The sequence below is a fragment of the Pipistrellus hanaki genome (genome assembly GCF_964339955.1).
Source record: "Pipistrellus hanaki genome assembly, chromosome: 5".
NCBI lineage: Eukaryota > Metazoa > Chordata > Mammalia > Chiroptera > Vespertilionidae > Pipistrellus > Pipistrellus hanaki.
In genome coordinates, this window is record NC_140507.1 from 91,552,829 (window position 1) to 91,619,360 (window position 66,532).

Below are 66,532 nucleotides of genomic sequence, written 5' to 3' on the forward strand. Positions count from 1 at the left end.
GGGACCAGGGATTTCCTCAGAAACGCTGACCTTAGTCTGCTTCCTGCCGCCAAGGCAGAGGGGGTGAGCTCCGAAGGGAAGAGGCGGCCTCAGAGGAAACAAGAGCTCGGCAGGGAAGAGGCCTGGCACCTGCAGGAACCCAGACACACCCGGGCCGCAGATGAGCTGTGATACACCCCCGCGCACCGGGACCCCAGAGACACAGACGTGCACCCAGCGGAGCGACAGGCACCACGGACACCGCGGGGCACAGCCGCCCACCAGCATGAGTCCCATCGTCAGGGCCAGTTTCAGGGAGGAAGAGGGCTGAGTGGGCAGCCAGAGGGCAGGCTGGCATCCCCTCCCTGGAGCTCTCCTTTGTTCCTAAGCACCTATCAGCCCGCCCTGCCACTGAGCCCCTTTGGGTCAGGCCTCGTCCACAGCGCACACGGACTGGGAGGTCCTCGAGGTCTGGGGAGCTGGCTGGGTGGCAGGGAGGGCCAGAATGGCTGGTTGGTGTGGCCAGGGAATGAGGGTAAAAGGGTTCTTGGGAAACCTCAGGCTGGAACCTGGGCGTGGGGCAGCGAGAAAGGAGGCCAGGTGGGTGCAAGGTGTGGAGGCTGAGGGGTGCCAGGTCGTCCTGGCGGCAGGACCTGCTGCAGCAGCCGCTGAGAGACCCAGCTGCCCCGCCCGCTCCCTCCCACAGCCTGGCCGGTGCCTCCCGGCTCCTGCCTGTGCTGTGTGTCCGTCTGATGCTGCCACCGCTGACCAAAACCACTTCCCAGCGCTGTAAGCCTACAGGAGAAGTGGTTCTGACCGCCAGGCGGCCTGTCCAGGCGAGGTGGCCTCAGGGTGCCAGGACGAGCCCCCTCTCGGTCATGGTGGCCCTGAGGGGCTCCATCCTCCTCCGGCTCCATCAGCGGCCTTCAGCAATCTCCCTCCTCACCCCGAACTCTCAGTTCTAAGGAAGCTACTAGAGCTGCGTCTCACCATCTTGGCTGTACGGTCGGTTTTGGCTCCCGTGTCCTTCCCCCAGGCCTCAGAGGAGTGGGGGCAGCTCTGCCCGGACCACAGGACGAGGTGTGGAGACAGGGTCTTAGGAAGGAGGGCTGCTGAGCAGGCAGAAACAGCAGCGACCGCTTGGGGTCAGAGGCCCTGAGAGGACGAGTTCGGCCGTCCTGAGTGGCTAAGCCACCCTGCCAGGCCAGCCAGGCCGCCCGCCCCGTCGCCCATGCACTGGAGCCAGGCTTCTGGAGAAAGCCAGCACTCGGCTGTGGCCGTGTGGCCGGGTGCTGAGATGGGAAGTGGAGACAGCTCTGGTTTCCGGAAGCCGGACCTAGGAAACCAGAGCCCAGTGGGCGCAGGATGAGGGTCTGAGGGCCAGCGGGACCTGCTGAGGGCAGGGCCCGGGGGCAGGGGATGGGATGGCATGGTGACAGCGGAGGCTGGAGCACACCTGGGTGGACGGCTTCAGTCCCATCAGCATGGGGCTTGGCACAGGGACTAGAAAAACTGGAAGTGGCCAAGCCATCCCAGCCAGCTGCTCCCTCCTGCCCAGACCCATGTGACCCTGGTTTCCGCCTGCTCAGTGGCCAGCTCCGGCCCCGCTCGGGCCATAGCTACGCCCCTCCCCGCACTCCTCCTCTGCAAAGGGGGGAGAGCAGCGTCTTCCTCTCCCGGGCCGGCCTCTGACAGCCGCAGGCGGGCTGACAGCTGTGCAGGAGCCTCACACACCAGCCGGCCGCGGAGCCACAGCGCCGCCATGAAGGACGAGGTGGCTCTTCTGGCCACGGTTACCCTCCTGGGGGTTCTACTGCAAGGTGAGCCGGCTCCTGTTTGGGAGGTGGGGGCCTCGGACCCCTGCAGCTGGCCTTCTGCCCTGCAGGCCCTGGGGGGCCCAGGCCCAGATGAGGGCCAGAGCTGGGCCCCCAGGCCCAGAGTCTGGCCCCTGGGTGGGTGGGCTGGGCAGCACGGGTGGGTGGGCTGTCCTCGGGGATCTGAGTGTGTGTGGGCCCTTCCTTAACCCCAGGCCAGGCCCTTACCACACACAGCCCCAAGGTGGGTGTCCCACATTGCACTCAGCTGTGGCCGTGTGGCCGGTGCTGAGAAGGAAGGGCTCCCGGGGGCGGGGCTGCCCCAGGGCTGAGGGGCTTGTCGTTTCCCAGAGGGGAGGGGGCGAGCCTTGAAGGGATGGGTGTCTGAGGACGGACCAAAGCTGGCAGGGCAGGGAGAGAGAAAAGGCCCTGAGGGATGACTGGGGTAGGCACGTCAGGCACCACAGGGCTGAGGCGGTGACCCCTCAACCAGCATAGAGAACCCTGAGTGTGCGCCAGGATGGGTGGGTCCAAAGTGGGACAACCAGGGGCCCCTCTGGGTGTCCCGGCCTCGCCTTCAGAGGCACCCTCGCCATGCGGGGTCACCGGGAGCCGGGCAGGGTTAGGACTCGCTCCCTTGGTGCCTGTCTGTCTTATCCTAGAGGACACATTCCTGGGCCAGGTACCCCCTGCTTAGGACATCACCGCGCATGGGCCAGGGCAGGCACAGCGGGGCAGGGCCTGGCGGGACCAGGCCATCTCCATCCCTTTCCAGCCACATCAGCAAGCTTGGCCCTGGGCCCCTGCTCATAGCCGCAGGGCTTCCTCCAGATCCTGCAAGGGGCTCGCATGGCCACCTCGGTACCCACTCATGCCTTTGGGATGATATGTCTGCCCAGGGCCCGGCCCAGGGGTGCTGTAAGGTAGCTGGGACACCCACATTGGGGCTGTGTGTGGTAAGGGCCTGGCCTGGGGTTAAGGAAGGGCCCACACACACTCAGATCCCCGAGGACAGCCCGCCCACCCGTGCTGGAATGAAGGTGGCAGAGCCCTTGGAGACTGGCGCTGGCCTGGAAGAGTCCCCGCTGCCACACCGGAGGCAGGGGAGAGGATGTGTGTCAGATTAGGCCACGGTCCGAGTGTCCGAACAGAGAAACTGAGACAGGCCATTGTCTCAGACCCCCTTTCTCTTACTCCCTGTGGGAGGGTCCCTCAGCAAACCCTGTGCCCAGCTGCGGCCTTGGTGGCACTCCCTATGCAGGGATGGAAAAGGCAAGGTCCAAGGCCGGGTAGCTGGCTATTTGCCTGTATTTTGCAAGTCAAATGATTTAGAAGGAAAGCCCATGGCAGGTGTCCCGGTGACGGGCACCTCCTTCCCCCACGCTCACAGGGTGCCCAGGCCGCACCCTGCCCTTTCCACTGAGACCATGGACACAGGGCGAGCGCAAGAAGAACGGGGTGGGGTCCCCTGCGGAGGGCGGCCAAGAGGAGCCCTGAGCTCAGTGTAGCGCGGACGGAGTGGAAGAGAAAGGTGCGAGGCGCTGGGAGGCGGCCCGGGAGGCTGCGGCCCGGCCTGAGCCCCCCCCCGCCCCGCAGCCTACTTCTCCCTGCAGGTGATCGCGGCGCGCAGGGCCTTCCGCGTGTCGCCGCCGCTCACCACCGGCCCGCCCGAGTTCGAGCGCGTCTTCAGAGCGCAGTGAGCGCGGGGCCGGACGGGGCGGCGGGGCGGGTGGAGGCGGCGCCGCCCTCACCCCCGCGCTCCGCAGGGTCAACTGCAGCGAGTACTTCCCGCTGTTCCTGGCCGCGCTCTGGGTGGCCGGCGTCTTCTGCCACGAAGGTCTGGGCCCCGGCGGGGCAGGGGCGCGCGGCTGGGGCCCGGGGTCCGGCCCGGCGCTCACCCGCCCGCGCCTGCAGGTGCGGCGGCCGCGTGCGGCCTGGTCTACCTGTTCGCGCGCCTCCGCTACTTCCAGGGCTACGCGCGCTCCGCGCAGCAGAGGTGAGGCCGGGAGGGCGGCCCGCGGGGCTCCACCGGCGGGAGGCGGGACCCTTTGGGAGCCCAGCTGGTGGGCGGGGGCGGGGCTCCGGGGCGGGCTTTCGGAGTGGGGGCGGGGCTCCAGGGGGCGCTCGGGGCGGGGGCGGGGCTTTGGGGGCGGGGGCGGGGCTTTGGGGGCGGGCGCTCCGCGTGGGGCGGGGCTCGGGGCGGGGCTCCCCAGGCCCCGCCCTCAGGCTGCGGTCCGCAGGCTGGCCCCGCTGTACACGAGCGCGCACGCGCTCTGGCTGCTGGTGGCGCTGGCGGCGCTCGGCCTGCTCGCCCACTTCCTGCCCGCCTCGCTGCGCGCCGCGCTCCGGGGGCGGCTCGGGACGCTGCTGCCCTGGGCCTGACACCGAGGACGCGGATCTGCGGAGCTGGACCGGAGCCGGGCGCCGGGAGGATCGGGGGGGATGGGGCACGGGAGGGGGGAGGACGGGGGAGGGTGCCCCCAGCCCAGTCTCTGATTAAAGTGCTCGCGCCCAGGCCCGAACGCTCTCTCTGGTCGAACAGCGTCGCTCCGCGGGCTGAGGAGCTTGGGGGGGAGGCCCAGCCCCGGGCCGTAGCGGTCGAGTGGGCTTCCGAGGGCGGGGGGAACGGGCCGAGGAAGCAAAGCCGCCCCAACCGCCCCAACCCCCCCCAGGGCCTCGATCCGGTCCTAGGTCCGGCCTCCCCATGGGTCCCCCTGCGGCCACGCCCTCCTCTGAGCCTGCCCTGTCCTTGTTCCCTGGCCCGGTGCCTAGGACAGTGTAGGTTTCGGGGCACCTGCTATGGAAGAGGGGCTGGAGGGGGTGGATGGCGAACGTGGTAGGCGCCTTGAGGGTCGACTCCGAGAGGACCCGCCGGCCGCAAATAACGGCCCTCAGGAGTGACCTGTGGCCCAGTCGGCAGGGGAGGAGCTCTCCAAGCAGGGTGACAATGTGTGCCAAGGTCCCGAAGTGGGCGGGAGTCCCCAAAATGTGTCAGAGACGGTGGGGAGGCGATGGAGGCCTTGGGCCCAGGGACGAGGACAGGGCCGAGGCCCTTGAAGAGGGAACGAGGTGGCGGATGCCCCACCAGTTTAGAGGCCCCACCCCAGGCAGTTGGGGTGGATGAAGGAAGTGAGGGGCATGCTTGAGGTCCTGTGGAGAGGGGCGGCTTTTGAGGGCCAGGGCCCCAGATTCTGTGCAGCCTCCCCCTTCAAGGTGGCCCAGGCCTGGACTGGACAGTGCCAAGGAAACGGGGTTGTGCAGAGGTGGCAGCAGGTGGGCACAGGGAGGCTCCATCTGGTGCCTGCTCCCCACCCCCACCAACCGGAGTGGAGCACCGGGCAGGAGGCACACACTTCATTAACCCTTTATTACAAGTCACGCTCTTATAGAAGTATATGTGGACTTAAGTGAAAAAAATCAAATGTATCCAAGAATAAAAAACACAGCACTAAGTAGTATATGCATTCCAGTGTTCGCGCCAGAGAGCGCCCAGGAAAAGCTCTTCTAAATCGGCCTGGCTCCAGCCCCCCGCCAGCTGCGAGCCGTTGGGGCGCCAGGCCGGCCTCAGGCACAGTGTGGGGACACCACCTCCTCCCGCGGCCGGCGGTGGGCAGCACCAGCTCCTGGGGCCTCCCGCCAGCGGCAGCCCCAGCGGCTGAGAGGTGCCAGGAGCACCCTCAGGCCGGGTGGGCCACATCTGGCCCTGCGGGCAGCAGCGAAGACACCCTGGTCTCCTGGCGTCGGGCCAGTCCTCAGAAGTCTCCTCAGTCCGCCTTCTTCAGGAAGATCTGCAAGAGCCGCCCGGATCAGCAGGGCACAGAGCTGGCCCCACGCAGCTCCGTGCTCCCTGCGCCCTGCCCCGCCCGGCCTCACCTCGCTCAGAATGACCCACACGGGCGAGTCTGTCTGGATGGAGAGGCGCAGTGCTTCCAGGGGCCCGAAGGCTGGGTCCACCTCGCCCTCGGCCACGCCTTTGGAGAAGGAGCCTGGGGACGGCGGTGCTGAGAGCTTGTCCCGGGACCCCAGCCTCTCCCCCCTCGGCCTGCCTGAGCCCACTCACCTATCTGGAGGTAGCCATCGGGGCTCCGCGGGTACCGGAGGGTGGTTGAGCGGCCCTCCTGCAGGGCCTCCTTGTCTGACTGGGGGTTCTGGGGACAAAACCAAGGGGCTGAAGCCAGGGCTGGGCGCGGCGGCCTCCCCGGCACCCACGCGCCCGGCACTCACGTCGAAGGGCAGCACCTCCACGGACGTGTTGAAGAGCTTGTCCTCCGGGTGCTCGATGTTCCCGCTGCGGAAGAAGAACCTGCGGCCGGCAGGCCTGTGAGCCCTGCAGGCGGGGCTGCCAGGCACGCTGCCCGGCAGAGGAAAGGCCAGGCTTGGGCCCGGGCGCTGGGCGACGCTGGGCACCCCCGGGGCAGCCACTAGCTGTGCAAGGTAGCCAGGCCTTCCGCACTGGAGGATGGTGATGGCAGCGTCTCGGAGCTCCTGGGGGCCCTGCCTGGCGTCTTTACAAGGTAGCTGCCATTATGCACCCCCTCTTCAGGTAGGGAAACTGAGGCAGGGGAGGGCTGACTCATTTGCTGGGGTCACAGAGTTTGTGGTGAGGCCTGTACCCTGGTGGCCGCCCTGCCTCCCCCACGGGGACCCGTGTGCCGCCCTGCCTCCCCGGGCCTGTGCCGCACTGACCGCTCCAGGCGCAGCGGCTGGAAGAAGCGGAAGCGGATGAAGTCCCCGGCGGCGGGCGTGAAGGCCCAGAAGAAGTCCTCCCGCAGGTAAGCCTTCTCCAGGGTGAAGTGCTGGTACGTTTTGAGGCTCGTGCTCACTTCGGCCGGGGGGTTCATGTGCTCCTTCCGAAGCGCCTGCTTCCCGAAGTCCTTGTCCTAGGCCCAGAGACAGCGCTGCCAGGGGCGCCCGGACCGGCCCTGCTGCCCGGGCCCACCCGGGCTCCCGGGGGCACAGCCCACCTTCAGCTTCTGAATCTTGCCCGCCAGCGAGGAGTGCGTGCCCACGTGCTGGAAGAGGGACGGCTTGAAGCGGATGCGGAGGTTGGCCTTCTGCCGGTCACAGTGCTTCTGCGGAGGGAGGCAGCGGTCTAAGTGCGCTCATGCCCGACCCGAGCGAGGCGCCACCCGCAGACAATCCCCGCTGGAGGTGCGTGTCCGCCGCCCGCCGCCTCTGCAGCCCCTGCTCACCGCGTCCTTCTCCGGGTTGCAGACCTTCACCCACAGAATGTGGTCCAGGAGCCAGTCGATGGGCTTGTCCCGGTAGAACATGAGGATGAACTCCACAATCAGGCTCAGGTCCAGTGACTTGAACATCTTCCCTGGTGGGGAAGCGGGTGCGGCGCTGAGCGGGCAGCTCTGCCTGCCCTGCTTCCTCTTAATCCCTGTGGGGACCACTAGGGAGGTCCCCCAGCTGCAGGCAGGTGTGGGCACCAGGGGTCAGACACTGACGGTGACTCTGAGGGCAGGTGGGAAGAGGCCAGCTGTGGCTCCCGTGGCCACTTCAGGCCAACACGAAGTTGCAGGGCATGGGCTATGGGTCAGGGTTATGACAGAGGTAGGGGGGTGGGGACGACGACTGAGGGGCTCTGTTCAGGTCATGGGACGGAGGGGGGCCCACCAATGAAGCCCAGCTGGGAGAACTCCAGGATCATCCAGTCCTCTGACGGCTGCTGCAGAGCGAAGTTCTTCATGGTGCTCAGGTAGTTGGGCTTGGCCACGATGTCGTCCTCCAGCTGCTCCGGGAGGGGAGAAGGGCCTGGGACTCAGGATGGCACAGGGCAGGGCGGCATGCATCTCCCGGGCCCCCAGGGCGGGGGGCGCCGAGCAGGGCGGTGCTGACCTGGACGTAGTAGATGCCTTTGGACTGCGCGTACATCATGAGGAAGCAGTAATCGAGGTTCTGTTTGGTCCTCCACCTGTGGGCCAGGGCCGCCTCGGAGCTCAGAATCCTCCTCTGGCACAGCTACCCCGGCACACTCACCGCACGCCCCCCCCCCCCCCCCCCACGCAGGGTCCTCCAATGCAGAAGGGGAGGCACTACAGCCAGCAGTCTGGGCTCTCAGCAGGCGAGAGGAGGGTGCCGGGGGAGCTGGAACGGCAGTGCTAGTACCTGACTCTCTCCTTGGGGTCCCCAAAGGACTCGCGGAGCCGGGAGAAGTCAGGGTAGAAGTGTGGGGAAGGGGCGATGACCTCCAGGAGCCCGGAATGGATCTCTGTGGGGAACCTGGGGGACAGGAAGGCCAGAGGGGGCGTGTCTCCAGGGCCCGGAGCAGGGGCAGAGCTGAGCCAGCAGACCCTGTCCCTTGCTGAAGGCCCACTAGGAGGCACCACTGAGGCGTGGGGCTTGGGCCACCTCTACAAGCCCGCAGGGGCGCACCCTCCCAGAGGTCCCTGTCTTGGGAGGAGGATCTGCTGACCCAATACGCCACAAGGGCCCTCCTTCCACCAGCTCTTCCAGCTGCCGGTACTCACAAGGCCTTGATGTTCTCCGTCACCACCGCGGTGTACTGCGGGTCAGTCTGCGGGGAGACAAGCAGCACCCTCAGCAGGGCCGCTGCCCGAATGGCCCGGAAGAAGGGCTGGGGGTAGGGGTGTGGGCCTCAGAGGGAGTGAGCCCGGATCCTGAGGGCAGAGTGAGGCTGGGCCAGGGGTCACAGGGGCCGCAGAGAAAAGCCCTTGGGTAGGCAGGCACCCGGGTGGGGCACAGTAGGTGAATGGCATCTCCACGAGGGGGCGCTGACATGTCTCTTAACTTTTTATCTGGATAAGTCAGTGAATGATGGGGAACTTCTGATAGCTCTCCCCTCGGAGTGCTCCTTCTAGTCATCGGTGCCAGGTGTCCTCCGTGCGGTGCCCCCGCCCCGCGCCCGCCCACTCGCCTCGGCAATCAGCACCACGATGACCGAGTCCTCCTTCTCCTGCGGGCTCAGTTCCGAGATGAGCGAGTGCAGCGTGTCCGTCAGGTAAGAGTGGACCTCGCGCCGCACGCTGGGGATGCCCATCACCACCGACACTGCGGAGAGCGGTCCTCAGGCCTGGCCACGCCGCCCGCCCTGCGCCGGCCCTCGGCCCCGCCCGCCGGCCCGCGGCCCCGCCCACCGGCCCGCGGCCCCGCCCACCGGCCCGCGGCCCCGCCCACCTCCGGTGCGGCCCTGGCCCAGGCGCACGGCCGGCTGCAGGCTGCTCTCCTTGGCCAGCAGGTGCGGCAGGTGGTGGAAGACCGAAGGCAAGTGCAGCACATGCTTCTGCGAGGCGTTCCACGGCTTCAGGCGCGGGTCCTCTGCGAGGGCCGGGAAAGGACGGTCAGCCGGGGGGCAGAGGGGGAGGCCCGCCAGCAGCCCCGCCTCCCGGTCGCCGGCGGCCTCACCAGTGAGCCTGCCCCACGTGCGGTTGCCGTCGCGGTCCCGCAGCGCCTGCCTCTCGGACACGGCCCTCTTGATCTCGTCCAGCACCAGGTTGAGCTCCTTGGAGCGCTTGAGGCTCTCCTGCTCGGCGGCGTGCAGCCGGTCGCGCAGAGCCAGGAACTCGCGCTGGTACACGTCCACCACGTCACCTGCGGGCGGTCCGCAAGCTGTCACCAGGGGGCGGCCTAGAGCTACCTGCAGCCCGGGGAGGGAGCCAGTGCATACATCTGTGCCCATCTGTGCCCCGGACCATCTACACCTGTTCCCGTGCCTGCCACAGGGGAGTTTTCGGGGGCTGCACAGGGTCACTTTGAAGTCACACTGACACACCTGGGGGAGAAAGCCTGGGGGGGGGGGGGTAGCACTCTCCAGTCCTCTCTCCCTCCCCCAGGCTTTTCTCCTTCCAGGAGGGATCTGAGTGGGAGGGCTGCAGGACCATTCCCAGCCCGCGTGGGGCATCCCTAAGCAGGGGCTGGGACAGCCTCAGGCTGAATCCTTTTCCACCCTCTGGCTTCTCCTGGCAGATCTGCTCCTGCCAGGGCTGGGACACCCAAAGGCGCCATCCAGGGCACAAAGACCCAGCCCTTCCTCAAGGGGTTTCTTAGCAGGACCCACACCTGGATCCCCTCAGTCTCACACCAGCCCCAGGGCTGGCGGCTGCTGTTCCTGCCCCCAAGTGCTCAAATGAGCAAATGATGCTGAGAACTAGTCCAGGGTCGCCCAGTGGGTCAGGAGCAGAGGGGCCACTTTTGATGCCCTGAGGCCTGCTTCTCGGGAGGCCCGTGGAGAACCTCCAGCTGGTGTTGGGTGCACGGAGAGCAGCACAGGTGGGGTCCCTGCCAGCACAGAGGAGTCCCGGGGTGCACCTCCTGGCTCCACTGGTTGGGCAGGGACCGGTGAGCAAGCACAAGACCACAGCACCCCCACTGCAGCGGGCACAGCGGGCAGGGGGCTGTGGGCTAGGCCTGTCTGGTCTCACCAGCACCACCTTCCTTTGCTATCACCCCACTCCTCATCCTTGCCCAAGGCCATGCTCACACACATGCCGTCCTCTGCCTGCGACCCCTTTCCTCCTCTGGGCCAAAGGAACACCCGTGTGGCCTTCGAGGCCTGGTTTAAAAGTCTCCAAGCCCAGGAATCCTCTCCCACCCCAGGCAGCTCTTCTACCTCCAACCCCTGGAGGGGTCACAGCTCCCAGATGGTGTCACTCCCCACAGCTGTGTGCACCAGAGGCCACAGCCACGGCAAATTTGTCACCTCATGCCCTGGCTGGTGTGACTCAGTGGATAGAGCGTTGGCCTGTGGACTGAAGGGCCCCAGGTTCCATTCTGGTCAGGGCACATGCCCAGGTTTCGGGCTTGATCCCCAGTAGGGGACGTGCAGGCGGCAGCTGATCAATGATTCTCTCTCAGCACTGATGTTTCCATCTCTTTCTCCCTCTCCCTTCCTCTGAAATCAATAAAAATGTATCTTAAAACACTGCAGCCACCTCAGGACACTACTACTTCTGGAGCCTCCATCCCCAGCTGGCCCGCTCCGGTGGGGAGGGCAGAGGCTGGTCAGGTTACGGGATCTCCAGGTCCGCGCTGGGCTCCAGGGCCAGGTTACCCTGGAAATCTGAACCCGTGAACAGGAGCTGCCTGGCCCAGCAGAAGCAGTTCAGCCACCTGGACGTAGCAGGTGGCCTTCCTCCTGCCGAGGCCCTGCAGGGCAGGGGGGCCCTTTGTGAAGTAGGGGGATGTGGGAGGCCTCACCCCTCTGACTGCTGCCTCTGCCACCCCCTGCCCCCTCTCTCTAATCTTTAAGTAGGCTGAGCTCTGTCCAACCTTAGCCTCCCCTGGCGGACAGGCTGGGTAGGCAGTGGTGGGCACTGTTGCCCTGAATCGCCGACTACCAAGGCCTGGCACAGCCCGCTCCATACCGCGCTGCCCTTCCCAGGGGCCGGCCTTCCTCTGCCCAGGGCCTGACCATCCTCCATTTACTAAAAGGAGTGGGCTGTGGGTTCCAGGGCCTGGTTTCATTCCCCTGAACGCTGACCCCGTCCCTCAGCAGCCCCCCTGGTCCCTCAGCACCTGCCCCTGCTTCTGCACTGCCTGCTGCCTGCAAGGTCCCCAGCTTCTCGCTTGTGGGCCCAACCTGTCCTCGCCTGTCAAAGCCAGAACCTCAAGCTTGCTGACTGCCTGTCCAGGTGCTGAGCCTTAGCCAGAGTGCTGCCAGGCCCCGCACCCCACAACCTTCAAGGGTTGGGTGGTTGGACTGAGGTGGCGAGTGGCTGGGAAGGCAGCTCAATTGATGGGAAGGGCAAAGGTCTGGGAGCCCTGGTTCTGGGAGCGAGGGCTGAGGGGACCTGGTGTCTCCTGCTCTCCACACCTCCTTACCCCGGGGAGATGGGGTGGGATCTGGCCTGGTACAGCCGGCCCCAGGAAGGACTGCAGCTGTGGCCATGCTATTGGAGGTTTTCCCACCGGAAGGCAGAGAACAGCACACCTGAGGCCCATGACCACAGTCTCCGTGTGGTCCCCACGTGGCTGCAGACAGACAGTTCGCCCAGGCTCAGGGAAGCAGGCTCAGAGGGCCGGGCAGGTGTGTAACAGTGGGGGGCAGTGTGGGGGGCAGTGTGCATTCCCTCCAGCACTTGTCCCATGCTCCGGGACACACGGACTCCCATTGCTGAAGCACAGGTGCGGGAAGCTGGCCTGGCTGCTGTCCTCCCTGGGAGAGGCTTTCACAGCTCGTGGCTGAGCTGCAGTGACAGCGCTAACAGCGCTGGTCACTGATGTGGTCAAGGCTGGATGTGAACCCACAGCCCGGGCCCATCTCGCCAAGGCCTGCACATTCTTCCTGGCCCTGGGCTTGCAGGGTCCATCTCCTGCTGCCGCCTTCCTCTCTGGCCACCTGCCCGCCTCCTCCCTTCTACAGACCAGGCTCCGCTGGCCTTCCCCCAAGTATCAGTGCCCGGCCACCCTTTCCTGAGCTCCTCACTCGCTCAGGTGGAAGCCGGGACCCTCTGGCCTCAGCCTGGCTCCTCCACAGGCTTAAACCATTGTCTGTAAGTGAGAAAAGGGGTCACCTAAGAGCTCAGGTTCAGGCTTCTCTTGAGGCTCCAAAGATCTGGCCCTACTGGGCGCCCAGAAACAGTGCAAGGCCCAGTCACACCTCACCATGCCCAAGGCTCCTTGGCTTCCGTGCCCCAGGGTTGATGGTCCCTGCATCTGAGCCCCACAATTCTTTGGCTGAAGGTGCTCTCACACTCCCCGGGGCCTTGAGTGCCAGTCTCCCCGATGCCCCTTCAGGGAGTGTGAGCCCTAAATGGAGCCACTGGAACCCCACACTGCTGCCGGGACACTGGTGGGCTTGCACTACAGCCTGACATCAGGCTGAGGGCATGCGGCTGCGCAGGAGGCGGACAGGAACTACCCTGGCCAGGACAGGGTGTCAGCTCATCACTCCACCACAGCCGGACGAGTGTGCGCCAAGCTCTTCCCCAGGTGACAGCCCCTTCCCCGTAGAGACCCAGAGAGAGCTCTGAAGTCCTAGGGGTATCCCCTCAGGGCCCCTGGCCTCACCCACACGGGAGGACTGCAGGGAGGACTGCAGTGGGCGGGCGGGCAGGCAGGCAGGGGCAGGTGGGAGGGCTGCTGGGGCCGAGGGTCAGGAAGGCTCTAGCTCCTCCCCCAGCTCCATTCCGTGTGTGGGGGGGGGGGGGGCAGGGAAGCCGGAAGTGGAGGGAGCAGTTGACCTCAGCCTGATCCTGCGAAGCCTCTGCAGGCAGGCCAGGAGGCAGGAGGCCAGGAGGCAGGCAGGAAGCCGCCTTTTCCTGGTGGCTCCGGGGCTGCAGGCTGGACGGATGAGGGCTGTAGGGCCTCCTCAGCTCCCGCCATCCGGACCCACACCAGCCAGTCTGGAGCCCGCCTCCCCCACCTCCCACTCCCAAGGGCCGGCCAGATCCACAGGGCCTCGGGGGCGGGTGAGCAGCTTGGCCGAACTGCAGGAGGGGTGAGACCACACAAAGGGAGTTCATGGGTGCGGGCTGGGCTGGCTGCTCATGGGGTCCTCCGGGCACTGCTGGGCCGGCAGCCCCGGGAAGGCTGCCCCCGCCCCGGGACCGCGGAGCAGTGCTGGGGCCACTGGTCCTGGAGGCGGGCGGCGGGCACCCCAGGAGCAGCCCGGGCAGGGGGTGTGACCATGCAAGCAGGGTGGGGTGAGGGACAGCCGCGGTCTGGGTGTCCGCGGTCCCTCACACCTGTCTCAGGAGCACAGTGCTTCCTCCGGCGCAGGTGCCCGGGGCTCCTGGGGCACCACGGGGCACGGCGCCGTGGCCTTGCACCCGGTCCCTGAAGCCCCCAGGTGCCCAGGTGCCATGGGCGCAACTGCGCTCCCGAGGCGGGTCCGCGCCGCGAGCGGCACCGCGGGCTCGCCGCGGCCACCCGGCCTTCCGGGCGCCGGGAGTTTGTTGTTCCCGCAGCGGCGAGCGGGGGAGGGCGGGAGGGCCCCCGCGCCGCGAGGGGAAGGGCCCGCCGCTTCCGGCCGCGACCCCCGCCCCCGTGGGCCGGCGCCCAGGTGCGGGCGCGGCGGGCTCACCTTTCTGGCCGCCGAGGGCCGCGTACCAGGACAGCGAGAGGAGGGCGCACAGGCAGAGGAGCAGCAGCGTCAGGAAGGGGCCATTGCGGAGCCTCATCTCCCCGGGTGCGCGGCGGGCGCCGGCGGGGCCGAGGCCGCATGGCCCGGGAGCGGGGCCGGCGGGCCGGAGGCGGCGGGGCCCCGGCCCCGGGATGGGCGGGGCGGGGCCCGGGCGGGCGGCTGGACGGCTCCTCCGGGCGCGGGCGCCGGGCCTTCCTCCGCGGGCCGGCGGCGGGCTGCACTGGGCGGCGGAGCGCGGCCCGGCCTGGATCCGGGCGCGGATCGGAGCGCGGGGCGGGGCGGCCCGGCTTAAAGGGGCCGCAGCACGGCCGCCGCCCGCTCCGGAGGCGGGGCGCGGAGTCCGGCCCGCAGGTGAGGCGGGCCCGCCGCCCGCCGAGCGGCGGTTCCTGTCAGCGGACCGTCCGCTGCTCGGGCCCAGGCCCGGGCCGGGCGGGGGTTGGAGCCGGCGCCGCTCGGCCCGGGGCTCAGTCCCGCCGCACCCCCGCGGCGGCCCCAGCGCCGGCCTCGGGCCGCAGATGAAGGCGCTGGGCAGAGGCGCTCCTGTTGGTAAACAGGGACGTGGGTGTTTCCGGGAGAAAGGAGGTGGCGTGTGCGGTGCTGGGCAGTGACCGGGCGCGGGTGGGCTGGCGGCGGGCACAGCCTTCGGCCCCCCACGGCCAGTGCCCTGTCCCCTTACTCGGGGGCGCCCCCTTGTCCCGTACCGTCCGGGCGGCCCGCGGGGGGCCGGGGAGGGGCGGCCACAGGGGTCAGGCAGCCCGGCTCTGGGGGCCGGGGAGGGCCGGCCACAGGGGTCAGGCAGCCCGGCTCTGGGCGGCATTGGGAGCCTGAGCACCACCCCTCACAGTCCTGGCTCCTGGCATCGGCTGCGAGGATGCATGGGGGCGGGCATGGGGAGACATGGGGGGCACGGGGGCGACATGGGGGGGCATGTGGGGGGCATGTGGGGGGCATGGGGAGACATGGGGGGGACATGGGCGGACATGGGGGCATGGGGGCGGACATGGGGGGCATGGGGGCGGGCATGGGGAGACATGGGGGGGACATGGGGGCGGGCATGGGGGGCATGGGGGCGGGCATGGGGGCATGGGGGCGGGCATGGGGGCATGGGGGCGGGCATGGGGGGCATGGGGGGGCATGGGGGGGTATGGGGGGGCATGGGGGCGGACATGGGGGCATGGGGGCGGGCATGGGGGCATGGGGCGGGCATGGGGGGTATGGGGGGGTATGGGGGCATGGGGGCGGGCATGGGGGGCATGGGGGCGGGCATGGGGGGGCATGGGGGGGTATGGGGGGCATGGGGGCGGGCATGGGGGGGTATGGGGGCGGGCATGGGGGGGTATGGGGGCGGGCATGGGGGGGCATGGGGGGGTATGGGGGGCATGGGGGCGGGCATGGGGGGGTATGGGGGCGGGCATGGGGGGGTATGGGGGCGGGCATGGGGGGGTATGGGGGGCATGGGGGCGGGCATGGGGGGGTATGGGGAGACATGGGGGAGCATGGGGGCGGGCATGGGGGGCATGGGGGCGGGCATGGGGGAGATGGGGGCGGACATGGGGGGTAGGGGGGCATGGGGGGCATGGGGGGGTATGGGGGGCATGCGGGCGGGCATGGGGGAGATGGGGGCGGACATGGAGGCGGGCATGGGGGGGTATGGGGGCGGACAAGGGGAGACATGGGAGCGGGCATGGGGGGGCATGGGGCGGGCATTGGGGCGGGCTGGGAGGTGCTGGGCATTGTTTTCCTCCTTCAGCCCGGCCTGCACTCCCTGCGGGCCGGCCGTTCGGGCTGAGGAAGGGCCCGCCCCGCGCTGCCAGCCTGCTGGCAGCCTCCGGAGGCTGTGTGTCCCCGTTCTCACAGGTGTCTTATGTGTGTGGCAAGGGATCATGGTTTTCACCTCGGCTGTGATACCAAGGGTTTCATTTCCCCCCTAAATATGTGTTGACATTTAAAATGAGTTGGTTAAGGAAACAAAGCCAGTAAAAGTTAAGGAGATGGCCGGTCAGTCAGTTACTAAAGTTCGAGAAGCTCCCTGAGTCCCCGCCCCTGCCTCTGCCTGTGGGCGGAGCGGAGATGGGCGGCTCCGAGGGAGGAATAAGAAGCCGGAGATGCAGGGCCTCTGTCCAAACTGGATGTCCAGGGCAGGGAGGGGAGGAGGCTGCTGATTGCCTCTGGGAAGTGATGGGGAATGGGGAGGGGCTGGGGTGCGGAGCCTGAAGGGGGCCTCAAACTGATGGCTGGGTCTGGGCCACCATAGGGTCCAGGCCGGGAGAGTGAGGGCAGTCTTTCCAGACCCTCGCAGCCAGGCTGCTTCCCCCCTACCCCATCAGAATCCCAGGAGGGGTTCTCTGGGCCACACACCCGCCGCTTGGCTGGGCACCAGGCCTGACTGTCCTGCCAGGATTGCACCCTAACTGAGAAGGGGCATCCTGGAGGAAACCGGGTGCTCCCTCCGGAAGGGGGCTGGAGAGGGGGTGTCATGGCGAGAGGCTCTGTCCCCAGGGCCTGCACAAGTGATGCCACAGTGAGGGAAGGCCCGCTGCAGGCATTCACCGGCCCTCCGGCCCAGAGCCTCTGCCCCCCAGCTTTATCCTTGGAAACCGCAGTGCTGTCTGGCTCCTGGCCGTTTTCCTCAGCTCCCTGTGCCCTTCTGCAGTGAACTCCTCAGGGCCTCCTGCCACCCATTTCCCTCGGGCACTTCTAGGCAGTGAACTCTGCCTGTCACCCTGCCACCCAGGAGGGAAGGGGAGCCAGAGGGGCGCAGAGAGTCCTGTTTCCTCTCCAGACCCCGCGGTGGCCCTTCCTCCTTTGTTCTTGCTCCCCGCAGAGCGCCAGGGCCTTTGTGTGGGGATCGCATGTCTGCCTCCAGCCACACTGCCTCCTGGGGAGGTCCCACCCTTCACCGGTTCTTCACCTTGGCCCAAGGACCCAGGGTTGGGAGCTCCAGGAGCTGAGATGAGAAAAAGAAAAAAAAATCCAACTTTGATGAGAAAAAAAAAAAAATCACTAACCTTTAACTGAAATTTGGTATTTCCTTGAGTTGTGAACGGAGGCAGCAAAGTCCAGCAGAATTCACAATACTTGTGGCTATCACACAGAAATTGACACCGGACAACCAATGGGCCTGAGCCGCCTGTCACTACTTGAGCCAATTAAGCAGAGACAGGGTTGAGTCACATACGAGTGTTTATTCCAATACTGTCAGCAGCATGGGAGAGCAGCAGGTCTTCCGCAAAATCTCTCTAGCACCCCCACAAGCTAGCTGCTTATATAGGGTAAGACAAAGACTAGGTGGGGAAGTAGAAATTACAAGCATGGGGAAGGAGGCAATGGGGACTCCATTGTTTGGGCCATAAGGTTGTTAATCTTTCCATGATAATAGGCAGTTCTTGATTGAGAATAGACCACGTTCCAAGGTTGTCTTCCAGGTCTGGGGGATACAACTCCCAGCCAGGTTAGCATGTCCTTTTTTTAACCAGAACAAAGCAATCATGGTTAACAGAGCGTGATTGATATTTCCCATAACCATAGCTAGTCCCAGTATCTATTTTGCCCCCTAACAAAATCACCAGGGTTTTCATACTCACTGCAGGTGCTGCGCACACCTCAAAATAGCAGTCTCATGCCCACTGCTACCTGCTGGTTCTGGTCCTTATTAGTCCTACCTCTGTATCTTATAATGTCATAACTTTTTATATTTTGACTAGAGGCCCAGTGCATGAATTTGTGCACCAGTGGGGTTCCTCGGCCTGACCTGCGGGATGAGTCCGAAACTGGCTCTCTGACGACCCCCAAAGGGTCTCGGATTGCGAGAGAGCCCAGGCCAGGCCAAGGGACCCCACTGGTGCACGACCAGGGCCAGGAGGGATGCGGGAGGTTGGCCGGCCACGGGAGGGCTCCAGGGCGTGTCTGGCCCAATCTGCCGGACCACAGCAGCAAGCTAAGCTACCAGTCAGAGTGTGTGGCCCCTGGTGGTCAGTTGTACATCATAGCGACTGGTTAGCTTTCTGCTCCCTGATTTATTACAGAAAGGAAGGGAGAGGGATAGAAAGTCAGAAACATCGATGAGAGAGAAACATCATCAGTCAGTGCATGTCAAAGCCAGCAGTTGAGTGCCCTACGCATCTCATTACCATATTACACTTTGGTTGAACGGATGGATGGGACACTTAGCAGGTTAGGCTTTTATATAGAATATTTGCATTTCAATATTAGCAGTCCTTTTATAATGCAGTATATTTTATTGTATGCATTTCAAAACATGATTTTGAAAAAAACAAAAAAGAAAAAAAACAAAACAAAACATGATTTTGTGGGGGTTTTAAAATATATATATATATATTTAATTTAATAAATCTTTATTGTTCAGATTATTACAATTGTTCCTCTTTTTTCCCCCCATAGCTCCCCTCCACCTGGTTCCCACCCCACCCTCTGCCCTTACCGCCCCCACACTGTCCTCATCCATAGGTGTACGATTTTTGTCCAGTCTCTTCCTTTACTCACACATCCCTCCCCCCCCGCCCCCCGAGAATTGTCAGTCCACTCCCTTTCTATGCCCCTGATTCTATTATATTCACCAATTCTGATCATCAGATTTTTTTATTCACTTGATTTTTAGATTCACTTGTTGATAGATATGTATTTATTGTTCATAATTTTTATCTTTACCTTTTTTTTCTTCCTCTTCTTAAAGAATACCCTTCAGCATTTTATATAATATTGGTTTGGTATTGATGAACTTTTAGCTTTTTCTTATCTGTGAAGCTCTTTATCTGCTCTTCAATTCTGAATGATAGCTTTGCTGAGTAGAGTAATATTGGTTGTAGGTTCTTGCTATTCATCACTTTGAATATTTCTTGCCACTCCTATCTGGCCTACATAGTTTCTGTTGATAAATCAGCTGACAATCCTATGGGTGCTCCCTTGTAGGTAATTAACTGTTTTTCTCTTGCTGCTTTTAAGATTCTCTCTTTGTCTTTTGCTCTTGGAATTTTAATTATGATGTGTCTTGGTGTGGTCCTCTTTAGATTCCTTTTGTTTAGGGTTCTGTGTGCTTCCTGGACTTGTAAGTCTATTTCTTTCACCATGTGGGGGAAGTTTTCAGTCATTATTTCTACAAATAGGTTTTAAGTATTTTGGTCTCTCCTTCTGGCACCCCCATAATTCTGATGTTGGTACGCTTGAGGTTGTCCCAAGGCTCCTTACACTATCTTCAAATATTTTTTTTTTCTTTATTTTTTCTTTATTTTTTTCCGGTTGAGTGTTTTTTTGCTTATTTGTATTTCAAATCTTTGACTTGATTCTTGCAATCCTCTAGTCTGCTCTTATGTTTCTGTATAATATTTTTTATTTCAGTCAGTGTATGTTTAATTTCTATTATAGTTGGTCCTTTTTCTTTTTCTTTTTTTTAAGATATATTTTATTGATTTATTACAGAAAGGAAGGGAGAGGGATAGAAAGTCAGAAACATCAATGAGAGAGAAACATCAATCAGCTGCCTCTTGCACACCCCCTACTGGGGATGTGCCCGCAACCAAGGTACATGCCCTTGACTGGAATCTAACCCGGGACCCTTGAGTCCGCAGGCCGACGCTCTATCCACTGAGCTAAACCGGTTTCGGCTCTAGTTGGTCATATCCTCAAGGATCTTGTTAAATTTATCGGCCTTGAGGAGGATCCAAGATGGCTGCTCGGGTATACACCTAGCCGCAGCAGCTCACAACAATTTCAAGGGAATACAACTAAAATGTAGAGTGGACATTGCCCAGAGCTACAGGTAGTCGACTGACTGAAAACTCTACAATAGGAAGGAGGGAGAAAACCAGAAGGAAAATCAGAGGAGCTGAAAAAAAGCCTAAGGTACGGAGACATGCTGCGCGCTCGCACGCACGCGCGCGCGGAGAGGTCGCAGCCGGAGAGGAGGAGAGGGCTGGGTGCTGCCTGGCATTCCCTAGCAGGAAGGAAATAGAACCCCCAGCCTGGGCTGAACCCCCGAACCGGCAGCGCTGAGCCCCAAGTTATGTGCCAGACCCTGGGGACCCAGGCTCCGGCAGGGGGAGACAATCCCGGGGGACGGCGAAATGCGGGGCCCCCGGAGTCGCGCGCACATGGCGCGCAGAGGACTGAATGTTGACTCTGATGCTGGATTACCCTAGCCGGAAGAAACAAAGCCTCCGGCGGCAGCTCTGAGCCTCAGTCCAGACCGCCCCGAACTCCAGGTCTGGGCCAGTCCCTGGGGACCCAGGCTCGGGCAGGGGGAGACGGAGCTGTGAGGTGGAGTCCTGGGAGCGCGGCGAAAGGCCGAGCCCCCGGAGTCGCGCACACTGTGCGCAGAGGACAGTCTGTTGACTCTGATCCTGGACTCCCCTAGTGGGAGGGAGAAAGAAAGCCCCAGACTGGAGGAACGCCACGAGGAGCAGGAGCCCCTGCCGGACACCGGCCAGCCGGGCGCCAGCAAGGAGCCGGGCGACGGGGCCCCCAGTGGGGGGGGTGCCCCTGAGCCTTCGACTTCTGAGCGCTGGCAACGGAGCCAAGGACGGGGGCTGCTTCCTGGGCGGCGCCGACCCCGGCAACAGGCTGGAGCAGCGCCGGAGCCCGCGGAGAACAAAGGGGTGCCACAGGCCAACCTGCTGAGCTCCCAGGACAAGGAGGAAGAAACCAAAGAAGTTCTCAATGTGAAGAAATCAAGTGAGAGCAAATGATAGTAAAATTACTTAAGAAAGAATACAAAGAAGATCTTGAAAAATCAAAGACTAGTCAGAACTCAACGCACCAGCCAACACTGCAACATAAATGCGTTTTGTTTTGTTTTTTTAAAAGAAAAAAAAAAAGAGAAAAAAGGGACAGAATGTTGGAACAGCGGCGACCAGGCCTAGAGTGGCCAGGCACAAGGCAGTGGCAGCTGGGCCCAGAGCAGCAGTGGCCAGGCCCCAGAGCAGCAGCAGCCAGAACAAGAGCATCAACGGCCAGCACTGGAGCAGCCAGACCTGGGGCAGTGGCAGCCAGGCCTGAGGCAGAGGCGGCCAAGCCCAGGGTGGCCAGTCCAGGAACACCCAGACACGGAGTGACTGGGCCCGGAGAAGCCCGGCCCAGAGCAGCCGGGTTGGGAGCAGCCAGGTCCAGAACAGCAGTAGCCAAGCACGGAGCATCCAGGCTGGGAGCGGCCAGGCTCGGAGCAGCCGGGTCGGGTGCGGCCAGGCCTGGAGCAGCGGCGGCCAGGCTGGGAGCGGCCAGGCCCGGAGCAGCTGGGTCTGGTGTGGCCAGGCCTGGAGCAGCGGCTGCCAGGCTGGGAGCGGCCAGGCCCGGAGCAACAGCTGCCAGGCTGGGAGCGGCCAGGCCCGGAGCAGCCGGGTCTGGTGCGGCCAGGCCCGGAGCAGCGACTGCCAGGCTGGGAGCGGCCAGGCCCGGAGCAGCCGGGTCTGGTGCGGCCAGGCCCAGAGCAGCAGCTGCCAGGCTGGGAGCGGCCAGGCCTGGAGCAGCCGGGTCTGGTGCGGCCAGGCCAGGAGCAGCGGCTGCCAGGCTGGGAGCGGCCAGGCCCGGAGCAGCAGCTGCCAGGCTGGGAGCGGCCAGGCCCGGAGCAGCCGGGTCTGGTGCGGCCAGGCCAGGAGCAGCGGCTGCCAGGCTGGGAGCGGCCAGGCCCAGAGCAGCGGCTGCCAGGCTGGGAGCGGCCAGGCCCGGAGCAGCCGGGTCTGGTGCGGCCAGGCCCGGAGCAGCGGCTGCCAGGCTGGGAGCGGCCAGGCCCGGAGCAGCGGCTGCCGGGCTGGGAGCGGCCAGGCCCGGAGCAGCCGGGTCTGGTGCGGCCAGGCCCGGAGCAGCGGCTGCCAGGCTGGGAGCGGCCAGGCCCGGAGTAGCCGGGTCTGGTGCGGCCAGGCCCGGAGCAGCGGCTGCCAGGCTGGGAGCGGCCAGGCCCGGAGCAGCAGGGTCTGGTGCGGCCAGGCCAGGAGCAATGGCTGCCAGGCTGGGAGCAGCCAGGCCCGGAGCAGCGGCTGTCAGGCTGGGAGCGGCCAGGCCCGAAGCGGCCGGGACCGGAGCAACTGGTCCCAGAGCAGCCGGGTCGGGTGCGGCCAGGCCTGTAGCAGCAACAGCCAAGTCCAGAGCAACTAGGTCGGGAGCGGCAGTGACCAGACCCGGAGCAGCTGGTTGTGGAACGAACCAGAGCAACAGAGGCCAGGCCCGGAGCAGCCAGGCCCGAAACAGCTCGCTCCTCGCCTGTACCTGCCCACGGCTGCCTCTCAGACATGGCTGGAAACTTTTGCGGGAACTTGAGGGTCTGCTGAATCAAGTGATGAAGGCTTAGATCTGGATGTGTTGAGTTAGTATAGCGCTGGGGTGTTGATCTGTGAGTGCCTTGGGTGGGGCCTGGATGAGGCTGGTTGACCTATTTGGAAATGTCTTTTGTGTGAAGTATCATTGGGCATGTGGAGGTATTATTGATATGAGAAAATGCTAAGTAACAGATTTACTATCTGAAAAGGGATTTACTATCGGGGAGAGGGAGGGAGGAAGAGACTGAACATAAACTGTGCACCTATGGATGAGGACAATGGGGGATGGGGAGGGGGCAGAGGGTGGGGTGGGAACCTGGTGGAGGGGGGAAGAAAAGAGGAACCTTTGTAATAATATGAACAATAAAGATTGATTTAAAAAAATAAAAAATAAAAATAAATTTATCGGCCTTTTCTAGGAAATTCTTGAAAAAGCCTTATAACTGTGGTTTTGAACTCTATATCCAGTTGTTTACTTTCCTCCATTTCTTTCATTTGTGATCTGTTTTTTTGTCTCGCATTTTGGCTGCTTCCCTGAGTTGATACAGTGGCTTTGTGTACTAGGTATCCTATAGGGCTCAGTGGCTTGGCCTCCCCAGTTACCTGAGGTGGACACCGTTGGTGCACCCCTTAGTGGATTGTGTGTACAGCCTTGTTGTAGTTAAGTCTTGATTGTTGTTATCACTGGGAGGAATTGACCTCCAGGCCAATTGGCTGTGAGGATCAGCTGTGTCTATGCTGGGAGAACTTCTATGCTGGAGACACCGTTATGAGACAAGACTTGCAAAAGCCTCTGTGCTCAGCTTGGATGGGGCGGAGTCTCAGGGCAGAGCAGACAGCCTTGATTTTCCATCAGCCCTGCCCTAAGAGGCCCCTGGGTCTCAGTGTCCCTCAGTAATTGCTGTAAGTACCTCTGAGAGAAAGCTGCCCTCGAGTTCCACCCACTTCCAGACAGTCCAGTTTCTCCCCGAATGAGTCTGGGTTCCCAGTCTCGCCCAGAACTGGAGTTCAGCACAGTCGGGAGCTTCTGTCTCCCTCCCGCTTGAGAAAGCCAGCCATGCACTCAGCTGCCTGTCCTCTCCGCATGCACATATCTCTGTAATTCAGCTTTTTGCAGCCTCTCTAAGTCTCAATGTGCTTTCCTCTTTCCTTCTAGTTGTAGAATTTCCACTCAGCCAGCTTTCTTGTGGTTCTGGATGGTGTCCGTTTTGTCTTTTAGTTGTAGTTTTGAAATTGTTGTGTGAGGCAGCAATTTAGGTGTTTACCTTTGCTGCCATCTTGTTTTCTCCTAAAAATATATTTTTATTCAGAGAGGAAGGAGAGGGAGAGAGATAAAAACACCAGTAATGAAGAAGAATCACTTATTGGCTGCCTCCCATATGCTCCACAATGAAGATTGAGCCCACAACCCAGGTGTGTGCTCTGACCTCCTGGTTCATAGGACAACACTCAACCACTGAGCAACCCTGGCTGGGCTGAAAACGTGGCTTTAAGCAGAGGTCCTTCGTCTTCTCTAGATGCTAAGGTGTCTCTGACACTGAATTTAGAAGTCCTGCCTAAGGCTCACCCCATCCCTTTGCTGGCCTTTCTTTCCTTGAATGCCTCTCATGTTCATTCATAACAAAGGTCTGTGAGGTTCAGAAAGCTAAACCTGGGGGGCATGACTGTGTCTGAAGGACAGAGGGCCTCCCTGAGAAAATGAGGGTGAGCCAATTGACCCAGGGGGGAGGAGGAGTTGCCTCAAAAAGGTGGCCAAGTGGTTCAGCACATGGAAATGACTCTGTTGAAGGAACCCCCCGGCCAGCCAGGGTAATACTCAGTGAGAGCGGGTACCAGAGGCAGACAGGGTGAGGCAGAGCACCAGGACCTGGCACACCTGACCACGAATTTGGGTTTTTACCCTTGGAGCTATGGGGACCCTCCAGAGCAGGGAGAGGAAGGGGGCTGCCCTGGGGCTGAAACAGTCAGATTTGCATTTTTAATGGTTCATTGATCAAGCATAGAGAAGGGACTAGAGAGAGTGAGAGGAAGCAGGGGACTGGGTCTAGAACAGCGGTTGCCAATCTTTCGGACCTCTGGTCTAGAATGCACAGCTGTGGCATGAAAATTATCTGAGCTGAAGGCATTTGCGACTAGGCTTTTTCCTGAAGTCTCTTACCTCCTAAAAGCAGAGCCTCCCAGTAGAACTCAGTTGTCCTAAATCCCCTCCCCGGGAGCAACCAGGGAAAGATTGATCATATTGATACGTGGAGATGGGTTCTTGTTCTACGGAGTTTGAATAATAAATTCACGATTTTAGGGGGGGTGGGGGGGATAAGGGCATGTATGTAACACCCTAATCAAAATTTAAAAATTGGCAATTTTAAGTAAAAATGTGGAAGTTTACTGCAAGCATGTGCAAACTCTCCTAGGGAGTGGTCTTTGGGAAAAGCCTGCTTTCTCTAAAATGGGGGAAATCTAATCTTCTGGGACTCGGTCTCCATGTTTATAAAGGCAGCTCTTTGTCTCTTCCTGACCCTTTCTCATTGGACCTTCCTTAATTTCTGAGCCCTGTGCTTTCCTAATTGGTCATTCTTCTGAGAGTGTCAGTTTCAAAGGTCAAAGCCTCCCTGTGCACGCCCCCCTCACTCTCCTCATGTCTTGTAACATTCCTCTATCCCTCTGAGAATGTAGGTCTTCCTCCCCCATTATTCCGGGGCATTTCTCTGTCCTCTGCTTCCCCTATTAGGTTGCCATATAAGCCCCCAAATTCTAACTGCCTAGTGCTTGAATAAAAGTCCGTTTTCTTGTTGATCTGTCCTGTGTCAGTTTCATTCACAGGCCCCAAGTACTGAGCCCAAGAGAGTCAAGTGTTTTCTGCCTCCACATGGGCATCTCTCCACAGAGAGATGGTCTGGAATGGGGGGTGGGGGTTAAAGATGAAAAGATGGGTTCAGGACACTCTTGAGGAGATTGTATATCATTGAGGTCAAGAGCCTGGACTAGAAAGACCGCCTGCCTGAGCTCATGATTCTGGCTCCACCACTGAAGGACTTACCGTATTTTTCGGACCATAAGACGCACCGGACCATAAGACGCACCAGTTTTTAGAGAAGGGAAATGAAGAAAAAAAGATTCTGAAACAAATAGTGTCCTAAAATATTTTATGTGCATTAAAACCCAACATCACAGTCATAAACACATGTAATCAACCCTGTAAAGTAAACAGCATTTAGAACCATTTTAGAGCCGGGCAAGCACACAGAGACCACACAGAGCTGGGCAAGTAAAAAAACTTTTTTTTTTACAGTATATGTGTAGGCTATATTTGGACCATAAGACGCAGGGACTTTTTCCCCCCACTTCTGGGGGGAAAAAAGTGCGTCTTATGGTCCGAAAAATACGGTAATCCTCTCCGAGTCCATTTCCCAGGGGTGGGTGGGGGGTAAAATGGGAGATAATGTTAGAATAGGCTTGATTATGCTCTGTAATAACCCCACATTTCTGTGATTTAATAAAGGTATATTTCTCAAAGGTGTGTATCTATCAAGGCTCCGCTGGGTGCTCTGCTCAGGGTAGTTCCGGCCTGAGCTGTGGGATGAGCGCCCGAACATCAAAGGCTTCCCTGGCAAAGGGAGAGAGCCCTAAAAACACCAGCTCTGGCCCTGAGGGATACATGGCTCTTCTGCCTCAGGTGCTTGGCCAGAACTAATCCATGGTCTCACCTCAGCAGAGAGGTGAGCTGGTGCGGAGAGAATATTCGGAATGCTCCTGGTAAGAGGAGCGCTGCTGTCACTACTGGGAAGTGCAATCAACCGGAACTGCTGTGGTGAGGGCATGGTCACAGCTGACCCTCGTGCTTCTGGCCTGTATTTTGGTGATCGTAATTACCATGGGAACACGGGGCTGGCCTCCAGGGTGGGGAGATGGTGGTTCATACTCTTGGATTCAGCTGACCAAGACCAAAATCAAGATTTAAGTGTCTCATGACCCAGCATCAGGCCTGAGGGGACCTGGAAGCTCAGATGCTGAGATCAGGCCTTGATCTGCTCAGTGTAGGCACAGCTCACAGGTGGACCCCTGTTCCGGGGGCCTGTGGGCATTTCACCCACCAGTTTGCATTATATGTGCCCTCCTGACTCGGCTACAATGCTCTGGTTGGCCAACCCTGGGCCGTGTACCACCCACGGCAGGGGAGAAATGGATCCCAAAGGAACCTCCCATCCAGAACAGCAATGGGCATGGGGATGCACAGCAAATCTGGGAGCAGGAGCGAGCAAGGCTTTCCTCCAGAACTTTTGTCTAAAGCAGTGGTCGGCAAACTCATTAGTCAACAGAGCCAAATACCAACAGGACAACGATTGAAATTTCTTTTGAGAGCCACATTTTTTAAACTTAAACTTCTTCTAACGCCATTTTTTTCAAAATAGAGTCACCCAGGCCGTGGTATTTTGTGGAAGAGGCCACACTCAAGGGGCCAAAGAGCCGCATGTGGCTTCGAGCCACTGTTTGCTGACCATGGGTCTAGGGGAACCGCAGGGCTTGAGGGTGGGGAGTGGGTCCCCACAGCCCTCTCATGGTGTACCCTTCTCAGCTGCCAGCTTCCCATCTCACATGCTTTTAACAAGGTTACCGAGGTGGCCATGCTGCCAGCGTGGGCCTGGCCTCCAGGAGACCCAGGCCCTGTGGGCCCTCCAGCCCTCTCCCCTCTCTTCTCAGCTCAGGGCCTGCCAGACCATCCTCCTGGGCACTCAGCCACCAGGGCCAGGGCCTCCCACGCCCTCCCTCCACCTGGTCACTTGTGCCAGGCCGAGCTGTACCCCCTGCCCATGGTCAGGTGGCCGGAAGCCAACCACCCAGCGTGGCCGCTTGCCCCAGAGTCAGGATTACAGGTCAGGGGCAAAGCTCCAGGTCCAACATGTGCATGGGCTCCAAGGCCCTCCCGGAACACGGGCCGCCCCAGCTCCCCCCGCGTCAGGCAGCAAAAGGGGTGCCCAGTGCCCGCGGGTCCGCAGGGGTGTGAGGGAGCCGGGTCGGGGTGGAAGGCCGAACGGGAGAAGGGGACGCCAGGCTCCAGGCAATGGCCGTCCGCAGGGATTTGGGAGCAATCGGTGCCCTTGGTGTGGAGGCGGACAGAGCCCGGAGCCCGACCCCTGTGGCCCCCTCTCCATGTGACCCCCAAACTCTGACTTCTCTGCTCCCTCTGCTCCTTGAGCGCCTGTCCAATCTGCCAGGCTTAGGCGGCCTCCAGCGCCCCCAGAACCCCCGAATTAGGCGGGGCCTCTGCTGAGGGGGAGCGGCGTGTAGGGGTCGGGACCCCGGATCCTAGTCGTGACTCCTCAGAGCCCACTCGGGGTCCCACTTGATGAACAGCCTTGGGGGACCAAGCCACTCCCACCGCAAACCCCCCCTATCGCTGTGGGAACCAGGCCCGCCCACCCCGCCCCGCGGGAGCCGGAGGGCGCCCCGGGGAGAAGGGCCTGGAGGGTGCCGCTCCGGCGGGGTGGGGCCCCCTTCCCGGTGGCCTGAGCCCGCGCCCCCTCCCCCCCCCCCCCCCCCCGGCCCGGAGCGGCGCTGGGCCCAGCGGGAGGGCGCCCCGCTCCGTGCTCCTGGGACCCTGTGGACCCGCCCCGGCCTCGGCCCGCCCCCTAGGCGGGAGCCCGGCACCTGCCCCCGGTGCCCGCAGGGGCGGAGGCGCCCCCTCTAGTGCCCGCGGCCAGCTCAGGGTCCGGCTTTATTCCATCTCCCAGGACGCGAACCCTTTTATTTTTATTGATTTCAGGGAGTGGCCGTGTCTCTGGCTGGCCTGGCACCCCCTCGAGGCTGGCTCCAGGGATTTCCAGAAAACCGTTATCCAGGGATGGGGTTGTTTTTACAGGAAAGGAAGTAGGAGCTGAGGAGGTGGCTACCACGCACCAGACAGCGATAAGCCAAACCCGACGGCCTCCCGCCCCAGCTCCCCTGGAAGCCTCCTCCGTCTCTGCCAGGCCCACTCTCACCCCCGCACCGGCTGCAGTCTCCTCCTGACACCCCCGCCCCCAGGCCGACTCCAACGGCGGCAGACCACCGGCACCCCGGGGGCCCACCTGCGAGGGGCGCTCCAGCCCCACTCCCACCCATTCAAAGACGGTGGGGGATAGCTGTCTGCCTCAGGCACCAAGCTTCATGCCCCCGAACGCCCCCGAACGCAGGGTGAGGAGGGGCAGTGGGCACCGCGGAGGCTGAGGGGCCCCCGCCGGGTGGGTGAGGACAGATGTCAGCAGGGGCTGTTTGTGAGGACACGGCACTGCTGCTCCTCACCCTCCCCTGGCTGGCGGGTAAGATGCCATCAGAAAGGTGGCAGCAGGGCCGGGATCCCCCTGCCATGACAGCCGGTCATGGGATGCTGACTCATCGCCGGCCTGGCCACCTGACCGGGGAGGCTCCCTAGAGGGCCCTGCCAGGGGGTTTCCCCGCCGCCGCCTTGTTTACTCCTGTCCGTGGGGGGGTGAGGGTGGGGGGGGGGGAGCCTGGGCTCGCAGGGCATGCTGGGAAGGCCACAGCTGGGGATCCCAGGGGCGAGGGTCTCCAGGTCTGCTACTCAGGGGCCAGTTTCCTGCCATCCGGTTTCTCCCTGGGTTCTCCGTCCCTTCCTGCAAACCCACCTCCCAGGCTGCCAAAGCCAGGCGGTCCTGCTGGCAGCCGCCAGCTCCCGGCAGTCATATTTTTGGACAGGGCCGGCCTTGGGCCTTCCCTGAACCCCGGTCCCCCAGACCACGGGGCTCTCCTTGTGTGCCCTCCACCCCTCAGCCAGGGACACTGGAGCCCTGGGAGCTGGAAGCGGGGCTCTTGGCCCAGCCTGCAGGGGTTGCAAGGCTGCTGAGTCACTCCTGGGCGCCTGTAGGCCCTTCGGCCTCTGCCCACACTGCCCCTCCCAGGTCCCTGGGCCTGTCTGCCCGGCGCGGAGGGTCACTGTCCCAGGCTCCCACGGGGAATGCTGGCGGCCTGAGAGGGCACTGTCCTCGCTGCAGGGCTAGTTTGTACCGGGATGCCCAGCCTTGCCTGCTCTGGAACAATCTGGAAAGGACCAGCCACAACTGACCTGTGGGAGCCGGTGTCTGCGGGCGTCTGGCTTCCCATCCCCGAGGTTACCTGCTCCACAGACCCCTCCAGGACTTTGAAAGTACATGGCTTTGGCTCAACAGGTCCCAGCTTCTCCGCACAGGCCCCACCTGGGAGGATTCAGTGACATACTCTCCCCACCCCTCCTTCCACGCCCCTTCCTCAGGCCTGTGAACAGGTCACTTTGCAACCGGACAACCTAGGGGTCCGGCTCCCTGTCACTGCTGAGCCATTCAGCGGAGACAGAGTTGAATCACAGCTGAGCGTTTATTCCAGTCCTGCTGGCAGCATGGGAGAGCAGCGAACACCCACAAAAATCTGCTCTGCACCCCACGATAAGCCAGCTGTTCATACTGGGTCAAAGGACAAAGATTACGTGGGGAAGCAGGAAGCAGGCATGGGGCGGTAGGCAAAGGTGGGCTGGGGTGGGGGGCAGGGGCAGGACTCCCTCGTTTGGGCCACGGGGCTGTTAATTGTTCATCTTTTTGTAATATTAAATATAAGCTGTTCTTGAATGGGCATGGGCCACACTCCAAGACTGACTCCGGGCAAGGCTGTCCCGGGCACATACAACTCCCAGCCAGGTTAGAATGTGCTGTCTTTAATCAGAACAGTAGGGAGGGGGAATATTCTTTTTTTATATATATATTTTATTGATTTTTTTTACAGAGAGGAAGGGAGAGGGATAGAGAGTTAGATATATCGATGAGAGAGAAACATCGATCAGCTGCCTCCTGCACACCCCCCACTGGCGATGTGCCCGCAACCAAGGTACATGCCCTTGACCGGAATCAAACCCGGGACCCTTCAGTCCCCAAGACGACCCTCTGTCCACTGAGCCAAACTGGATTTGGAAGAAGGAATATTCTTATTTCATTTCTTAGCTGGTCCTCAATATTCTATTTCTGCCCCTAACAACTTTGGTCACATAAAGCATGTCTCCTGGTTCCTCGTTGTAGGGCTGTTGGTCCTACCCCTGGGCTGAGCCCGCAGGCCTGGGCCCCGCAGGCCTGGGCACTGCCTGCTGACGGAACCCCCGCGGGCGAGGGGAGCTGAGCGCCCCAGCTGCGGGGGGCTCTGTGCCCTCAGCACCTCCGGCCCCACCTCAGTGCACTGGGCGCCCCCTGGGGCTTGGTGCTGAGGTGGGCGTGTGCCCCTCAACTTAGGAGGCGCCGGCGTGGACACACGGGGGGGGGGGAGGGGGGGTTGCCGCTGGGGAGGGAGTGAGAGTGGCAGGGGAGCCGCAGCCCCTCAGGAGCCAGTGAGTTCCGGGCGGTGCTGCCCGGCGGGCGCCTCCTCCCTCCCGTGCGGGGCGTCCCCGCGCCGGTTCCGCTCTGCTGAGTCACGGCCAGGCCGGAGGGGTGTCTGGGGCGGAACCGTGCGGGCTGTGCCCCCTCCTCCCCCCCGCGGAGGCCCGGGCCAGGGCTGGGTGTGGGGGTGCGGGGCGGCGGGTGTGGGGGTGCGGGCAGCCTCGGGGTCACGGTGCACGGGGGGCCGTGCGGGGGCGGACGAGAGGGAGCCCGGGGACCCCGGGAGAGGGCGGGGGGCGGCCGCAGGGGCACCTCGCACGGGGCCCCGGCAGGGCGGCCCGCGCGCCGCGGCCCCAGCGCGGGGGCGGGGCCCGGACGGAGGCTCCGCCCAGGGGGCGGGCCCGGGCCAGGCGTCCGGTACAAGAGCCGCCCGCTCCCGCCGCCGCCACCAGCCGCTCCCGCTCCTCACAGGCCGCGATGGCGTCGCTCACCGTGAAGGCGTACCTTCTGGGGAAGGAGGACGCGACCCGCGAGATCCGTCGCTTCAGTTTCTGCTTCAGCCCGGGACCCGAGGCGGAGGCCGAGGCGGCGGCCCGCGGGCCCTGCGAGCGGCTGCTGGGCCGCGTCGCCGCCCTGTTCCCCGCGCTGCGGCCCGGCGGCTTCCAGGCGCACTACCGCGGTGAGGGCGGCCGGCGGCTCCGGGGCTCGGGGGGCGCTCCCTGGCGGCCCAGGCCGCGTGCCCGGTGCCACCTCGGGGGCCGCCGAGTGACCAGAGCGGGGGCCGCGCGGCTCCGTGGGGTCCGGCGCCGGAGGCCCGGGCGTCCGCGCCTCCCCTCCCCCCGCCATGATGCGGCAGATCTCGGCGGTGCCGCGGCGGCGCGGCCCCGGGCGGTCAGGCGGCCCCGGGCGGTCAGGCGGCCCTCAGGGGACGCTGACATCTTGCCGCTGCCCAGCCCGGCCTGCCGGCGCCGGCGGGTTCTCCTTTGCCGGGAGGGACCGGCGGGGGCGCCGGGCGGCGGGGAGCGGGTGACGCACGTAAACAAGTGCCGGCGGGGCGGCGGGAGGGGGCCGGGAGGGGGGGTCGGGCAGACGCCGAGTGCAGAGGTAATCCCGCCCCTGGGGGGAAAGGAAGCTGAAAACCACGGCGGTGTGGGGGGGACGGAGTCCGGAACTGCCCTGCGTGTGGACTGGTGGCGGGGCGGGGCGGGGCGGGGCTGGAGGGCGGGCGGCGCTGGGACCTTGCTGCCCCAGTGCCAGGCCCGTCCCCAGTTGGTTTTGTTTTTGTAGGAACTTTATTGAGCTACAATTTACATGCCATACATACAGTTCGCTCATTTAAAGTGTACAATTAAAAAAATACATGTTTTTATTGATTTCAGAGAGGGAGAGAGAATCATTGACTGGCTGTCTCCTGCCAGCCCACACCGGGGATGGAGCCCACAACCCAGGCATGTGCCCTGACCAGGAATGGAACCATGATCTCCTGGTTTCATAGGTCCTCGCTCAACCACTATGCTGGTGGGGCTAACACGTACAATTTTTACCAACCATGATCACAATTTTAGAATCTTTCCACTACTTATAAAGGACCTCCTCCTTTAGCAAACCTCCCATCCTCCTAGCCCTAGGCAACCACTGATGCGCTTTTTTATTTTTTTTCCTATGGATTTCCCTATTCTGGATATTTCAGATAAATATACATATATATGTAGACTTTACAACTGCTTTCTAAAAACTTAGCATAATGTTTCCCAGGTACACCTGTATTGTAGCATGTGTCAGCTCTATTTTTTTTTGGTGTGTGTGGCTAAATACTACTCAGTTGTATGGACCTACACTTGTTTATTTGTTCACCAGTTGATGGATGTTTTGGGTTGTTTTCACCTTTTGGAACTGCCCCTAGTTTGGTGGCCCAAAAGCTGGCCCAGCCTGCAGAGGTGTGGTGTAGTGTGACCTTTAACACCATTTTGAGCCAACATCTGAAAAGGAGACGGCAAACAAATCCATAGTTTTAGCTTCACTGGGGAAGGAAGCAAGCAGATGTAGTCAGCTGATTTCCTCTCCTAACCCACAGGAGGCCCAGGCCTTGGAGGGGCTGGCTTCCCAGGAACAGGTCCCAGGCGGGAGAGGGGTCTGGGGCTGGTCAGAGGTGGACCGAGGCAGCCCCTAGTGAAGGGGCACTGGCCTGGAGGCACGGCAGTAGCCATTACGGCTGCTGCCGGCGCACACGGGAACTCTGCCTCCTCATGCGCCAGGCCCCGGCTGGAGCCGCACATTCCCGCAGCGCCAGCGCCAGGGGCAGTCTGGCCGCAGCGCTGCCCCGGCCTCAGGTGGCTCAGGCAGAGCCGAAGCGCCCCGGCGCCGCCCGGTGTGTGCAGGGAGGGCGGGCACTCATGTGCTCTCTCCACCATCTAGATGAGGACGGGGACCTGGTTGCCTTTTCCAGCGATGAGGAGCTGACGATGGCCCTGGCGTACGTGAAGGATGACCTCTTCCGGATTTACATTAAAGGTGCGGGGCTGCGGGGAGGGCGCCGCCATCTGTGCTTCCCTGAGAGAGAGGAGTCGGTGTCCAACAGCGGGTCGGGCAGAAGATCTCTGGGTTCACTGTTGATTATGCCCAGACCATGGCCTGGAGCAGCTTTTTGGGGGCTGTGGGTTTATTTTAGCGAAGGGCAGGACCAAAGCTGTACAGACACAGCCTTCTGCTGCTTCTCCCTCAGGGCCACACGAGCCCAGGTAAAGCGCAGGCACTGGGACCCTCCCGGCAGGTTCTGCGTCACTTTTAATGCCTGAGCATCTGAGTTCCACATGGACTCTGTCTGGAGAGCGGGACGGGCCTGCTGACAGTGGTGACCGCCCCCGGGAGTGACGAGGGGAGACTTTGTGGGACCCACCTCATGGCTCTCTGCCCTCCATGCAGAGAGGAAGGAGTGCCGGCGGGACCACCGCCCCCCGTGTGCTCAGGAGGCACCCCGCAACATGGTGCACCCCAATGTGGTCTGCGACGGCTGCAATGGCCCCGTGGTGGGCACCCGGTACAAGTGCAGCGTCTGCCCTGACTACGACCTGTGTGCCGGCTGCGAGGGGAAGGGCGTGCACCGCGAGCACAGCAAGCTCGCCTTCCCCAGCCCCTTCGGGCATCTCTCCGAGGTGAGCGGCCTCCCGCGGGGGCCGGGGTGGGCGCACGGTGGCGGGAGCCTCCTGACCAGCGCCACTCGCCATTTCCTTTCCACAGGGCTTCTCTCACAGCCGCTGGCTCCGGAAGCTGAAGCACGGCCACTTTGGGTGGCCTGCCTGGGAGATGGGCCTGCCTGGGAACTGGAGCCCACGTCCCCCTCGGGCGGGGGACCCCCAGGCCAGCCCCACCGCAGACTCTGGTGAGCCTTGATTTGCGGCTTCTGCAGGGTGGGTGGCAGGGCCGCAGGCTGGAGGGCCTTCCCCATGACGCCAACTCCTGCTGTGCCCGCGCGGAGCTGGGCACTTCACAGGCACTGAGGTCATTTTACCCGCACCAAAGCCTGTAGAGGGCGGAGCACTTTCTTCGCTTTACAAATGGGAAAGCAGGTGCCCAAGTGCCCACGGCCACTCGTTCACCTGCCTTAGACGTAGCCTGGGCCCAGCCGCTCAGCACCTTCCACACCTGCATCTGGTAACGTCAGGAAAGTCAGAGCCAAATTAGGTCAAGTGTTTATAAACACAGTCACAAAGTTAGAAACTACACATAGCTTGCATTCTAGATTTTTGGATTCTAGTTTTATTACTGTGTCCTTTGATTCACCTCATCCTTTGGGACAAGGATGGAGATATTTGATTTAGAGAAAATAACATATCCAGGATGCGATTGGTATTTTTATAATGTGCGTGTTGAGCCCCTCTTGGGGTTCCGATCATCAAGGTCAGATAGAGGGGGGTGAAGGGGCCCAGGAGGTGGCCTGGGGGAGGGAACGGGGTTGCAGGCTGCCAGGAAAGGCCCCAGGAAGGGGAGTGTGCAGGAGGAAGGTGATGGCACTGCAATAGGTACAAGGTCATTGAGAAATGCACTTTGAATTAAACATACTGTTTTTATATTTTAAAAACCAAAGCTTCTGGTCCATCAGAGGATCCCAGTGTGAATTTCCTCAAGAACGTGGGGGAGAGCGTGGCAGCCGCCCTCAGCCCCCTAGGTAAGTGTGGGCCTGGCGTCCTTGGGTTGGCAGCTCAGCGTGGGAGTGGCTGCAGCTTTCAGCGGAGACACTGCTGAGGAATGGGAACACCCACGTGGCTAGTAAGGCTTGGTGGCCTCCACTCAACCTTTGCCAAGCGCCATACCACAGGCCGCTCAAGGTTGGATTCCCGGCAGATTCTTGAGCTTGCCCAAGTGCAGGAGGGTCAGCCAGGGCTTGCTGGAATGATCCCAGGGGGAGGCTGACCGGCTCAGTTGCAGGGCTGCCTGCCGACTCTGCCTGCCTTGTCCTTGGAGAACAGCCGCATTTCCTCCTCATATGAGCTTGGAGTTAGTCAGTTTAGATGCCTTTTCTCTTTTTCTCCCTCTCTTTTGCAACCCCAAGCTTTCCTGGTGCTTCGTGAGGGCAGGGCTGATGCCAGTGCCTGGAGCTGGGAGTGGTAGAGGACCTCGGAAGGGGCTCTGCCTGACGCCAGGTTCAGAGCAGGTCTCTGGGTTAGTGACAGGTGTGGTCTCTGAGGCTTCTGAAAGCACCCCTGCGTGTCTGCTAGTCTGGGTGGGTGCTCAGGGCTGGGCCTCCTGGCAGTGAGAATGGTTACAGGTAACTTCTGGTTCAAGATGACCACAGACCCATGCCCTCACGCGAGGAGGGAGCTCCTTTGTGCCGGCAGTGGCAGGAAGTGTCTGTCCCAGGCTGTACCCAGTGTCTGAAAGAATGACAGCGGTGCTACACCAGCCGCATACAGCCTGCAGAGTATCCCTCCCAAGCAGAATTCCAGTGCTGCCTGCAGCAGTTTCACATCACTGCCCTGCATACACACGGAGCTCCTGTGCCCTCAGCACCAGAGGGCATCTGGCCACACGTGGTCTTTGGCTCTCCTGGGTCCTGGGTCCTGGCCCTCTGTGCAGATCTGTCCTGCCTGGTGAGGGGAAAGCAGGGTCTCTTTCTGGACTTCCTGGCTCTAGAACTGACCCGGGTGTCAGTTAATGTCCTGCTGTGCTGGAGGAAGAGGTGCAGTGAGTTCCTAGAATCCAGGAAGGTTTGGGCCAGGGTTTGGGGAGTTCAGCCCTTGGGATCGTGGAGGTCAGAGATAACCATCCACTTGCCCTCTTGCTGGTCGGCTGCCATCTGAGCCGTCCTGTGGCGGCGTGGCTCAGGTCCAGAGTGGATGCCAGCTTCCCGACCTTCCTGATTCCGGGCTGGATGTGAGCGCTTTGTAAGCGGCAGTTCGCCCTCTGAGGATAGGGTCTTGTTTCCTCCTTGGCTTCTAGGCATCGAGGTGGACATTGACGTGGAGCATGGAGGGAAGAGAAGCCGCCTGACACCCGTCTCTCCAGGCAGCCCTAGCGCAGAGCGGTGCAGCTCGCAGCCAGGAAGCTGCTCTTCTGACTCCAGCAAACCGGACGACACCATGGAGGGAGCCGCACAGGCTCTGGAGAAGCAAATGAACAAGATCACGCTGCAGTCGGGTGTGCAGCCTGAGGCAAGCTCCTCCTGCCTCCCCCAGACACCCCCCCCTCCCTCCCATAGCCCCTCCCAGCACTGACAGCCAGGGCCCAGTTCCAGCGCATAGTTAAGTCTGGCACCTCAGTGGTTGTGTGACCCCTCCTCTAGGACTTGGTAAAGAAAAATACTCCTCTAGCTGCTTGCCAGCCTGTCTTCCCCACGCACCCCAGGGGCTGGGGCTGCGGCCCGGGGGGCTGCGAGGGCCTGTGCTCATGGGGTTTTGTTCCAGGAGCAGATGGAGTCTGACAACTGCTCGGGAGGAGACGACGACTGGACTCATTTATCTTCAAAGGAAGTGGACCCGTCGACAGGCGAACTCCAGTCTCTACAAATGCCCGAGTCTGAAGGGCCAAGCTCTCTGGACCCTTCCCAGGAGGGACCCACAGGGCTGAAGGAAGCCGCCGTGTACCCACATCTGCCGCCAGGCAAGTGACTGCAGCAGTGCTGTATTTTCCTTTCTCATTCAGAGATCCTACCACCGGTCTAGCAATACAGAAAGTCGTTCTGTTCTCTACTGTGGGGCTGTCTGCTGACATGAGAGGAAATCAGGAATTGATGTTGTCCACTTGTGTCTATACTGAGCCCCTTATAAGCGCAGCTACTTTTGGTAACTTCTGAAACATGACAGCAAACCTGCAGTTATGAAGGCAGCTGTGACGTAGCGGCGGTCCTGGCTTTGGCACTGCCCTGTGCCACTAAGTGGACTCCGAGTCTGCCCTCAGCTTCCTCATGGAGGTGCCGGCCCAACAGGGCCCAGCCCAGCTCCTGTAGGAGCAGGCAGGGGGCCGCAGGGGGAGGTGGGGACGCGGTAGCCGGAGAGCTCACGCTGAGTAGGGGCTGAGTAGGAGCAGCCCCTGTCTGCTCGGTTCATCGCTGTCACGTGGCAGTGTTGAGAAAATACTTGAGAGAAAACCCTGGGGCCTGCTGTGGTCCTTGGGCCCTGTCTGGTGTCTGTCTGCCTAGAGCAGAGGAGACAAACTACAGCCTATGAGCCAGGAATGATTTTTTTAAAAATCTGGGGCTCGAACCTGCAATCTAGGTATGTATGTGCCCTGACCAGGGATCAAGCCTGCAGCCTTTTAAAAAATATATATTTTATTGATTTTTTACAGAGAGGAAGGGAGAGGGATAGAAAGCTAGAAACATCGATGGGAGAGAGACATCGATCAGCTGCCTCCTGCACACCCATACCAGGGATGTGCCCACAACCCACGTACATGCTCTTGACCTGAATCGAACTTGTGACCTTTCAGTCTGCAGACCGACACTCTATCCACTGAGCCAAACCGGTTTCAGCTGCAGCCTTTTTGATGTACAGGATGACGCTCCAATCAGCTGAGCCACCGGCCAGGGCACCTTTCTCACCTTTATAATAGCTGTCTAAGAAGTTAGCGCCTATGGCCAAAGCCTGGCTGGTTTTGCTCAATGGATACAGCATCAGCCTGTGGACTGAGATCCTGGGTCCAAATGCAGTCAAGGGGCACATGCCCAGATTGTGGGCTCAATCCCCCTTAGGGAGCGTGCAGGAGGCAGCCGGTCAGTGATTCTCTCTCATCATTGATGTTTCTATCTCTCCTCCCTTCCTCTCTGAAATCAGTTAAAAGAATAAAAAGGCCTGGCCCTGATCAGTGTGGCTCGGTTGGCTGGGTGTCATCCCATGCAGCAGAGTTGCCAGTTCACTTCTGGCCCGGACACCCCAATCCCAGGTGGGAGGGGTGCAGGAGGCAGCTAATCCATGTTTCTCTCTTCCTCTCCTTTCCTCTCTCAAACTCAATTTTAAAAAAATGAGGCCTCACTTTTAGCCTATTTCCCTCCCTCGTTAAAAAGTCAAGACCTATGAAAATCAGATGAAATTCTCATTTCAGTGTCCGTAAATACAAATTTATTTGAACACAACACAGCACTCATTTGTTTAGATACTGTCTGGCTGCCTTTATGCTGTAAGGGCAGAATGGTGTGGTTGACAGACCAGCAGCCTGCAAAGCAGCTGGAAAGCTTGCCCATCCCTGGCTTGGAGTGTGCCTGAGGGCCAGAGCGCCCGAAGGAGGGCCAGGCCCTGCAGGCACTGACACTTGCTGGATGGATGAGCTGTTGCCTGCGGGTCACACTTGGGCCCAGTGACTCCCCCTCATGGCTTTTACTCTTCTCTCCGGCAGAAGCTGACCCCCGGCTCATTGAGTCCCTCTCCCAGATGCTGTCCATGGGGTTCTCTGATGAAGGCGGCTGGCTCACCAGGCTCCTACAGACCAAAAATTACGACATTGGGGCTGCCCTGGATACCATCCAGTATTCAAAGCACCCGCCGCCCTTGTGACAGCTGTTCTCCGTCACCTGACCCCTTTCTGGTCTCAGTGTGTAGAGCTTGCTAGAACCCCATGCCTCTAAGGGCCAGTTACTCTGCATTTTTCTTTCAGAACCGGGGTGGGATGCATGAAGCCATTTAGGGCAGTAGGGCAAGGACAGGAGGGAGTTCCCAGCCTTGTGACTAAGGGGAGAGAGGAAGTGGGATGCACCAGGGTGGGCCTGGGGTCTCCTCCCATCTCCCTGCCTGCCAGGACATCACCAACAGCCCAGAATCCATCTTGCCTAAGGGTTGCTTTTTCTTTTTTTAAGTGACTAATCGTAACTGATGTGTAGCTGATTTCCTCAGAGTTCAGCTGGAACAGGAGGAGGTTGTCCTGCAGCAAGAATGGGAGGGCAGGCACCCAGGGTGGTCACTGAGCACTGCCTGTCTCTCAACCATTGTAGCTCTCATTTCCAAATCTGTCACCTGCTTTTAAAGTAAGAAGATCCTTTGTAGTCATTCTGTGAGCATATCTGTAAACCAACTGCAATTAAATGGTGTAAGCACTTTTAATCCAAGATGTCGCAATAAAAGATGATCTGTTTGAAAGTCATGTTTATTGTCGGTTCTTAGTTCCCATAAATCCTCCCCAGCCCTAATGAAAAGCCCCTCGGGGAACCCTGTTTGAGTGACAGGTCTAGGGGAGGAGGGCTCAGGTACTTAACACATCTGCACAGCACACTGGTCTCAGCTCACAGAGCGTCATCAAAGTCCTCACCAGTGGTAAAGAGGTCACAGAATTGCACCGTTCGGGCCTCATGTGCCCCTTTGACCAAGGGCCCACCCTCTGCCTGAGGGCCTGTACCCCACTGCTCAGGGGTCTCCCCCAAGGGCCTCCTGGGCCTAGGCGTAGCAGTGTGTGTGGCCCAAGGAAGCTGGGGCAGACTGGGTGTCCTGCTGAGGCCCCCGTCTTCTGCAGTTTGAGCTCCGGGGGACCCCTGCTCAGCCTGTGCTGCCCCAGCTGGCCTGGGGTCCCTCTGCAGGGGTGTCGGGGGTGCTGTGTCCACATGTGAGGTTCCAAGCGGCAGAAGAAATTGTTCCCACTTAGACGTGGCCCTGACCTGCTGGGCAGGTCGTAATGGTTCCCTCCAAGGGCCAGGGAGCTGCCTGGCGTCCCCGTCCTCTCGACTGCTTCCTTCTCCGGCCGGCCCTGCCGGGCCAGCGTGGTCCTGCAACGGAGACAAAAGCAGGAGAGGCTGCGTCCTCCGTTCAGAACGAGGGCCAGTGGTCTGGCAGGATCAGGGGCAGGAAGAGGAAGGACCCTGAGCGTGCACTGCCGCTTCTTGTCTCCGGCTTCTGGCTGTTCTGCTCTGTGCTGTCTTCTAGCTGCAGCCTAGGGACAGCCTTTGATTCTGGGGATTGGCACAGCGAGTAAATGCCCTTGACTGCACTCCAAGTCCTCTGCCAAATTCCGTGACCAGGCTTCCCCAAAAGGAAGCCAGGTGATCAGGCTCTCGTCTCATGGGCACCTTAGGATCAGGAAGGGGGGTGCCTGAGAGGAGGGGTGAGTGGGGAGAGACCTGGGAGCCGTGTGCAAAGCGATGGACTCCATCCAGCCTGCTCCTGGCTAGGCAGACAGGAAGGCCCAGAACCAGAACCGTGCTGAGGGGGCTAAGCTGTGGGGGTGCTGCTCAGAGCGCACTTCTGGGGGAGACGGTGGTGCTGGGGCCTGGCCTCCCTTCCCTCAGGGACCAGACGCATGCCAAGCGAGTTCCACCACGACAGGCAGTACTGAGGAGGCGGGTCTGCTCACTGCCCGCCCTGCCCCGACTTGCAGTCAGTCACTCACAGAGCCTTCACTAGCCACAGGCTTGTGGTGAGCAATAAACAACTCCGTTAACATGTTTAGCCCAGGGGCGGCCACATGAGCAACTGCCACGAACAGCAGTCTATAATTTGGAGATCAGGGCCACACAGCCAGTGAGTGGCAGCACCAGTTTGACCTCTGCCTCTAGGCTTTGAGCCGATGCTCTGCGCCAGCCTTGGTCCATACTGGGGTGGCCACGCCAGACGCCCAGCAGTTTCTCTGCCTGGGCCCCCATGGCTCTCATGACCTGCTTTCTGGGGCCGTGAGTGCTAGGTTTGCAGCATCAGGAATGAGAGCAGGTCCTGGGGGGAGGGTGCATCGGTGCACAAGAGCACACCTGTGTTCATGAAGGGGAGGCCCAGGGCAGGGCGTGGACAGTTCGCTGAAGGGACTCCACACAACCAAGAACGGTCCTCAGAAAAGCCCTGCTGGTCAACCTCGACTGCCTCTCAGGCATCAAAATGTCCTTGACCAGGAGGTCACACTGAGGATGAGCATGGCAGGGAAGCGCACAGGCCGGAGGGAGGAGGTGCTTCAGACAGAGACAAAGCATGACAATTAAAATAGTCACTGGGACCAGAAGAGGAAATGGCCTCCATCAGTGACCTTCTGGGTATCTAACATGACCCCAGAGTCCCCCTAGACCTGGCCATTGGGGCTGCATGGAGGACACAGTGCTCTGGCTCCATCTCCTGGCAGGGGAAGTGCTATCAAGAATCCAGTTCTGCCTGGATAGAGCGTCGGCCTGCGGAGTGAAGGGTCCTGGGTTCGATTCCGGTCAAGGGCACGTACCTCCCTGGTAATGGCTCCTCGCAGGCCTGGACCATAGTCAGGGCATGTGCAGGAGGCAACCAATCAATGTGTTTCTCCTCACATCGACGCTTCTCTCTGTCATTCCCTCTCTTTTCCACTCTCCCTAAAAATCAATGGAGAAATACCCTCGGGTGAGGATTATCAAAACAAAAATGAATGCAGTCCTGCTGGGCCAGTGTGGTTCAGTGGTTGAAAGTCACCTTATGAACCAGGAGGTTGATTCGATTCCCATCAGGGCACATGCGCCGGTTGCCAGCTCGATCCCCAATAGGGGGCATGTAGGAGGCAGCCCATCAATGACTTGTCATTGATGTTTTTCTCTCCCTTCCTCTCTGGATTTAATATAAATATATTTAAAAAAGAAAATAATCCAGTCCTGCCCTGGCCTCTGTGGCTCAGTTGGTTGGGTGTTGTGCACTGCCAGGTTTGCTTGTTCGAATCCTGGTTGTGGGCTCTATCCCCAGTAGGCAGTGTGCAGGAGGCAGCCCATCAATGTTCCCCTCTCTCTCTCTCTCTCTCTCTCTCTCTCTCTCTTTCTCAAAAATCAATAAAAATATTTAAACACACAACATTATGCTTTAAAAGGAGAACACATCCTATCACCATGAGTCTGATGCCACGTGCAGGTAGGAACCTGTCATCCGGCAGAGCTTCCTTGGGGCCTGCTGAGCTCCGCCCCACAGCCAGTAACATGCACAGTAATGGCCCAGGCAGCCATTTCTCTGTTCCTGCTTCTTATTGTTACAAAGTTCTTATTTTGACATGAAATCTACCTCCCAGTAGCACCCGCCCAGTAGCCCAGTAAGACGCACCTGGGTCTAGAGGGGCCCCACTCAGAACACACGCTGCCTGGGGAAGAAACCTGCACACAGAAGGTCTGTCCCACTCTCAGCCGAAGCCACAGGCCTGTCAGCTGCTCTGGCCATACTTACATTGCCAGCTCTGCTCATGAAGCCAATTCTTTCTTTTTAATTTAATAAATCTTTATCGTTCAGATTATTACAATTGTTGCTCTCTTTTCCCTCTATAGCTCCCTTTCACCAGGTTCCCCCCCACTCACTGCCCTCACCCCCCTCCCCCACACTGTCCTCATCCATAGGCGTAAGATTTTTGTTCAGTCTCTTCCCACACCCCCCACTCTTTTCCCCCGAGAATTGTCAGTCCACTCCCATTCTATGCCCCTGATTCTCTTATATTCACCAGTTAATACTGTTCATCAGATTTTTTATTCCCTTGGTTTTTAGATTCACTTGTTGATAGTTATGTATTTGTTGTTCATAATTTTTATCTTTATCTTCTTCTTTCTCTTCTTAAAGAATACTTTTCAGCCGAAACCATTTTGGCTCAGTGGATAGAATGTCAGTCTGCGGACTGAAGGGTCCCAGGTTCGATTCTGGTCAAGGGCATGCACATTGGTTGCGGGCACATCCCTGATAAGGGGTGTGCAGGAGACAGCTGTTTCTCTCTCATCGATATTTCTAGCTCTATCCCTCTCCCTTCCTCTCTGTAAAAAAAAAAAATCAATCAATATATATATTTTTTTTAAAAAGAATACCTTTCAGCATTTCATATAATTCTGGTTTGGCAGTGATGAACTCCTTCAGCTTCTTTTTATCTGTGAAGCTCTTTATCTGGACATCAATTCTGAATGATAGCTTTGCTGGGTAGAGAAATCTTGGTTGTAGGTTCTTGCTATTCATCACTTTGAATATTTCTTGCCACTCCCATCTGGCCTGCATAGTTTCTGTTGAGAAATCAGCTGACAATCCTATGGGTGCTCCCTTATAGGCAACTAACTGCTTTTCCCTTGCTGCTTTTAATATTCTCTCTTTGTCTTTTGCTCTTGGAATTTTAATTATGATGTGTCTTGGTGTGGTCCTCTTTAGATTCCTTTTGTTTGGGGTTCTGTGTGCTTCCTGGACTTGTAAGTGTATTTCTTTCACCAGGTGGGGAAAGTTTTCTATCACTATTTCTACCAATAGGTTTTCAGTATCTTGCTCTCTCTTTTCTTCTGGGACACCCATAATTCTTATGTTGTATGCTTGAGGATGTCCCAGAGGCTTCTTAGACTCTCTTCAACTTTTTGTATTGTATTTGCTTTTTGCTTTTCTGGAGGAGTGTTTTTTGCTTCTTGGTATTCAAAATCTTTGAATTTGCAAAAAAAAAAAATCTTGGATCTTGTAATTCTCTAGTCTGCTTTTAGGTATCTGTATAATATTTTTTATTCAGTCAGTGTATGCTTAATTTCTAGTTGATCCCTTTTCAATTTATCAGTCTTTTCTAGGAAATTCTTGAAGAACCTTATAACTGTGGTTTTGAACTCTATATCCAGTCTTTTGCTTTCCTCCATTTCCTTCAGTTGAGGCCTGCCTCTTTGTCTCTGCATTTTAGCTGCTTCCCTGAGATGATGGAGTTGCTTTGTTTATTAGGTGTCCTAGCAGGGCCCAGTAGCTCAGCCTCCCCAGTTACCTGTGGTGGACCTTCTTGGTACAGCCCTTTGTGGGCTGTATGTGCAGCTTGTTGTAATTAAGCCTTGCTTGTTGTTGGTATCACTGGGGAGAGTTGATCTCCAAGCCAATTGGCTATGAGGATCAGCAGTGTCCCCACTAGGAGGGCTTCTGTGCTTATGTTCAGCTTGGATGGGGCGGAGTCTCAGGGTGGTGCAGACAAGCTTTGGTTTCCCCCACCCCAAGAGGGTCCTGTTCTCTGAGTCCTGCGGCAATGGCTGCTGGCCACACGCACCTCAGAGTCCAACACTCCCCCTGACCGGAGCTGGACCTCAGTGCAATCAGGAGGTTTTGTTTTCCTCCTGAACAAGAAAGCTAGCTGAGAGTTTCCTGCCCACCCTCTCCTCACACCGCAAGCAAGCCAGCAGTGTATTCGGCCGCCCGCCCTTTCCACGCGCGCAGATCTCCGCACCTCCACAGCTCCTGAGGCTCAGCGTCCCTCCCTTTTTTTCCCCAGTTGTAGATCCTCCACTCAGCCAGCTTTCTGGTGGTTCTGGACGACGTCCGCTCTGTTTTCCAGCAGCAGTTTTTAAATTGTTGTGGTAGGCTACATTTAGGTGTTTACCTTATGCTGCCATCTTGGTTTCTATCCGCCCTCATGAAGCCAATTCTTTATTTTTATTTTTATTTAATATATTTTATTGATTCTTTACAGAGAGGAAGAGAGAGGGATAGAGAGTTAGAAACATCGATGAGAGAGAATCATTGATCAGCTGCCTCTTGCACACCCCCTACTGGGGATGTGCCCGCAACCAAGGTACATGCCCTTGACCAGAATCGAACCTGGGACCTTTTAGTCCACAGGCCGACGCTCTATCCATTGAGCCAAACAGGCTTTGGCTGAAGCCAATTCTTCCCTGAACGAGGGCAGTCTAGGTGATCCACACCAAGTGAGCTAGTACAGGTACCCATGTGGGGACACCACTGGGGACAGTGCACAGCAACACACACATCAGAAGCTGCAAGGCACCACGCAGCAAGACCTTGGCGAGCTCCATGCTCCCTGGCCCAGGAGCTGCATTTATACCAGAGAAAGCTTGGAAGCAACCCAAATGCCCAATAAAGGAATAAATATTGGCACATCCATTATCTCCTGTAGGTAACTTTTTAAAAATGAAAAGCACTTAAAATTATAGCAACATAGAATGACAAGTGAAAACTCCAGGATGCAAACAATGTTATGATATGAACGATATAAAATTAAGGCCAAGTGGACAAAACTGGAAATGGAGACCCAAAAGTGCAAGAACTGCTGTGCTGAAGTGGTGTGTTCAAGGCTGGTTTCTCTGTTTATGATAAAATTGTCAGAATGTTGTGGGGAGAGCATGTTGCCAGGCGATTCCGTGAGCAGAGGCAGGGTTCTGTTCGTAGGTAGGCAGGGAGTTTGTCTGTGTGACAGCTGCCCCCACTCCTGTCCTTGACAGGACACAGCACTCCACCTACCATGGCACCTTGGCTATATCATGGCGTCACCCTATCCATCACTCAAGCTCCCCAATTTGAGCACCTACTTTACAGGCACCGGACAGAACAGATGTGAGCTCCACTGAGAGCTCAGGCCAGAGAGCAGGAACTCAGAACCTCAGGTTCTTCACCACAGCATCCTGTCCTTTCTCTCCCCAGTGTGCCCCGAGCACGAGGGACGTGGGGCGGGGAGAGGCACAGGGAGTGAAGTTCAAGCTAAGTTCAGAGGAGCTCTTCAAGCAGAGAAGAGAGTGTTGTAGTTATTTGTATACAGAGAGGGGTCTCCCTTACAAAGGGGGCAGGTTTATTCATTTTTGTGTTCCCTATAGCTTTAAGCCAAGTGCCTGCCATTCAGTTGCATCAACAGGCATTTACAGAACAAGTGTCTGAGGAACAGAGAAAAGGAACCCCAGGCGCTGCTGGCTTACCTGCAGACGCACATGCTCAGCCTGCGCAGAACCCGTGTTTTCCGTGTTTTCCTCGTCAGCATTTATGGGTTCTCGCAGAGACCTTAGGGAAAGATAGTGCAGATACCTGTGTAAGATGACAGGAAGCTGAAGGACAGGAAGATGCAAGGACCTGACAAGGAGGCCCAGACTTCGAGAGGGACCGTAGTATCTTACTGTTATTCTGAGGTGACTCAGTCACCTCTTAGCAGTTCACAAGGCCCGAGTAAAAGGACCACTTCTTCCTGGGAGGTAGGCTGGCTGAGCCCGCCATCAGCAGGAAAAGTGACATAGAGGGGGCGACACTTAACCCAGAGACCAGTTTGCATCCTGGCTTTGCCAATGACTGGCTGTCATTATCATGGTGTGACTTTGGGTTCATTACTGTTTGCTCATCCAAAACGGGGTAACATTGCACAGGTGACTGTGAAGATAAATGAGGCATGTATGCACATGCCCCGTCCAGGGCCTGGGAAACAGAGACCAATGTCCTCGGAACTCCTGTGGCACAGAGTCCCTCCCCCGGCAATGGAGACGTGCTCCTCACATGGGCACGCGAGTGCACCACCGTGTGATCTCAGCCACTCCACAGAGAAGGCATCTGAGCTCAACGGGCCACAGAAGACCTCCAGGCACACCAGGCCTCTCACAGAGAGGAGGGAGGAGCCTTGAGTGGGGCTGCTGTCCAGTGGCAACCTTGACTGGGCAGGAGGCACATCCATCCATGTCAGACAGGCTATTGTACGACTGGATCGGAACTCTCTATGGAACTTCGAGAACCACAAACTCTACCAAGTGAGGGCACCTCTACTTCAGATTGTTCATCTGTAAAAAGCCGATGACCCTCAGGGTGATTATGAAATGAGATGAGGCATGGAACTCCTGTTGTGCACATGGTCGCTACGCCAGCCTTCCCTTGAGCGGTTCCTGCCAGCTGTCAACCAAAACTGCTCACCTTCCTATGATTCCAGAACACAACTTCATCAACTAAAGGACTGTGCTCAACAGTCCAGGGATTCTGACCTGTCTTCTTTGAAAATATATTTTTTATTGATTTTTTACAGAGAGGAAGAGATAGTTAGAAACATTGATGAGAGAGAGTCATCAATCAGCTGCCTCTTGCACACCCCCTACTGGGTATGTGCCCGCAACCAAGGTACGTGCCCTTGACTGGAATCGAACCCGGGACCCTTCAGTCTGCAGGCTGACGCTCTATCCAGAGCCAAACCGGTTTTGGCTGGCCTGTCTTCTTGCTTCCAGTGTTACCACTGAGAACTTGGGTGCCTAGTGCTCCTTTATAAGTGATCTTGTTTCTCTTCAGCTGCTTTCCAGCACTTCCTTTTGTCTTCTGTGTTCTCCAATTTTATTATGTTGTGTCTAAGGACACATTTTTCCTTAACTTTTAAAATTACCTAATTAATGTATAGAGGTCCGGTACACCAAATTCATGCACAGGGTGTGTGTCCCTCAGCCCAGCCTGCACCCTCTCCAATCTGGGACATCTAGCAATCCAGGACTGCTGGCTCCCAACTTCTTGCTTGCCTGCCTTCCTGATTGCCCCTAACTGCTTCTGCCTGCCAGCCTGATCACCCCCTAACTACTCCCCTGCCAGCCTGATTAATGCCTAACTGCTCCCCTACCAGCCTGATTGCCCCTAGCTTCCCTCCCCTGCTGGCCTGGTCACCCATAACTGCCCTCCCCTGAAGGCCTGGATACCCCTAAGTGCTCTCCCCTGCAGGCCTGGACACCCCTAAGTGCCCTCCCCTGCAGGCCTGGTCCTCCCCAATTGCTCTCCCCTGCAGGCCTGGTCCCCCCCAACTGCTCTCCCCTGCAGGCCTGGGTCCCCACCAATTTCCCTACTCTGCCAGCCTGATCACCCCTAACTGGCCTTCCCTGCAGGCTTGATCACCCGAACTGCCCTCCTTTGCAGGACTGGTCCCTCCCAACTGCCCTCCCCTGCAGGCCTGGTCCCACCCAACTGCCCTCCCCTGCTGGCCTGATTGCTCACAACTGTCCTCCCCTGCTTGGCTGATCCCTTCCAACTGCCCTCCTCTGCTGGCCATCTTGTGGCAGCCATCTTGTGTCCACAAGGGAGCAGCCATCTTGTGTTGGAGTGATGGTCAATTTGCATATTACTCTTTTATTATATAGGACAATTAATATACACTAAAATGCACCCATTTCTGTGTACAGTTACTAAGTTTTGAGAAAGTATACCTTTGAAACTATTACCCCAATCAAGATATTGAAAAAAAAAAACTTTATTAAGATAAAATTGACAAGGCATAGAAAATTTTCATCACCTGCCCTACCAGGTTTGGCTCAGTGGATTGAGTCAGCCTATGGACTGTAGGATCCTGGGTTTGATTCCAGTCAAGGGCACATGCCCAGGTTGCAGGCTTGATTCCCATTGTGGAGCGTCCAGGTGGCCAATCGATGGTTCTCTCTCATTATTCTCTCTCTCCCTTCCTCTCTGAAATCAATAAAAATATATTAAAAAAATAAATAAGATTTTCATCATCCAATAAAGTTCCCTTGTGACTTTGCAGGCAATCCCCTCCTCAGAAAATGGCTGACCCCACAGTATGTGGTCTTTGTGTCTGGCTTCTTTCACTTCTCAGTGTTTTGGGATTTGCCCAAGTTGTTGTTGCCAAGCAGTATTCCACTGTAATGAATATACTACAATGTATACTCATTCACCTTCTGAGGTATCTGTGTGTCTAGCCCTTCAACAATATCTTGATTCTTGTTATAGTAAATCTTGAAATCAGGTTGTAGAAGTATTCCAACAATCTTCTTATCAAATCTGTTTCAGTAATTCTAGGTCCTGTGCAGATATATATAAATTTTAAGATCAGTTTGCCAATTTCTACAAAAAAACAAAGGCTGCTTGAGTTTTGATTGAGATTAGGTTTACTCTAAGATCAATTTAGGATGAACTTTCCTCTTAATGATATTGGATTTTCCAATCTATGAACATATTACATCTTTCGTTAATTTAGATCCTTTTATTTCTCTTAGCAATGTTTTATAGTTTTTATTGAACAGATTTTATATTTATTATGTCTATATGTATTTCATTTATTGATGCTATTATAATATTTGATCTTAACAATAATTTTCCAATCGTTTACTGCATTTGTATAAGATTAAATTTTGTATGTTGATGCTGTGTCCTTGTAATTTTGCTAAATTAAGTTCTTAGCTCTAGTAGCTGTTGTATAGGTCCACTAGCATTTCCTACATCCACAATGTCTTGTTCCAGTTTGGGATTTACTGTTTCCTGGATCTAATGAATACCTTTGATTCTAGAAAATGGCTCTTCTCTCTGCAAATATTGCCTTTGCCCAATTTTTTTACTCTTACAATAACTCTTCTCTGTATCCTCTGTGGCTCTCAACTCATATATTTTACCTTTTTATCTTCTTGAATAATTTCTTCGGTTTTATCTTCCATTTCTGTCTTAATCTATTTAACTTAATCTATTTAACTTTTCTACTACAATTTTAGTTTCAATGACTGTACTTTCCATTTCTACAAACTATTTTTGGTTCTCTTTTCAAAACAACTCAATTATTCTTAAAGATTCTTGCTCCTATCACCAACCTTCCCTTTTATTTAATGAAATACAGTAAACTTACATTATAAATTCTGAAGTCTGTCTTTTGCTTTTTTTTTTTCTTTCTCAGAGGACATGCTTCCTTGAGTGTTTAATGACTGTGAGTACATACTCCTTGGAATGCTATCTGAGGGGACTGAAATGTGTTGCTCCAGAGGGGAGCTGCATTTACCTCTGCTTCCTGGGACAGTTTGAAAATAAAATCTCAGCTTGAGGCTTTTCACACATGGAAAAGGCTGAAAAGACATGTGGCAGCTTCCCGTGCTTATAAAATCCCGGAGCAATACGCCCTCTTGGGCCAGTGCCAAGGCCAACCCAGGCGGGCTTTTGCTGCAGCGGAGTGCATTTCCAGTTACTGAATGCTGAGGGCGTAGGTTTGGGGGACGCAGCTTTATGTGGTGGTGTCCTGCGGACCTCCCACAGAGCGAGCAGCAGGCTCTGTCTGTTTTCTGGACACCCCAGCCTCTCGGGGCGCTCCAGGGCCGCGGACTCCCTTCGCCTTGCAGCCAGGGGCTTATTCTCTGGAATTCGGCTTTTGGCACCTTTTTTTTTTTTTTTTAAATATATTTTATTGATTTTCCACAGAGAGGAAGGAAGAGGGATAGAGAGTTAGAAACGTCGATGAGAGAGAAACATCTAACTGCTGCCTCCTGCACACCCCCTTCCGGGGATGTGCCCACAACCAATGTACATGCCCTTGACTGGAATCGAACCCAGGACCTTTCAGTCCACAGACCGATGCTCTATCCACTGAGCCAAACTGGTTTCGGCGGCTTTTGGTTCCTTTTTGACCTCCGATAGTTTTTTACTTTCTGGTCATCTCATCAGTGCATTTAAAATATTATCACTGGGGGAAAAAAATTATCTCTGGGTCCTACCAGGTGGCTCAGATGGTTAGAATGTCATTCCAAACACCGAAAGGTTGTGGGTTCGATTCGTAGATTGGGCACGTACCCAGGTTGCAGGTCTGATCCCGGTAGGGGTGTGTATGTGAGGTAACCAATCAATGTTTCTCTCTCCCTCCCTCTTTCTCTAAAACCAATAAACATAGCCGTGGATGAGGATTTAAAAAAAGGCAGCTGGATTTAAAACGCCCGCACCAGCATGCTAGGCCATGCCATGCTGAAAGTGCCTGGTCTCCAAACTGACTTGTTTTCAGCGGGAGGATTGTGCGGGGTGTCTGACTGATGCATCGGAAGACTGAAATCTCAGGGATTTCTCCACACAGATCTCCACGAGCCACTCCCCGAAAACAGGGCAAGACAGCCAGGCCCTCAACCACCTACCTGGGTGACACCTCCGAGAGCTGGCCCTGCAGCAGGTTTAATTTTTGGACATGACGCCTACAGTCAGCACCAGAGCCCTCACCGTAAGCCTGAGAAACAAACAGATACACAAAAATATTAATTTTAAAAAGTGTTGACAGGACTGAGAGGCACCTTAAGGGGAATAGCTGTACCCCCACATGCCTGAAGCTCTGTGCAGAAATCAGTGACTGACTGCTTATTCTGGAATTTGACTTTTGCTTCATTTTTGACCCCTGATAGTTATTCACTTTCTTGTCATCTCATCAGTGCATTTAAAATATTGTAGCTGGGCCCTGGAGTGATTTACAAACCCACAGTCTCAGGCAACAAATAGTTTCAGTCTATTTGGCTGCTCACTAGTACTCCAAACTTACATAGCCAAACTGAACTCGATCCCAAACCCCACACAAGATGGTTAATGAACATAAGAGAAGTTACACAAGTTGCCGATTAACATGAAATGATTCCCCTCACTGAGAATCAAAGGAATACCAATTAAAATGATACTTCTTTTTCATTTAGCAATCACTCCTTTGTTCAATACATGTTTATTGAACACCTTTTATGTGCAAAGACATGGATGGACTTAGATGATACTGTGCTCAGTGAAATGGTCAGGTCAGACAGAGAAAGACAAATATATATGATTTCACTTCTATGTCAAATCAAAGAAAACAAAATAAATGAACAAACAAAACAGAAACAAACTCATAGATACAGAGAACAAACTGATAGTTGCCAGATGGAAGGGGGTTTAAGAGAGGGTTGAAAAAGGTGAAGGGATTAAGTACAAATTGGATGCTACAAAATAGTCACAGGGATATAAAGTACAGCCTAGTCAATAATCCTCCCATCTAATAAAAGAGTAATATGCAAATTAATCACCACTCCGCTACACCCACAAGCCATGCCCACCAGCCAATCAGAGCAAGTATGCAAATTTACCACAACCAAGATGGCTGCAGCCACAGAGAGCAGGAGGGAGGCTTGGGTTTCCCAGGCAATGGAGGAAGCCAAGCTTTCCGCATACTTTGGCCGGCCAAGGCCTCCACTCAAGGGTACAAAGTTTCAATTATAGAAAGTAAATAAATTCCAACAGAAATGGTGGCAGCCACTGAGCCGAATGAGCAGGAGGCTAGGGTTTCCCTGGGTGATGAAGGAAGCCAAGCTTCTGCAGCCCTGGCTGGCTCAGGCCTTCACTCTAGGCTGCAAAGTTTCAATTGTAGAAGATACATAAATTCCAACAGAAATGACTGCCTCGCCGAAACCGGTTTGGCTCAGTGGATAGAGCGTCGGCCTGCAGACTGAAGGGTCCTGGGTTCGATTCCGGTCAAGGGCATGTACTTGGTTGCGGGCACATCCCCAGTAGGAGGTGTGCAGGAGGCAGCTGATTGATGTTTCTCTCTTATCGATGTTTCTAACTCTCTATCTCTCTCCCTTCCTCTCTGTAATAAATCAATAAAATATATTTAAAAAAAAAGAAAAAAAAGAAATGGCTGCCTCCACAGAGCAAGCAGGAGGCTTGGCTCTGCTTCAGGCTACAAAGTTTCAATTGTAGAAGACAAATAAACCCGATACCAGGGCCTCCGTTTGGCTGGCCTGCAAACCACCACAGGCCCCTTGCCCAGGCCACTCCACACCCTGATCCAGGACACCCTTCAGGGCAAACCAGTTGGCCTCCACCCATGCACCAGGTTTCTATCCTATCTAATAAAAGAGTAATATGCAGATTGACCATCACTCCAACACACAAGATGGCTGCCACCATGTGGACACAGATGGCCACCACAAGATGGCCAGAAGGGGAGGACAGTTGGGAGGGGCCAGGCCTGCAAGGGAGGGCAGTTGAGAGGGACCAAGCCTGCAGGGGAGGGAAGTTGGGAGGGACCCAGGCCTGCAGGGGAGGGCAGTTAAGGATGACAAGGCCTGCAGGAGAGGGCAGTTAAGGGTAACCAGGCTGGCAGAGGAGCAGCTAGACATCAATCAGGCTGGCATGGGAGTGGTTAGAGGGTGATCATGCTGGCAGGCAGAAGCGGTTAGGGACAATCAGGAAGGCAGGCAGGCGAGTAGTTGGGAGCCAGCAGTCCTGGATTGTGAGAGGGAGGTCCAACTGCCCGTTTCAACATGATCCCGGTGGGCCTAAGTGGGCAGTCGGCCATCCCAGATTGGAGAGGGTGCAGGCTGGGCTGAGGGACCCTCCCCCTCCCCATGCACAAATTTCGTTCACCAGGCCTCTAGTATTGTAATAACTCTGTATGACGCCGGGTGGGTACTAGACTTATTAGGGAGGATCACCTTTTAATATGTCTAACCACTTCCTGAAATTAATACAATATTAAATATCAACTGTAATTTAAAAAGAAAAAAGAAATAATAAAAAAATAAAATCTAAGAAAGAGATGGGGATGACTGTGGGGAAAGTAGGCTTTGGTGAGGCGTAGAAGCTGGGGCGCTGGGAAAAACTAGCAGAGGATTGAAAGAAACAGCCAGGAAAACAGGAAACCCAGGAGCAAGATGACTAGAACCCAAGCAAAGACATTGTTTCCAGGAGGAGGAAGTGACAAACTGACAGATGCCACCACCCAGTCAGGCCAGTTGAGGACTGAGCACTACCTATTGTTGTTAGCAACACTTTGATGGGCATGTTAGCGGACTGGTCCAGAGTGAAATCCCTTTTGGCTCAAGTTCAAGTGGGAGTGAAAGGAGAGGAACTGAAGGGGGAATGGCAAAGTTTAAAAAGAATGTAACCCACATCTGGCAAAACCAGTACTGCGTATGCTCTCCTGAATGGCAGAGATCACTGGCTGACACTGAAATGCATTTTCCCCTTATCTAGGCACAAACTGGACTCCACTTCCCAGTCTTCCCTGCAGTCAGGTGCGGCCATGACAAAGGTTCTTTCCAGTGGGATGTGAGCCCTCCCACGCTGGCCCCTGAAAGCCTGGGGGGGGGGGGCAGCTCCTCCAGGCTCGTGCCCCTCTCAGCGGCTGCAGGCAGCAGGAGGCCAGCCTCAGGGAATCAGAACCTCAAGAAAACAGAAGCCGGTGGTCCTGAGTGACAATGCTGACCTCATCCCCTCCAAAGGCAGTTATAAGAGCAAGAGAAGGTTCTACTGTGTTCAAGTCGTTGTTCCATTCATCCCTCTCCCTGAAGGAACAGGCTTAGGGCGAGGGCTCCATCTGTACTGAATTTTGGCGTCCATGTTACTGTGGCCTAGCCAACAGGTCAGACCCACTGCATATGCATGGAGATGGTGCGAGGACCACAAAGCCTCCTCAGGGAGAACTCAGAAGCACAAGCCGACACCTAACAAGCAGCAGGCACTCTGCGGGTGTCTGTAGCTCCTAAGCCAGCCCCGTCTCTGAGGCCCATTTCAGAGTGGGCCTCAGCACCCACCCTAGCTGACTGATGTCCCCGCCCCACCCTTCCCCAGCTGACTGGCCCAGAGGGGGACAGCTGAGTCAACAGCACCAATCAGATCACTTCTCCCAGGAGTTGGTAACTGGGACTCTGCTATTCCAGCGGGCTGGGAACAGCGTGCTGTCGTCTGAGAGGAGGGTGAACTGTGTGTGGGAGAGAGAGGCAGGGAAGGAGAGGAGGCAGGGAGAAGGGAGGAAAGATGGTGCCTGCATTGTCAGCAGCTTTTCAATTCTTGGAACATGTTCCTCAAACAGTCAAGGATGAAGTGCCTTACAAGTGTCTTTCTTCTCTTCTCTTCTCTTTTATTTCTTTCTTTCCTTCCTTCCTTCCTTCCTTCCTTCCTTCCCTCCTTCCTCCTTCCTTCCTTCCTTCCTTTTCTTAACTGAAAAACCTTGGTTGAAAGATGCCCTCTGAAACAGAAATTTAGCTTCTGGATTATGCCCTAAGGAAATAATTGATCAAGTGAAGAGAAAGGTATTTGTAAGAAGCTTCACTGCTAAGTTGTCCACAACAATAAGAACTAATAGCAACGGAAATGCCCATGATGGGAGACTGGTCACTCAGTCACTCAGCAAGCACTCACTGAGCACTTCCCACGCACCAGGCCCTGTGCTGGGAGCCGAGAGTACACAGTCGTGCACAAGGCCTCTGCTCTCATGGGACTTACGGTCTTCGATGGACGATGCTCAGGTGAACGCCCTTTGAGGGAATTTCTGATCAGGATAATGAGAAGAGCTAGGTGAAGCCCCAACTGAGCACAGAGGCCTGGGAGGGGAGCAGGTCTGGATTGTTTCTAAGTCAGAAAGAAAAGTTCCCATGGCTGAAGGAGTGATGACATGGGGCTGGAGCAGTGGCATCCGGGGCTGGTGCAGGCGAATGTGGCTTAGTGAGGAGCGAATGCAGGGCAGTTAGTGGTGCTGAAGAGATTGGGTGGGTCAATAGACATGGACTTGAAAAAACCAGGCTAGCCCAGCTGGTGTGGCTCAGTGGTTGAGTCACTCACTATCCGATTCCTGGTCAGGGCACATGCCCTGGTTGCGGGCTCAATCCCGTGGGGAGCATGCAGGAGGCAGCTAGTCAATGATTCTTGCTCATCATTGATGTATCTCTCCCTCTCTCTCTCTCTCCCCTCTCCCTTCCTCTCTGAAATCCACAAAAATACATATTAAAATAAAAAAGAAAAAGTGGGTTAGGTAAAAGCACTTAGAATGCGGTCACTTCAGTGCACACCCTCACTAGCCTGGCATCCCGCCTGCCTCCACTTCCTGGGCCCACCAGCTCCCATACTCCCTCCCGGAACCACCAACCCGTCTGCCCACTGCCAGTGGGCCTATGCTCTCACTTTCCTTGCACTGTGCTCAGTCTAGTTTCAAACCACATGCATGTGCATGGGTGTGCGTGTGTGTGCCTGTGTGTTTAGTAGTTTCTCTTTCCTTTCACATGAGCAGATCTGTGAGGGCGAGAGCGGCCACATGCTCAACTGTCACTGCCCTTCCTGTGGCTGGCACCAAAAGGTATTCAACAAATACTTGCTGAGTGAGTCAACACCTGAAGGTACCTTTCAAGCCGCTGCTCCATTCCTCCCACTTCCTGAGGGAACCGGCCTCGGGCCGGGCTCCAGCTGTACTGACTGGGAGTCAGTCCCCCGCATGGGGAGATGCCGCCTCCTGGGACTCACCCGTAAAAATGACTGCTTCTCTCCACAAGCTTTGCACGTCCATTTGAGACTCTTTTTCATCTACAATGAAATTTCAGAAATATATATAGCTTAGGTAATTATTCAAAACAGGTGGAATGGGCCAAAAACTAATTTTAAAAGGTCAATGGAAAAAAATAAAAAACAAACCAACACACATATGAAAACTTAGTCTAGATTCTAAGTGTTTCTCAAAGTGTACTCATACCCCCAGGGGTACAGGAAGCGTTTGGTGGGGGTACGCGTTGCACCGGAGTTTGGTGGGGATATGCACTGCACCGTGCTTAGCTGCGCCTAATTCTACGTTCTCATGAGTACGAGGGGTACTCAGCGTTACGAAAATTATAGAAGGGGGACACATATGTCAAAAGTTTGGGAAACACTGGCAGGGCTCCCCACTATTGTTTACCAATTGCCCCTGGGTGTTTAACCAGTGGAATTTTAAGACAAAAGGTATGAAAACTGGAAAGGAGGAAAAAAAAGAAAACTACCATTATTTATAAAAAAAGAAAACTACCATTATTTATAAAGGAGGAAAAAAAGAAAACTACCATTATTTATAATGGTTCTTTCCCCTTTGGTTTCAAATCACTTTTCAGAGTTGAACGGGTCCACCAGAGCATGTACTACATACATGTGAAAAACATTTTAGTGGAAATGATTCCCATTTACTTTCAACAAATGAAAAAGTTTCTGAGCCCTAAAGTTTGATGCTATCCTTTTTCAGAGAAGGGTGGATAAGCAGAGGGTGGGCACAGGAAGGGCCGCCGGGCACAGGGGGCAGCGCCCCGGCGGGCACAGGGGGCGGGGCGCCCGGCACCTCAGTGTGGCACCGCCCGCTCCCGATTCACACAGGAAAGAGCCACCTGGGTTAGGCTCTGCATGGAGCCGTCTCCGCCGAAACCGTCATCCCCGGTTTCTACGAACCTTACAAGCAAACCCCAAAGCCCGGGCGGCGTCATGGAGAAGCGACAAGATCACCGCCATCGCCGGTCCCGGTCCACGGGCACCGCGCGGGACGGCGCGTGGCGGGAAGGGCCGGGCGGGCGCGGGAGGGGCCCGGGGCCCGGGGCCCGGGGCCCGGGGCGGGGAGGCCGCCCTCACCTGGTGCGCCTGGAACAGGCGGCAGCGGCAGCAGCGCAGGACCCGGGCCTGCGGAGGCGGCGCCATGGCGGCCTCGTCCCCGGCCCGCGAGTGCGGGCGCCTTGCTCCTCAGCCCTCCGCGCCCTCCGGACCCCGGGCCCCGCCCCCGCCCGCCGTGTGCGCCTGCGCCCTGCGCCTGGCCCCGCCCCCACGGCGCTCGCCCCGCCCCCGCCCCCAGCGTGCCCTGGGGTGGCTGGACCCCTGCGGCGCCGGGGCCGCGCTCTGGAGCGTGGGCGGTGCTTTGCGTTAGTGTCCGACCCAGAGCCAGTCAGTCGCTTCTCCGTCTGCGCCGGCGCTTCCCCGGGACTCGCCGCCAGAGCCAGGCCTCCGGCCGCTGCAGCGGGTCCGCCTCTGCCGCACCCTCCCTCCTCCCGCTCCTTTACCTCGCCTCGAGGGGGCTGCAGCCGCCTCCCCTCCGGCCACCGGCCCGGGAGCAGGACACCTGAGCGGGGTCCCGGGAACTGGCTCGGCGACGGGCAGCTGTAAACGCCCACCCATCCCTCCTGCAGCCCCGGAACCCCACCGCTCAGTCCCCATTCAGGAAGGAGGAGGAGCAAGCTCCCCCCCCCCCCCCCCCCCCCGCCTCCCGCCGCTACTCCCTCCCTCACCCCCCCTCCCTCCCGCGCCACTTCTGCTCCAGCCGCCAGACAACACAGACCATCTGGTTAAAAGAATTCCAGCTCCCAGGCCTGACAAGGATGGCGAGAGGAGCCCTTCCTTGGGATGCTGTTAGAGCAGTAACATGGAAACCGTTATAAAACACCCTGAATCACCCAGATGTATTATTTTTAAAAATACATTTTTATTGATTTAAGAAGAGAGAGGGAGAGCTAGAACCATCAATGATGAGAGAGTCATTGATTGGCTGCCTCATACACGATCCCTACTGGGGATTAAGCCCGCAACCAGGGCATGTGTCCTTGCCCCGAAATCAACCAGGATGCTTCAGTCCGCAGGCCCAGGCTCTATTTACTGAGCCAAACCAGGGCTGGATGTATTATTTATGTACAATGTTCACTGAAGTAGGACAAAAAAAAATGGAAATAACGTTCTAAAGGATGGTTGCTTACTATAACAGCATGGGTTATCATATAGGTTCTTTACAAAGTGTGTGAGTTTGAAGTAAAGATGCATGTATATTTTTAGGGCTGTTTCTGACTAGATCAGGCAAAGACTCAAAGCCTCCAGAGACCATCTCTAACTACAGACTGATAGGATCTGTTGAATAGCCCTCAGGCAATCATCCACAAGTGTGGCAGGAGTTTTATTCAACAGGGTGGGGCAATTGCTTCTGTCTGGAGGTAATTGTTATTCTCAGTCTCTTAACGGGCCTCAGAAACTGCAATGTGGGACAATGTGTTTTCCAATATGGTGGGTCAACTGTCATCCCCCCCAGTCAAATGTCTACTTGAGAAAGATGAACACACTGTAAGGGAATTACTTGGCACAGGAAACCAGCGTGTCTGCCGTCTGAGTTCCAACCCCAGAGCCCCTGATCCTGGCTTCTGCACATACAGCTCCAGTCCACTCTGCCCTCCTCCACCAAAGCACAAGGTGAGTGTCTCCACAGGAATTTTGTGCATTGGCCCTTTAAGAGGGTGCCTGTATTTCCAGCTCTCTCTCCTTGGCAGACAAAACCCCACTGCTTTTCACAGTCAATGTTTTGTGGGTACCCTTCTCAGTTCTGTGCTGGGGGGGGGGGGGCAAACTTAGGGATTAGACCCCAGAGTTCCAGTGGCAACCACCCACAGCTGAGACTCCAGGACTTTAGTTATTGTCTGTGGACACTGGGCCAGCCCTTTTGTGCCTCTGCCCCTCCAGTCTCTGTGTGTCTCCACTTTCTATCCTTGGTTATCAGGGTTCTCTCCAACAATTCTTTCATTGACTATTCGGGCAGTTTTTCTGTATTTTAGTTGTAATTCCAGTTTGGTCTTGAGAGTGTGTCTGTGCAGCATTCACTTATTCTGCTGCCATTTTTAATCTCCGCAGGCTAGCATTTGGATTAATAAGGACTTTCTTTTAGAGAAGTTTTAAATACTGTTCTGATTGTTAAGAATTTTGAGTATCCACTTGTTTATGGATAATAAAGAACATTATAAACTGATGAACCAAAAGTTGATATAGAGACAGTAAAGCAACAAGCAGACTGTCAAATTACATCGGGGAGGGTAGGGAGATCTGGGGGAGATAAGAGATCAACCGAAGGACTTGTATACATGCATATAAGCACAACCAATGGACACAAAGCTCTGGGGAGGGAGGTTATGTACGGGGGGGGGGGGAGGCAATGGTAAAATATGTACACAGATAATAATTTAATAAAAAAATAAGTAAAAAAGTAAAATAAAAAAAAGAATTTTGAGTATCAATTCAGGTTGAATGATAGGTGTTAAGTACTATTGTTTACATTTTTGTACATTCCGTTAAACCTGCTGAAAGGAGCCCAGTTTGCAAACCTCGGTATATCTCTCTTTCGGATGTTATTTTAAAAAAATGACTCAGAAAAACCTTTGCCTTTCCCCTGAAGTGCCTAAATAATGTAGATAGAGGGCCTGCTCCAGAGAGGGCACTATCATCACAGATAGTGAGCTTCATGTGAACGCGTGTGTAAGAGCCCGTGTGTGATGGACAGGGAGGAACCAGCAGTGCCCTTTGACCAAAGTCCTCTCTGTGCCGTTGTTGAAGGCGGCTCAGCCAACACTTGCTTACCAAACGTTTGCTTCTCCATCTCTATTTTGAAGTCCCAAACCACGACCCACCCCCTTGCTCTTTAGCTCAAGGTGGCATATCAACCTCAACTGCCTGAGTTGTCCTGGGCCTCATATTCCTCTGTACATATGTAATTAAATTTAGTTGTTTTCTACTGTTAATATGTCGCTTGCTAAATTATTAGACCAGCCAGGAAATTTCCCCATCCTACAATATGAAAAGGCTAGATTTCTCTTTTATATTCTTCTTTGGTATATTCTAAAATTTATACTTCTCCATGGTATATAAAAATTTATCCTAATTTCCGGTTATTTAAATCTTCCTAATTGATTACAATGAATTTAAGACTGAATTGTAAATTAAAACAAGTAAATTTTATGGTAAATTATGTCCCAATAAAACTGTAATATTAGATTTAAAAAATTCATTCAATATTTATTGAACTGTGAATGTTGCAAACACGGCTGAAACCTGAGACTCACGCACTGGATCCTCCCCTTGGCTCCTCCTTGGGAAAGAAGCCTGGAGCAGGATCCACCCAAACACCAGAGGGGGGACAGGGAGACATGGGGAGTGCAGGCAGGGAGATGGCGGATGTCGGGCCAGGGCCAGTGTGCAATGCGAGGTTCCGGGACACACACAGGCAAAGACCAGAGCGTCCATCTGCTGGGCAGCCGCAGAACACCAGGAAAAGACCGGCCATTCAGTCCATCCTATCAAGCGGCTGCCCAGGGGGGCTGGGCCAAGGTCACAGGGCTCTGCCTTCAGGGTGGCTGTGATGGCGGCCACCAGCATCAGAAACTTGCTCTGTGTCCCCGTAGCCATCACCTCTCTTCTTAGAGTGAGACAACTTCCCTGCTACCATTACTTCAAAGACCCCAGTAACCTGGGGAGTGCCCTCGCCAGAGATGTCCAGGCGTCCAGGGACTTCATCTTCTAACTTCTTGAGCTGAAGATACTTGGGTGGCTCTGTGGCCGGGGACCCCTGCATGCTGCACTGTGGGCGGTGCCACCTCCTGGTGTGGGCTCAGGATCTGTGCCCCGTGCGGACCCGTGCTGCAAGACCTTCAATATTAGATTTTTCTAAAAGCGGTATCTTCTAAAAGAGCTACTGTGTGTGTGTGTGTGTGTGTGTGTGTGTGTGTGTGTAACATTGGACACCGATGATCAGCTCCTGATGCAAAGCAAGAGGGTGCTTGTGGCTCAGCCTGTTCCCTGTAGCCCCCAGCCTGCTTCCGGCACCCAGGCCCAGACTGCTCACACGTGTGGAGCAGAGCTCGGGGCTCCGTCACAGGTCACCAGCGGCCCTGCTCAGCTCAGCCTTCATCACACCTTCTGTGTCCCCATCTCCCGGGGAGCCTGGAACCCACCCTGCAGGGACTGTCTGGAACGTCTGGGAGGCAGCCCGAGGTGGAGAAGCCAGGAGCCCCAAGCAGTGACCAAGGGCCACCTCCAGGCTCCTGTTCACAGCATAGTTGTTTTTAAAAATATGTTTTTATTGATTTTAGAGAGAGGGAGAGAAACATCCATCGGCTGCCTCTTGCATGACCTTCCTGGGGATCAGGTCCACAACCTGGCAGGTTCTCTGACAGGAAATTGAACCTGGGACCTTCTGGTGCATGGGGCAATGCTTAGCCACCGAGCCTACTGGCCAGGGCCACTACGTGGTTTTAGTTCTCCCAGGTTCTCATTAAGGCATTAAACACTGTGATTGTTAGCTAACGGAAAGAACACAAGGAAATACGTCAGGACCCGAGGAATGTGTTTACGGTTAACGGTGAGGATGAAGAGCTGAAGGAACAGTTAGGATACGCCTGCATGGCACCCAGGGTCCCTCAGGGGCTCCTGGAGAGCTACCACTGGTGCCAACAGGCAGATCCGTGCAGGAGAGCCTGTGGGGGGAGGCTCGGTGTGGCCTGGCTGTGGCACAGGGGGAGGCACTGGCAGGCAGAGGCAGACAGGAGGCTCTGGCACGCTGCAGGCCCACTGGGCCCAGGGTTGGAAGAGGGCAGGGAGCCTCTGCCTGGCCCCCACTGCGGCTGTCCAGCCTTCTTTCCCTCTACAGTTCACTGCTTCCGGGGAGAAGGGGAGGGTGTGCTTAGGGAGAAACCAGACCGGAGGGAAGGAGTCAGCCCCCACTCGCAGTGTTCAGCTGGAAACCCCAGAATGCTCATGGTCACTGGAGGAGCTGAACTGCCTCTCCACTTTCCTTTGGTCCCTGATCTTGAGTCCAATGTCCATCTTCTTCTCAAAGAAGTTCACCAGCACAGACTCCGTCAGGATGGAGGCCAGGATCTGCTCGAAGGAGATGCTCCAGTCGGCGTCCACAGAGCCCCCGCTGCGGCTGGGGGCCACGGGGCTGCGGGCCTCCCCGCCCACCAGCACCGTGTCGTCGGCCAGGTCCTCGCACTGCAGGGAGCCTGTGCTGACCACCGAGTAGGAGGACATGGACATGTCGTCTTTGGTTTCGTCATCGGACAGACGCTGGGAGGGGGAGCCCAGGCCCTCGCCACCACCCCCTTCGCCCACCACCTGGCTCTCCTGTGGTGCTTTCCCAAGTTGGGTGTCTCCACCAGCTTTGGCCTGGGGGTCGCCCACAGCTGGTGGCTGGAGCTCCCGGGCAGGGTCCTGCGGGGGGTCGGGGGCTGGGGGCTGGTCCTCCCCGGGGGCACCGTCCCGGGGCTTCCTGCCGGGCTGTGCCGAGAACCTCTTCCCCACCTCCCCAATGCGCAGCAGCAGGCTGGCCACGGTGGCGATGGCGTGGTACAAGTCCTGCTCCATGGAGTCTTCACTAAACATGTTGTACAGCGTCTTGCACAGCTCAATGAACTGTTCCTTTTAGAGGAAAAGCAGAACAAGGGTAGGGAGGTGGTGGGAGACAGGTCACCTACCACCTACCTGTGGGCCAGGCCAGCCTCAACAATGAGGTCGGAGAGGGAGGGTGGCTTAGAGGGCTGTCCCCAGCTGCCTTCTAGCACAGAGAGCCGCCTGGAGCCTCTCGGTCGTGTCCTCTGTTAGCAGGGATGGACCTTTTCCTATCGCGATTCTCTGGACCCAGTGACTACACGGATTTCCTCTCTGTGTTTTGGAGCCACCTCAGCTTTTTATGTCTTTAATCAGAGTGACTTCCGCTCCTGACAGAGCCCTTTAGAGGGCGGTGACAAGGCCAGTGCGGCCTGGTCAGTGAGGGGAAGGGGTTGGGTCCCGGTCCTGAGATCACACATGATGCTTCCTGCCTGCGGATGTGAGTGCCTCACTGCAGGGAGCTCCTTTGGGCAGAGCAGGGCCCCGCTCAGGCTGGTGTGGCTCAGTGGTTGAGTGTCATGGTTCAATTCCCGGTCAGGGCACATGCCGGGATTGCAGGCTCGATCCCCGTGTGGGGCATGCGGGAGGTAGCCAATTGATGCTTATCTTTCATTAATGTTTCTCTGTCTCCCTCTCCTTTCCTCTCAGAAATAAACACAAACAATTAAAAAAAAACCTGCTTTTGGTTGCATGTCTGTGGTCCTGGCCTTGAGAACTTCACCAAGACTTCAGGCCCCGGACCTAGAGACCAGCAAACCCCTGGGGCCTGTGCACAGAGCGTGGGCTGGCAGTGGGAGCGCCGTGCCTCTCCTGGGAGGCGGTGGTCGGTCTCTGCTCCTCAGAGGCCCACCTTCCCCAGAGCCTTCTGGTTCATGGCTCCCGAGTGACCTGAACAAGCTGTCCCATGACACGGCCCCACGCCCACCACCTGCCCCCTGTCCTTCTGGAATCCTCCCTGCCACCTGACCAGCAGGACCCAGAGGCAGAGAGAAACCCCTGGGGGGGGGGGCGGTGGGAGGCCCGGCTCAGCCACTCACGCAGCGTCTGCTGCAGGCTCAGGGCTGGGGCTACCTGGTTCATCTTGGGAAGGTCCTTAATGGTCTCCTTCTGAGCCTCCTTCTCCTTGGCCCACATCTGAAGGTAGTGCCGGTAGTCAGGGGGGCTGGTCCCCTTCTCCTCTGTGAGTTGAAGAAAAAATTAAACTCCATCTATCAAATGGTCAGGGCTGGGGCTGGTAGCAGGGAATGAGCGGGTTAGGGTGTGGTCTGGCACAGAGTTACCTGGGCCCTTTTACAGACATTCCAGCACTGGGGAAGGGAAAGAACCCTCCAGAACACTCAGGGGCCTCCCCTGGGTTATGCTAAAGTAGGTTTGAGCTAAATTGTTTAAGATGAACCAACCTGGATGGTGATGGGACCACGGGAGGCTGGAATGTGGACAGCATGAGGAGTTTCTGGCAGAAAGCAGCCCCCGGGAGGAGGAGGTGGCGATAGCAGGGGGTGTGGGGGGTGGGGATGTGTTCATAGCTACAAGAAGACTCAGACCTGGGGCTGACGTGTGCAGGGCCTCCCTCACATCCCCCCTTTCCACAGGGAGAGCCCTGGCATCAGGCAGGGCTTGCCATGTTCCTGTGGGGCCTTCCGGAGTGACAGGGCACGGCCCCTGGCCCCGGGCCCACAGCCGCAGGGAGACGCCTGTACATACCTCCTCTCCTTCCCTGGGCGTCCTCGGTCCCAGCTCCCTCTCCCTCCTCCTGCCGCGGGGCTTCTGGGCGACCGAGAAAAGAACACAGAGCATTCTTCTTTACGCTCCACGCTGAGGTCCGAGGTCTCCTGCAGAAGCAAGCGTGGCGCCGGGGGCGGGCGCTGCTCGGCTCTCTGCACTGGCCCCCGGCTGGCAGCACGGCACTGCTCCTCTCCACCTGGCTGCATGCAACCCCGGAGCCACCCAGCCCGCACTGCCCGTCTCTCAAAGGAATATAAATCGCACCATTCAGTGTTCAAGTGAACGATGGTGCACATTAGGGAGACAAACTCCAAGAACTAATTTCTGTAGTCTCTGCTGAAAAGCTCAAACCGAAGGGGCCTTAATTAGCAATCCACCGCCACACCAGCCGAGGATGAAGTTTTAAATATGGCTCAGCTCTGTATTTCTTCTTTTTTTAATCCTCTCCTGGAGAAATGTTTTCCATTGATTTTTAGAGAGGGTGGGAGTAAGGGAGGAAGTGGTGACAGAGACATCGATCTGAGGCACATTGACTGGCTGCCTCCTGCACCCTCTCTGACTGGGCCTGGGGTTAAACTGCTGTGGGTCAGTGGTTGAGTATTGACCTACAAACCAGGAGGTCACAGTTTGGTTCCCAGTCAGGGCACATGCCCAGGTTTGGGCTCGATTCCCTTGTAGGGCTATCCCCATTGTGGGGCGTGCAAGAAGCAGATCAATTCCCTCATCATTGACATTCCATCTCTCCCTTCCCTCTCCCTTCCTCTCTGAAAATAAATAAAAATATATTAAAAAAAAACAAAACCCGCCGAAACAGGTTTGGCTCAGTGGATAGAGTATCAGCCTGCAGACTGAAAGGTCTCAGTTTGGTTCTGGTTGGGGGAATGTACCTTGGTTGTGGGCATATCCCCAGTGGGGGGTGTGCAGGAGGCAACTGATTGATGTTTCTCTCTCATTGATGTTTCTAGCTCTCTCTCTCTCCCCCTTCCTCTTTGTAAAAAAATCAAAATATACTTTAAAAAAGCGAACAGAAAAACAAAACAAAACCCTATAACCCAGATATGTATCCATGTCCTTATCTAGGAATAGAAACCACGACCCTTCGGTGAGAGGGATGATGTTCTAACCACTGAACACACAGATCAGGGCTGCCCTGAGGTGTGATTTCTGTTGGAGGCATTGTCCTTGGTGTGTACTGTTCCCCTCCTCCGCCTGAGGAGTTACAGGGCAGAGTTCTGGTCTTTTGGATAAGTGTATTATACACCTCCAGCTCGGTGCCAAAGCCCGGGCCCAGAATGCCCCACCATCTGGAGGCCCCAATGGCTTAAGCGCAGCACAGGGATTTAACAATCATATCCACCCCCACCGGGAAGGGTGTGGGACATGAGAAACATTTTCAAGGAAGCACCCACCACCCTCCTCCACTGCCATGCGTCCTGCTTGAGCTTTGCCCGGTTGCAATGGCAGCATTCGTGCTTTTTCCTGTGAGTGAGACAACGGGACACGTTCTGCACATGGCGGTGGAGCTGACGCTCCGGTGCCTGCACAAGGCCCGCCGTGCTGGGTGTGCTCACTGACCGCCATGACGGCACTGGGCTGCGGGTCCTGCTCAGACTTAGCCACACAGGAGCATCTCTGGGGCCAAAAGCTTGCAGGCCTCCTGGGAACTGTGAGGAAGACAGGGCCAAGGCCTGGAGGCAGCCCAGGGCAGAGGGCACTGCTGCCCCCAGGGACTGACCTTGAGCCTCCCAGGGCAGGTAAAGATCCAGAGCTGAGGCCAGAGGAGATGCTGGAAGGAGAGGGGGAGTGAAGGGCACAGGGAGGGAGGGGGAGGCGAGTCCAGGAAGGCAGAGACAAGAGAAGTGCGTGAGAACACCTTAGGGTCTGCCCAGAGAGGCAGGCCCCTGGCTCACGAGCGCCCCAACAGGGCAGGTCCCCTCCCCGCAGGGCTGCAGGCCTCCTGTCCCAGCTGCGCTCACCTTCCGAGGAGCTGTCCTCGGTGAAATAGTGGGCTGCTTCCAGGGCGGACTCGGCCTCCTCTGGGTTCAGGGCTGCGCTCAGAGCGAAAGGAGGGCGAGGGCAGGAGAAACAACGTGACTCCGTCCTGAGTCCTGACAGGTGTGCCCTCCACTCCCCGCCCGCCACAGAGCACGTGGTCCTCATGAAGCCGGGTTGTGGTTCTGTTACTTTCTGGACTTCCACGTTGTGTTTGAAATGTAATAGTTGTCACAGGTACAAGTTCAGCCAGTGCAGCTGGAGGCCAGGGAGCAGCCAGCCTCCCTCCCCTGTGCTGGGCCCAGAGGGCTTCGGGGATGTTTGTGCTCCTGCCAGCGTGTGTGCAGGGACCACAGCGCACAGGGACGCGCTCTCCTCCCATCATGCACCGGGACACGCGTCCACGTGGGCACATTCTCTGTGAGTGGCCCTGGGGACCCACTCGGTTCAGTGGGGCGGATTCTCCCTGTTGTGCGAGGGAGCGCAGCGCGGGTGGCACAGTGTGTGGCACCGGAGCGGTGGCAGGGCCTGGTGGCCATACAACTTCCCTGGAGCCACTGTGGCCCGTGGCCTCACAGGGAACAACCAGCCACAGCACAGGCGAGGGCAGCGAACAGCAGGGCTGCCC

General features: G+C 57.2%; 5 protein-coding genes across 12 annotated transcripts in view; 2 read left to right on the forward strand and 3 right to left on the reverse strand.

The window, feature by feature from the left end:
• The first annotated feature begins 1,620 nt into the window (after window positions 1-1,620).
• Window positions 1,621-4,307, forward strand: LTC4S (leukotriene C4 synthase). Its single transcript, XM_084885292.1, has 5 exons — window positions 1,621-1,799; window positions 3,390-3,489; window positions 3,560-3,630; window positions 3,708-3,789; window positions 4,034-4,307. Exons 1-5 carry the CDS (start codon window positions 1,742-1,744, stop codon window positions 4,173-4,175), a joined length of 453 nt encoding a protein of 150 aa, XP_084741418.1. The 5' UTR covers window positions 1,621-1,741; the 3' UTR covers window positions 4,176-4,307.
• An 838-nt stretch (window positions 4,308-5,145) lies between these two features.
• On the reverse strand, window positions 5,146-14,460 carry MGAT4B (alpha-1,3-mannosyl-glycoprotein 4-beta-N-acetylglucosaminyltransferase B). Of its 4 annotated transcripts, none has more exons than XR_014795132.1 (15): window positions 13,783-14,460; window positions 9,165-9,350; window positions 8,937-9,077; window positions 8,677-8,810; window positions 8,270-8,316; window positions 7,908-8,021; window positions 7,638-7,713; window positions 7,416-7,530; window positions 6,986-7,116; window positions 6,758-6,865; window positions 6,480-6,673; window positions 6,018-6,144; window positions 5,854-5,961; window positions 5,667-5,779; window positions 5,146-5,581 (listed from the first exon to the last, which is right to left on the reverse strand). XR_014795132.1 is itself a non-coding variant. In XM_084885219.1 (15 exons), the coding sequence occupies exons 1-15, from the start codon at window positions 13,877-13,879 to the stop codon at window positions 5,558-5,560; spliced, it is 1,695 nt and encodes a 564-aa protein (XP_084741345.1). In that variant the 5' UTR covers window positions 13,880-14,448; the 3' UTR covers window positions 5,146-5,557. The 4 variants fall into 4 exon arrangements, 2 of the variants coding, with proteins under 2 accessions (XP_084741345.1, XP_084741346.1); XR_014795133.1 differs by having other exon boundaries at window positions 6,018-6,096; window positions 13,783-14,442; XM_084885219.1 differs by having other exon boundaries at window positions 5,854-5,941; window positions 13,783-14,448.
• Window positions 14,461-30,850: 16,390 nt separating this feature from the next.
• SQSTM1 (sequestosome 1) lies at window positions 30,851-39,004 on the forward strand. The gene is made up of 8 exons (XM_084885266.1): window positions 30,851-31,115; window positions 32,852-32,947; window positions 33,359-33,588; window positions 33,674-33,815; window positions 34,521-34,601; window positions 35,873-36,084; window positions 36,337-36,532; window positions 38,264-39,004. Exons 1-8 carry the CDS (start codon window positions 30,914-30,916, stop codon window positions 38,419-38,421), a joined length of 1,317 nt encoding a protein of 438 aa, XP_084741392.1. The 5' UTR covers window positions 30,851-30,913; the 3' UTR covers window positions 38,422-39,004.
• Window positions 38,705-56,776, reverse strand: MRNIP (MRN complex interacting protein). Of its 4 annotated transcripts, none has more exons than XM_084885285.1 (5): window positions 56,635-56,776; window positions 55,513-55,572; window positions 50,394-50,482; window positions 45,471-45,552; window positions 38,705-39,620 (listed from the first exon to the last, which is right to left on the reverse strand). In XM_084885285.1, exons 1-5 carry the CDS (start codon window positions 56,698-56,700, stop codon window positions 39,144-39,146), a joined length of 774 nt encoding a protein of 257 aa, XP_084741411.1. In that variant the 5' UTR covers window positions 56,701-56,776; the 3' UTR covers window positions 38,705-39,143. The 4 variants fall into 4 exon arrangements, with proteins under 4 accessions (XP_084741411.1, XP_084741409.1, XP_084741408.1 ...); XM_084885283.1 differs by having other exon boundaries at window positions 45,471-45,576; XM_084885282.1 differs by having other exon boundaries at window positions 56,458-56,776.
• A 4,081-nt stretch (window positions 56,777-60,857) lies between these two features.
• TBC1D9B (TBC1 domain family member 9B) overlaps window positions 60,858-66,532 on the reverse strand; it is a 59,515-nt gene continuing 53,840 nt past the window's right edge. The window contains exons 18-22 of one of the 2 annotated variants that reach the window (XM_084885208.1): window positions 65,889-65,960; window positions 65,648-65,698; window positions 63,892-63,954; window positions 63,259-63,365; window positions 60,858-62,217 (exon numbers count right to left, since the gene is read on the reverse strand). In XM_084885208.1, coding sequence (XP_084741334.1) covers window positions 61,531-62,217; window positions 63,259-63,365; window positions 63,892-63,954; window positions 65,648-65,698; window positions 65,889-65,960 — 980 coding nt within the window. In that variant the 3' untranslated portion in view covers window positions 60,858-61,530. The remainder of the gene's footprint in view (window positions 62,218-63,258; window positions 63,366-63,891; window positions 63,955-65,647; window positions 65,699-65,888; window positions 65,961-66,532) is intronic. The other variant, XM_084885207.1, reaches the window with a different exon arrangement.

Coding starts and splice junctions, on each gene's coding strand:
- MRNIP (XM_084885282.1), bottom strand. CDS start 56,700: ATGGCGCCGCCTCCGCAGGCCCGGGTCCTGCGCTGCTGCCGCTGCCGC. Junction 45,553..50,393: donor CTCTCGGAGGTGTCACCCAG/GTAGGTGGTTGA, acceptor TCTTTCCCTAAG/GTCTCTGCGAGAACCCATAA. Junction 39,621..45,470: donor CTGAGCATGTGCGTCTGCAG/GTAAGCCAGCAG, acceptor TCTCCGTTGCAG/GACCACGCTGGCCCGGCAGG.
- LTC4S (XM_084885292.1), top strand. CDS start 1,742: ATGAAGGACGAGGTGGCTCTTCTGGCCACGGTTACCCTCCTGGGGGTT. Junction 1,800..3,389: donor CCTGGGGGTTCTACTGCAAG/GTGAGCCGGCTC, acceptor CCCGCCCCGCAG/CCTACTTCTCCCTGCAGGTG. Junction 3,490..3,559: donor GAGCGCGTCTTCAGAGCGCA/GTGAGCGCGGGG, acceptor CGCGCTCCGCAG/GGTCAACTGCAGCGAGTACT.
- SQSTM1 (XM_084885266.1), top strand. CDS start 30,914: ATGGCGTCGCTCACCGTGAAGGCGTACCTTCTGGGGAAGGAGGACGCG. Junction 33,816..34,520: donor CAGCCCCACCGCAGACTCTG/GTGAGCCTTGAT, acceptor TAAAAACCAAAG/CTTCTGGTCCATCAGAGGAT. Junction 36,085..36,336: donor AGTCGGGTGTGCAGCCTGAG/GCAAGCTCCTCC, acceptor GTTTTGTTCCAG/GAGCAGATGGAGTCTGACAA.
- MGAT4B (XM_084885219.1), bottom strand. CDS start 13,879: ATGAGGCTCCGCAATGGCCCCTTCCTGACGCTGCTGCTCCTCTGCCTG. Junction 8,022..8,269: donor ACGGAGAACATCAAGGCCTT/GTGAGTACCGGC, acceptor CCTGTCCCCCAG/GTTCCCCACAGAGATCCATT. Junction 5,582..5,666: donor TGTGGGTCATTCTGAGCGAG/GTGAGGCCGGGC, acceptor CGGCTCTTGCAG/ATCTTCCTGAAGAAGGCGGA.